Below are 72,089 nucleotides of genomic sequence, written 5' to 3'. Positions count from 1 at the left end.
TCAACTGCGTCTCGAAAGTACAATACATCATAATAACCGTCAAAAGCCATCGCCATATAAAATGGTGCCGAAGGATATCCAAGTAGTAACCGACCTTGATTAGAAGCCTCAGAGCGTGACACGTGCACTTTAGTATATTGAGCAGTTCCATGTAGCATAGGCGCCACTACTAGTGGCGCCAAACCTCGAACACACTGCCCACAATATTGTACCCGATCCAACCATGTGATAAGAAAGTAATTAAAGCAACATTTATTAACAGATGCAGCAATTAATGTTAATTTAGACAGATCCAACGCTAGTGCCAGTGGCACCGGAGACATTCAGACTAGCGCCCAGGGATAGATGGTCAAGATTGCCCCCAGAAATGATCCAATGGCTATCTTGAGCTCGATTTGGCTATAAATAAGCACTTGACCTTAGGTTAAGGGTGATTTTTGTGTATCAATTGCATAAGCTCTGTCAAAGTGAATCGTTATCAACCTAAACCTTATTTACGATTAAGACTAGAACCTCTACAACCCGCAAAGCTATCCTTTTTTACCAAAGGCGGCCTGGATAATCAGACTGTCCAGGTCATCTTCCTCTTGCATTCACTTGCCCCATCTAAACTCGAATGATCGGAATTGACCGTGCAATCGCTTAATCTAAATCGGCACCGACTTTGAGTGCGAGGCCTAGGGGCCCAGCCTAAGGCCCCACATTTCATTTTTCTTTACTTTCATGCATTTTATCCATATTTTTCCCTATTTTCCATTAATGATCATTTATCCCTTTCATTAATAACTCACTCTCTCTCTCTCTCTCTCTCTCTCTCTCTCTCTCTCTCTTGTGAACAGATATGACAACTACAACGAACATGGCTACTGGATATTGAGATATGTTAGTGTCTAATTGTATATTGCACTCATAAAGAAACTATATCCTATAGTTTTAACAAGTATTGCTTGTACCATCTCTATAAATCTATGATTATACTGTAGTCTAAATTAATTTATTGAATACAGTAAAAGAGTGTTTCTCACATGGTATCTGAGCTTGGTTCTCTGCGATCATGTCTTGGGCTTCTCTGCCTTCTCTGTGGTTGTCTAGACTTTCTCTGTCTTTTTTGCGATCTATGCAAGCTCGCCCTTCTCTGACTTATGATATGTGGAAGTTCGGCTCAGGGTAATTTTTTTGCCACGGTATCTCTCTAAGACCTCTCTAATCTCAGTCGCTATTTTTCTCTTAACCTCTCTTATCTCTCGTCCATGTTTTTTTGATATGTGGAAAGCTTGGATCTCTCACGCTATTTTGTCTACTCTTTTTTTGTTTTCTTTCTCTATCTCTGAGAACTCAATGGTGAGATTTTTTATGGAATTTTTAAGATTCTTAATTTACTCTCATTGTTCATATAATTATCTTTAAACCAAAATTCAATAATAATAATTTAATGAAGAAATAAAGTTATAAGGAATAAGTTTTTTTGAAAAAATAAAATATAGATTTATATCATCTCCATTAAAAAAAAAACAATTTTTTGAAAAACTCAGAGTTCTTAATGAAGTCCTTTTCAAAAAATCGTGTTTTAATTGAAGACTTGTTAACTATGTTCACAACACAAATCCCGAGCGAATCGGTGGAAGCCTCTATAGCTCTTATACTCCAAAAGGGGATATGGAGGGTTTGGTAAAAATGAGAGGGATGTGGGTATGCTCCTTGAACTTTTTAGAGAGAGATAGGAAGGATTCAAAAGAGCCCCGTCTATCTCTCCCAAAACCAAAAAAATAGAAACTATTCTCTTTCTCTCTAGAAGCACCCTTACACATCTGTCCATTTATAATGGACAATTGAATAGGGAGAAGTATATAAGTTTTATGCAGTAAAAAAAGTATAGAAAGATTAGTCTTTCTATAGAGGGTTTCCCACTCCCATAAATCTCTCATTCAAGTGTTATCCAAATAATTACCTGGAGCACAGTCTCTATTTAACCTTTCCTCAACCCTAACCAGTAAGTGCAATACCATGGGTCCTCCCACCCACTAGAGGTGGACTACCCAAGTCCTACAGTTCTCAAGATGTTGCCAAGTCCCGGGATTTTTTATTTTGTGGGGTTCCATGGGATCCCTGTGGACCCAAGGGTCTACATGGGTTCATCATTCTACACGGGTTTTTTTGTTAAAATCAGTTGAGACAGATTATCAATGCCTTTTTACATGATTAACCAATTTTTTTTGTTCTTTTTATCTTGGTGAAAAGCTCTTAAAGTCTCAACAAACTGAGTACCATATGCACCAAAAGTTTTACCAGGTGAATGTAATATCTAGGTGAAACTTTCCTTGGGTACATACCCTCATGATACACTTAGATAAAAACAAATCATGAATGTCTAATCAATTACTTTACTAACAAAGTGGTTAAGGATCAACCTCTAATCCTTTTTAAAAGTAAATGTCTTGTCAATATCCAAGATGTTACTATACCTCTGTTTTTGGATATGCAGGGGCCATTTTAACTTCCTGATCAAAAGTAATGTACCTTCTTATCTTAAGACAAGTATAACTTTTTGCTCCCTTTGATTAATCATAAGATTCCTCTTGCCAAAAGATAAGGAATTTCACTTTTTTTTTTTTAGAAGAAAAAGAGAGGGTGATTCAGCATATTGAAGAAGTGCCAAATGCTTGATGAGTAAAGATACAGAAAATGTTTTTCTCTAGAATAGTTAATCCAAAAATGGAAAGTACACCATATTACCATAAGCTTCCACCACTCGTTTTGAATGATGGATGTTGGAGACCCTTATACTAGTAAGTTTATGATCATAATATGTTAACCCACCCTCCATTCCCACCATTAACACATCCAAAAACAAAGTAAATAGGGCTGCAGCCATATCAAAATAAATAATGCCTCGCCTGCTTGAACCACAATTTAAACATTTAAAAAATCATTGGAAAACTTTTATATCAATCATGTCGGCTTCTGTAGTTGTGAAAAAGATTTATGTTTTTAAGCTCTGAAAATAATATATATTTTAACAAACTATCTAGACAATCCATTCCACCCTAAAAATAAGTGTTCATAGATCCGCAATATCTGTACTATTTTATGAGTTTCATATTTATTGTCGATGTTGAAATTGAGTTTAGATCCATCATGGATATTTCCATTGCGGAAAGTGCTTTCTGAACGAGGATTCGAGGTGAGCTTTATTTGTTTCCATAAAGCTTAGGCCTTACAAAAACTTCATCCCATATATATATATATATATATATATATATATATATATATATATATATATATATATATATATATATATATATATATATATATATATATATGGAAAAGTTTATATAAGGTTGCAACCTTAAAATGTAGAATCACTAATGCACCTAAAAAATCGGAAATGTTCTTTTAATGTTGAAAAAACCCTCTAATCGATCATCACGACATTGATATGCATGAATATGAAAAAAAAGTTTTTGACTCTCAGAAATAGAGCTTCTTGCAACACATTATTTAGACCGTCCATTTTCAAGATTTTCATATATTTATAGATCTACTTAATTTTAACCATTTTTAGAATTTAAAATTTTCTAATTAGGTATGAAAATAAATTTTAAGATAATACTAAGAATTTTTTATAACAAAATTACATGTTATGAAAATTTTTTAAGGTGCGCCTTAATTGGATTGCTTAAGGTTGCAACCTTATAGAAACCACACCTATATATATACATATATATATATATATATATATATATATTACAACTATATATATATCAATAATTCTAGATGGTTGTTATGTACGGGATCGTCTACATTATTGATAAAATTTTATACACATACTCCATGTGTTATTCTCTCAAGTGTGCTCTTGCCATGCCAATCTTACTCGACTAAAGGACCTAATCAAGAGGATCTCTTTTTTGAACTAAAATTTCGTGATCGAATCACCAAATGAGTATTAAAAAAAGAATCTTCAATTACTAAACGTTAAGACCTAACTATTAAAAAATGAGGTGATCTTTGTTCAATCTTGGGATATTATTCTTTTAAGAAAAAAGTTTATATAGAGCCGAGGTTTTAAACAATCAAATTAGAACCCATCTCAAAAATTTCACTAGAAGAGATTGTTTTGATGCTTAAATATCCTCAAATTGATCATCTCAATATCAAGATGCATGGACATGAAGAAAAAAATGGATTTCAAGTATCTAAAATAGTGCATCTTGTAACGTATTTTTGGACCGTAAATTTTCAATATTTTCATAAATCTGCTCGATCTACATTTTTTTTGAAGCTGTACATTTTATCATTAAAGATGAAAATGTATTTTAAGGCTATCACAAAGATTTCCAGTATTGAAACCATATTTCTCAACAGTATTTGAAGATAGGCTTTACTTTGATTGTTTAGAGCCTCTGCTCTATACAAACCGCACCATTTTTTTTATGCATGGATATGATTTTTTCTTTTCATCCCAAAAGGGTCCTAAAATGTCAAATGACTATCATTTTACGTTATCATCCATTCACTCCATCAAGTAAAACCTGTATTGAGATGTAATTACTCAACTTCGATTAACCTAAAAAAAAAAAAAATTTAAGATAATACAATTTATACATTCGTAAAGAAAGTCTTAAGGCTGAGTAGAGTTCGCCAATTTTTTGGTAAGTAAGTGCCTAAAAACTCAAAAATAAAATAAAATAATAAGCTTAAAATAAAATGAATCATAAATTTCATAGCAAAAGAATAGGTGTATAGCTTTTAATATCGACTCTTTTGTTGAGTAAATTTAAAGTTGAATCCTGCTGGAGCAAACCGTCCACACCAAGGGCGGCTACGAGCCAAGGCTTGGCCCTAAGCCACCCCTGGGCCAAAACAAAAGGTCACACCGAGCTCTAGTCGTCAGACCACATTTTGTGGCCCAAGCCCAATTTTTTTTTAAGATCGGGCCGACCGGGCCCCTGACCCAGGCGGCCTCCCCGGCAACAGTCCTTTAGGTGGGGTTTTAACCGAGGGAGCGAACGGGACATAATGTTTTGGCTTACTAGAGAGAGGTCGAAGTCATCTTTTTGATTTGAGGGGTCGAAAGAAAGGCTTTTGACGTTAGTGGCTATCATCGAGACTACAAACCGACACAAGAATGTGGAATCCTTGGTGAGGAGGAAAGAAACCACTGCATAAAGCAAATATTATTATACACCTCCCTCAAGATTCGTTCTTTGTTTTATTATGTGCCACTTCACTATGATTGTGTCTTCCTTTTGCTTCTCTTCTCTCTACTTTTCCATGTGTGATTTCGTCTTTTCTTTTTCAATTTTCGAACCATGCCTTTTGTATGGGTTTTCACTTCACATTTCACTCCATTTTTAGAGCTGGTTGAAATAATCTTCTAATTCGGGTTACTCCATGCACTTACTTGGTAATAGGACCGGCAATGGGCCTGATGGACGGCCCCGGGCCTAAAAAATAGGGGATGAGCTAGAAACGGTGGCCAGAAGGCCGGGCTAGGTCAGTGCCGACCCAAGTCTTTTTTTTTATTTTTTTTCTTTTTCTTTTATTTAGTTTTTGGCAAGGCCTATGGGGTCATGGGCCGGCCCTAGGGCAAGGTTGGCAAGGCCCAAGCCTATCTATGCTTGAGTCATTGCCACATGTAGAATTTGCAATAACAGAAATGGTGATGAGAGAGATGTCTACATAAGGTTCACCAGTATCTCATTCATAGAGATTACTCGGTTTACTAGAGAATTATAGAGTTACACTTTTGTTTTCGAAATATATATCATTAAAAATGTAATCCTATAAAATAGGAATCTCAATATCTTTTAATTCCACAAGATAGAAACCCAAAAATTTCTTGCTGTTATAACTGTCACACTCCCCCCCAAGTTGGAGTGTACATATCCATGAAGCCCAACTTAGATAGTATCCGATTGAGTTTTGTCTTTGCAATAGCTTTGATAAACATATTTACAAGTTGGTCTTTACTTCAAATATAAGGAGTATTCATACTTTTTTACTGAATATCTCACAAAGTGATAATCAACTTCTATATGCTTTTTCATTTCATGAAAGACTAGATTGTATGTTATACACTTAGCTCTTTGATTATCATATAACATTTCAATTGGATTGGCCATTTGGAACCCCATATCTCAAATTAGTGATTTCAACAATATCAATTTACTTGTAGTTACAACCATAGCACTATATTCGGTCTCTGCACTTGATCGAGTGACTACAGTTTGTTTTTTCCTTTTCCAAGTAATTAAGTTACCTCTGATTAATATACAATAGCCAGTAGTGGACCTCTTGTTAACTGGATTACCTCCCCAGTCAGCATTAAAATAACCAATAGTATTAGTGTGACCATTATGTTTTATCCAAATAAATTTGTCGAGTGACGATTTAAGATATCTGAGAATCATATTACCAATCTCCATATGACATGATCGAGGAGTAAGCAGAAATTGGCTAACAAGGCTAACTGCATACATTATATATGATTCACAGTCAAATAAATCAATCTACACACATCTTTAAAAGTGACCCACATTTTCATTAGGTTTCCCATTTGTTAAGTTGAGTTTGCAATTCAAATCAACAAGGGTGTCAATGGGTTTGATTCCTATTTTCTCAGTTTCTTTCAACAACTCTAAGATATTTATTTTAACAAATGAAGAGTCCATTTTTTAATGTGCTACTTTAATGTCAAGAAAATACTTTAGTTGACCTAGATCCTTGATGTCAAATTTCTTATGAAGATAATTTTTAAGCTTATTGATTTTTTCTTTATCAACACCTATAATGATAATGTCATCAACATGAATAAGTACAATTGATGTTCCTGAAGTTCTCATTTTTATGAGCGTCAAAGAATTAACTGAACTTCTAAAAAACCCAACACCCATCAAGGCTTAGAGTTTGGCATATGTAATCTACGGCGTGATCGTTTAAGGCAATATAAGGCCTCCTTTAATTTGCATATAAGAACTTTCTCCCTTTCTTTAGGGTGGCCTGGAGGGTGACTCATATGAACTTCTTTTTCAAAGTCACCATTTAAAGACTAAGGGCTTGGATCTCTATTATTAGATCGGCCCACTCTGATACCATGTAGAATTTGGAATAACAAGAATAGTGATGAGAGAGAGAAAAATCAATAAGACATACATGTGATTTGACAATGGTACCTACGTCCGTGAAATAAAAACCAATATCTAATTCATAAGAGTTACCTATCTAGCCGCTATAACCATCAACACCATCCGTACTTGGCAAAGGCTTCCATACCTTTTGCTTGCTCTCCAGCTTATTAGAGCAAGGCCACGTTAAGTTTGCTACAGCATGTCAATGAAATGATAAATTTCAAAAGAAATTACTTCCCCATGCAAGATAGACCAAAATTAGGCATGAGTTAGTGAGATCTAATGACAAATTTTCTAGAAACTCTTAATTCAAAACACTCATTTTTTATACAAGTGTCTTGATTGTATTTTTTCCATTATACTTCTCATTGATAATTTTGTTTTAATCGGAGTTCAAACAATTCCGGGATTAACTAAACATTAACAAAATCTTCTACACCAGTTGGAGTAGAATGTACATTTATTCCCTCGGGTAAAACCCTACTTAAAATTAATTTTAGAACCCCAAAATTTGCGGATGCGACCTCTTCGACCTAAAGATGAACTTCAATAAAAAAACAAATTCCACAAAGATTGAATAGAGACCATCTAATTTTCACATGGTAAGGCCTAAGTGTTAGAAAATTAAAATTTTGTTTTATTTTTTAAATAAAGGTGTAGTTTGCATAATACCAGGTTCTAACCAATCAAAATAAGATGTACCTTCAAATAATGCCAAAACATGCTGTTTTAGTATCAAAATTCTTTGGGATGGCCTCAAAAGTTATTTTCATATCTCATTATAAAATTTAAATATTAAAAGATAATGTAGATTAAGTAGATCTATAAATATTTGAAAATCTTGAAAATTAACGATCTAGATAATACATCACATACACTATTTTCAAGACTTTGAAATCTACTTTTTCTCATGTCTATACGTCTTGGGGTCGAGATGATCAAATTGAGGGTTTTTCAGTATCGGAGCAACTTTTTCTAATGAATTTATTAAGGGCACGGTACTTTGATTGTTTAGAACCTGACCCTTATATGAACTTTTTCATTTAAGTAATCATCTAGTGATTCCCAAGGAGTTCCAAAAGTTCAAATTGCAAAAAAAAAAAAAAAAAAAGCCTTCGTAAGGGAGTAAATGGTCCGGAAGGAGCATAGTATACGGAGTGGGCCACGTAATTATAGGACAGAGAGCATCGGTGATGAGACGAATCACTGCACCTCCTTCAATAGGCAATACCGGTGGGTCCCCCGACAAAGTGGGCCACCACAAAAGACCGGGTCCACTCATAGTTGGATTATACAGCAACAAAGACGTATCGACAGAGATTATAAAAGTAGAGAGAGAAAGACGGCTACGTGGTGAGAGAAAATGAGAGAGAGAGTGAGAGAGAGCGGGGCCATGGGACCTCTAACCCTTGGTTTGCTGTAAGCTTTAAAGATTGAAGTAAACAAGAAGAACACGAAAGCCAAAAATAGAAAGAAATTGCAGAGAAACCAGCAAAAATGGTTTATGAGAGAGAAAGTAAAGAGAGAGAGAGAGGCCTAAGAAGAGGGTGGTGGGTGAAGGCCCCAGCCATAATGCTTGATGAGGCGGTCTGCTTCCCTCAAGCCACTGAAGTAAGCACCGTGCGTGGTGGAGTAGTGCGTCCTGTGCGTGGCCTCCCCTGCAAAGAGCAGCTGCAATGGCCTCTCATCGCTCTCCTCTGGCCTCGGCAACGGCTCGGCCATGGCGTCCATCTCTGCTCCGCTCGAGCCCACCTTCACGAAGCTGTACGATCCCCGGAACAGAGGATCCGAACCCCACCCACTCTTCAGCACTTTCGCCATTTTTCCACTCAAGTGACCGAATTCACTCTTGATCTCGAAGCTTTTGGCGTTGGAATTCACCTCGAAACCGAGCTTCGAGAGGGTTTTGCAGACCCCGTTTATGACTTCTTCGTCCGAGAGGGACTCTAATTCCATGGCTTCTTTGCCGGCAAACCACGCGAGAACATTTCTAGAGGTTTTGTGAATGGGGCAAAGAGAGGCTGTTTTTTTCATCCACCATGGCACCTCCTCGTCTTCCGTCTGCAACCCTTGCATGAAAGCCATTTGCAGGAAAGGGAAAGCTGGTTTCAGTGAGTCAAGACAAGCAGAGGGCTCAACCCTTAAGAACAGCTTGTTAACTACGCCGAACCCGAGCTTCGAAACGGCTGACTCTTTGAAAGGCGGCAATGGAGGCCTGAACATGCCTCCCTGCACCGCCTCCTTGAGCACCCCGAGCGAGACCGTGACGATCACATGGTGGGCGTCCATGCTGCTCCCATCCCCAAAGTAAACAGTCACCGGCATGCCATGCCGGCTGCTGCGCGACCACTCGATGCATACCACTTGCTTCTGGAGCTGGATGCACCCCGGCGGCAGCTGTGATGCGAGGTGATCAATGACAGTCCGGTAGCCTTTGGCTATGGTTATCTCCTCGTCTGGGAACTCACGGTACTCCCGCTCCGCCGCGAGGTCGAGCTCACCCAAGTCATCTGCAGATGTGTATGTTCTCTCAGTGCACTCGTGCATCGCAAACAATGCATCTAACATCTCATCCCCGCCGACTGCCACTGTACCTCGATGGAGGCTGAGCCCTCGACGCAGAAAGGCTCCAATGCCTCGGGTTCCACCACGCGCCGCTTCCTTCGCGAGGGCCTCTGCATCGGCATCAAGCAGAGGCCTACCTTTGGCAAAATCCATGAGATTGCGGTACAGTGAGGCGATCCTGTCGATGGTGGAGACATTTGGGGCACGCCCCCCTTCAGCTAGGGTCACTGCGTTTTCCGGGAACCCATCCATTCTCTCCGAGGGCTGGTCAGAACAGAGGGAGCCAATCCTTTTGGCGATGTCATAGATGGGGCTGCCGCCGATGCCATGGATCCAAGTGGCTCCAAGCTCGACGCGCTCGCCTTCAAATTCAGTGGATCGGATCCGACCACCAATCCGTGCGCCACCTTCGACGACAGTCAGGTGGAGGAGCCCAGCAGAACCGGCGGCGCGATGGAGATGATTGGCGGCAGTGAGGCCAGCCATTCCGGCTCCCACCACCACAACTTTGGGCTTCTCCACCACCATTTCGGAGCCCATGCCTAGAGGGCGGATGGACAAGGAGAGGATGAATGAGAGAGAGAGAGAGAGAGAGAGCGAGCATGAAATTGAAGAGTGGAGCGAGGACTCAATTGTTGAGATATATGGAGGCAGTCAAATCTCGAATAAAGACGAGGCTCTCCTTTTCCTCAACTCTACAAAACCTAGGCCCCCTACCCGCCCTAACTTCTACTTTTTCTCATTATTCACTAATCATACGCATCTCACTCAATACTCTTACCCTATTTTCCTCCCTATACTCTCATTTTACACTTTATTATTATTATTTTTCAAAACTGCTTTTAAATTCAGGTGAAAAAGAAAGCTTAGGCCGGATCTCAAAAAATCAAAAAATAGGATTTGGACCACAAACTGTACCCTAAAAACCGAGTTAGGGCCAATGTTGGAGTTTGATCTAACTTTTTATTTATTTTTCTTTTGGCTATCTCCCGCTATAGGCCAGGCCGGGCTCTACGAGTGTGAGGAGCCTGTTGCCAGCCTTGGTGAAGAGGATTCCTCACTTAGAATTTAAAAAATCGAAAAGTAAAGATTGGGATTCGTCATTATCTGGATAAAAAGAAAAGCATTTCTTAATGAATGATTGTATAAAGTCAACAGTGAGAGAGGTTTGTTTCCTAATTTTGCTGCATGTTTACTCCCGAGACCTTTGCCTTGAGCTCCTCAGCTCTATGGGATAAAAATAAAAATAAAAATAAGATTGAGGGCGGGGGGGGGGGGGTTATAGAGTAGGAGTGAGATGTTGATTTGACATAGATACAGAGTGAGAATGTGAGTGGGAGGGTCACGTGGGAACCCCCACTCTCGGGGGCACCCTGGCAGGTCACATCCTCTCCGATCACAACGTTAGAGATAGGAGAGAGAAGAAATAGACTATATCCAAGATTTTTTCAAATTGTATGTATTTGTGCTGATATTTTTTCAAATCCCCCTGTCATGACCTCTTCTTTTTATTACATATTCTTTTATAGTTTTAGATCACTAATTCAGACTGATGAAGATCGTTGTTTCAGTGTCGGACATAGATATGTGAGATGAACAATCCACCGCTCTGTTGGATTTTGAAACATTGATTGAAACTTATAAAAGATACAGTAGCAGCTAATGGACAGGGAATGGTTTTGATTTGGCGGTTTAAAATTGAATTGTCCTCGAATTGTTAGGTGTTCAATTCAAGTTGAGCAGGGGGGCTCGAACAACTTTTAGGGCATATTGTCAATTGAATACAATAGAAAATCATCATTATCATAGTCTTTTACTAATTAATTGATAAGAAGTTGGGTTCTTTAAACTAGAGTGCCCATTTTCGTGTGCTAGAGATAGAGAGAGAGAGAGAGAGAGTGGAGGAAGGAAGTGGAATATTGAAGTAGAACGAAGTAGTGACTCATATATTGGTAGGAATTGCTATTGGACTTCAACAAAATCAAAGAGTCGAGTTTTTACCCAGAAATAATAAAAAACTAAAGTGAACACTCAGAAAACGATACCCCTTGAGGGATGGCTCAAGTTGAATTTTGATGGTAGAGCGTAAGGTCCAGAAAGCCATTTTGATAGCATTCTAAGGAACGTTCCTAGGAATGTTATTTTTAACTACAATGGGCAGCTTTTATGATATCAATCAGACAGAACTTAAGGCACAATCGAATCATTATTGAGGCTGATTCCGTTAATATTAGCAAGTAGTGCTCCCAACCTCATATGATCCTTGGCAATAGACCTCCATTATAGACGAAATTACTTTAGCCATCTTTAGTAAAGAAGTCCAATTTCACCAAATTAACTGAAAAAGAAATAGAGATGTTGATACTCTTACGAAGCTAGCTTCATCCTAATCCTCCATCCTTTCCCCATCTCTCCATTTTTTTTTCTTTTGCTGCTCTGTTTTACAATTTTTCATTTACTCAATGAAATTACAGTTAACATTCAAAAAAAAAAAAAACAATTAAAAAGAAAGAGAGAGGTGTATAAGGGTGGCAATGGGGCCGGCATGGCCAAAATAGACTAGCACGGGCCCTAACCCAGCCCTCAAGCTGCAGTTTGTGGCCCATGCCCTACTTTTTCTACGGCTGGACCAACCAGTCCGAATGGACAAGTGGGAGCATAGGGCTAAGGATTTTGAGTGGAATTGAATCCAAATTGAATTTGAATGAGTTGAAGAACCTGAGATCTCCCCCACGTGAACAATTTTTATATGTACATACAGTTGTCAAATAACAGCTTTGCTTTTGACTCGTCCACACCAATTATTTGACTCCTCATTCTCTCTCATCACTTTCTCTCTCTACTCTTGTGTCTTTATGGGGTGGATCGTTGAGATTGGATTTCCAAAGCCCAATAATGGGGGCATTTCATAGGTTGGGGCGTTCATTAATTAATTGGCATCAGCCCATTTATACGTCAGCCCGTACGGATGGCTTTTGGGCTCATACCACCCCATTTTGTTGGGCTTTTCTTTTCGAGTCCTTATGACGTGGATGATGGCGGGGGGGGGGGATTATTCACCCATGCATCTGTGTTAAATCATTGGATGAGTGATTGGGTAGCAAAAGTTAAAAATAAATAAAATAAAATAAAATAAAAATTTAAATATATATATATATATATATATATATATATATATATATATATATATATATAAAAGGAAAAGTTTATGTAGAGCCAAGGCTCTAAATAATCAAATTTGAATCTATATCAAAAATTTCATTAAAAGAGGTTGTTTTGATGTCCAAATATATTCAAATTGATCGTCTCGATATCAAGATGTATGGACATGAAAAAAAAATAGACTGCAAGTTTTAGAAATAGAGTATTTCTGTAACGCATTTTTAGACCATCAATTTTCAAGATTTTCATAGATTTGTTGATCTATACTACTTTTAACGCTTTAAACTTTTTAGATAAATATGAAAATATATTTTAAAGCTATCACGAAGATTTTCAATATTGAAACCACATTTCTTGACACTGTTTGAAGGTAGGCTCTAATTTAATTGTTTAGAGCCTAAGCTCTACACAAACGGCACCCATATATGAAAGGGAGAGTTTTAGGGAACCAAACAAGAGCGTGTATGATCTTAAAACCACTTTATCTTTGATCGATTCCTGTCCAAATCAGTAATCCAAACGGGAAATTACCGGGTTTTAAACATTGGTTTTGATGATATGTTAAGAGTGTTTCTTCCCATGTTCTCAAAACTAGGTTGTGGCCCATTAGTATCTGGGCACAATTATTTTTTTATGGAAAACTAGAAAAGGGCAAAACTGGAGCGAACATGGCCAAAATAAGGGTATTTATGCTTGTATCAGTACTGCCCAAAACAGTTTTAGTCAATTTTTAAAGGGAAACTTGTCAAAAAGATCCATAAGTGGGGTTATTTAACACTTTACCCTATTGCAACCATTCCAATTCACTATCACGTGTCGATTTACGAGAAATTTTGAAATCAAATCAAAATATATGGGGCAAATGCTATTAGTTCATCTCTTATAAGTATTTAAATAATTTCCTATTTTTTAAAAGAGTTTCTCTTAGTTCACTTATCCACGCAGCTTGGTATTATTTTTCAAACAGTGTCCTAGCACCTCTCTTAAGTGTCAGGGCAAGTGGCCCTTCCCCCACTTGTGCCCTTATTTCCTTTGTGTGGTTTGAGGTAATTACATGTACATTTATAAAAGCTTTCCATTTAATTGATAGGGTTAGGATGTGAATAGTGTGCTCCCACGGGAGGACACTGTACACTTGCACTCTTGCCGAAAAAAGGTGTAGGTAAAGGATTGTTCCGAGTTGAAATTTTGGGATCCATTTTAGAAATACCAAATGATTATTTTCAAAAAAAAGTATTTGAATTTTTAGTTCCTGAACACCTAGGTCTGACCATCAAAATTGGATGACCTAGATTGATCTTAGGATGCTATTTTTTTTTAACTACATAGTGACTGTGTTTGCTTCTTTTTCCCCTTCTTTTTCCCCCTTTTTCTTTTTTGAAGTTGATCACTAGGTACAAGAGGCTACATCTCCAAAACTTTGGGGTCTTAGAGGCACTCCAACAAAAGTTTTACATGAAAGAGTGAATAGAGGATATGCTTCCAAAGGAGCAAATAATTTTTGGACTGTCGTTTGTACAATTTTCACCTCTTCAACTAATTTTTACCAATATGGAAAAACTAAAGCAATCATTAGTAAAACTGTCTGTTCGAAAGATATTGATAGTTGTAATATCATTATGTGGTGGAAAACTTAACCCGAAATATCGGGATTCGAAATCATCGAGAAATCCAATATTGGATATGGTGGTTTACTAAGAGATATCTATATTCGAAAAAAACAATTTTAGGTAGATTATTTAGAGTGAAATATTTGTATCTAAAAACATCAATACGTGAATGGGGTTGAGGTTGTGGTGGTAGCACCACTTTAACTTTTAACTAAGCGTTAATTATTTTTAAAAATGGGAAGAGGCCTTTATTTCCCCACTAATCTACTAATTTTTTTTTTATTCCCCCACTGATCTACCAAAAATAATAATCAATGCTCCTTAAAGCCAGGGGGAAAGAAAATGGATGAAATATTAGATAGGGCATCTCTTGGATATGGTTTCTTAAGGGAGATGGTTTTATTACTTTAGCTTAAAGTAAAGACTTTAGATATTTTTTCCAGAAGGGAAATAACCTTATTTTCTATCTGAGATTGAACTTAGAATTTTCCTTAACCAATTATGTCCCCAATGTCTGTGTGTGTGCGCTCTAACCTAACGGGTTGATTTTTGCTCTAAAATTAACGGGTTGATTTTTTATAAATAAAATACAAGAAAAATAGAACTGACAACAAGCAAGCAACAAATAAGAAAAATAAAGCAGAAAAAAAATGACAGAAAAAAAAACACTATAATTTATGTGGTTTGTCACAAATGTGTGACTACGTCCACAAGCAAAGATAATCGATTTTTTTCACTAATTAATGAAAGAAAAAATTAGAAGAGACCCACGCCTGAAAGAACTAGAGACAAAGAACTCAATCTCCCATCAAATATTCTTTTCTCTACAATTTTCTCTCTCTACGCCCCAAGTTTCCATCTACTTGTCTCCTTATATTTGTCTCTCTACAAACAAACTTAAACAGAAAAAGAAACTCCAAAAGAAATACCCACATATGGCATGCCCCACCTTTCCTAACTTGATGAAAATCTTGACTTTATCCTCTCCTTTATAACTATGCCAATTTACATAGAATTTTAGGAGTACCAACAAAGAAAGGAAACCCATAAATATAAAAAAAAAAACCCAAAAAACATGAACTGAATTGAAAATCAGAACAACATCTAACAAATCTCCACCATGGCTTGAATTCCAATAGAGATTTCCATCAATTATCTTCTCTACACGCGCCCCTACAAGTGCTCACCTTTGCAATACAAGGGAACTTGCTTTGTCCGGATATCCACAACATTCTTTTAGGTGTCAATATTCAATGATAACATATCACTTTTAGCTATTATCTAACTGATAAAATGGTACCCTACATATATATGCTTTGTCTTTTTATGATGTACTTGGTTCTTTGCTAAATATATTGCACTCTAACTATCATAATAAATAATAGTCGCATCCGATCGTAAGCCAAAATCACTTACACGCCCTCTAAGCCATATGACTTCTTTTACTGCCTCTGTAATTGTTTTCTAACTCCATGAAAGAATGCAATTTTGACATCAAGTTGTTTTAACTCCATATCGAACAATGTAACCATGATTAGTAATTCTCGAATAGAAGTATGTTTCACAACTAGAGAGAAATTTTCATTATAGTTAACACATTCTTTCTGTGCATATCCTTTTACAACTAAACATGCCTTAAACTGATCACTACCAGTCTCAGGTAACCATCTTTCTTCTTATAAACCAGTTTACATCCAATAGCTCTCTTGCATTTAGTCAACTTCACATGATCCCAAGTACGATTCTTTTGAAGAGATACTATATTTTTCATCCATGGAATCATTCTACCGGCTATTGTCAATATCTTGTGTAGCTTCTTTAAAAGTGGATGGCTCTTGGCTTGTGTCAGCCAATGCATAAGCTACAATGCCCTCAAAACCGCATTGCACCATTGGTTTTTGTATTTTCTTTTCATTTCTAAGCTAGGGCTCTTTCTCATGTGAAGTATGCTTAACGACCTCTTCATGGTTAACATCTTCTTCTACTCTTTTACAATGACTTTCTAATATATATTTTAAAGAATTTTTTGGAGTTGTCAACTCTACTTGAACTGCATCACTGCTACTGCGGTTTTCTTTTTCTTCGCCCTTCTGAATGTGCTTTAACATAACATGCTCATCAAACTTAACATCATAACTGATATTAAACTTAAGTCACTTAAGATCTAGGTACCACAATATGGCCCTGAACTCCATTTACATAACCAAGGAAAATACAGATTTGATCTGATACTCAACTTATCATCCTTCATATGAATATAAGGAGGACAACCAAAAAGTTTTTAACGAGAATAATCAATAGGTTTATCAGAACCAGTGGTTTAAAAATCGCCGATCAGATCCAGAATCGAGCGATCCGGACCGGATATAAGGTAGGCCGTTCGGGTTCAAACCAAAAAACGGATATAGGCTAGGCCGTTCGGGTTCAAACCAAAAAACGGGATACTCAACTTATCATCCTTCATATGAATATAAGGAGGACAACCAAAAAGTTTTTAACGAGAATAATCAATAGGTTTATCAGAACCAGTGGTTTAAAAATCGCCGATCAGATCCAGAATCGAGCGATCCGGACCGGATATAGGCTAGGCCGTTCGGGTTCAAACCAAAAAACGGATATAGGCTAGGCCGTTCGGGTTCAAACCAAAAAACGGGATCCGATCCATTTTAGTATTATAAAAACACTACCATCCCCAAACTGATGTTAAAAACAGTGACTGTCAACTATAGCCACACACATCTATGCACGTGGCCCTAGCAGCTACCTGCTCATTGTTTGTCGTGCTTTGCAATTGCTTATATGCTTTTACTTTGTCCCACATCACTTCGATGTGGGACTAGTTCTATAGCCCAACGTTGCTGCAAAGCGTGCACCTTATTCTAAACAATAGTTAAAATTTGTTCCAAATTATATATAGTGTTTGTATTAGGTAGGGATAGGTGGGTTATATAAATAAATCTTTCTCTCTCATATAAGGACAAATGAAATGGTCTATAGTTATATTTAAGATTAATTATATTTATTTATTTTTAATATTTTATCTTTTTAAGATTAATTATTTTTATTTTTATTTTCATAATTTACAAACATAAAGTACATATAATTAATATTTAATTGTATATAATTACAAAAATAAAATTTCATATAATAATTTATAAAATTTAACATAATTATATGAAATTATTTTACTAGCTCATAGGATATTAAAAGAAACAAAAAATAATACTAATACTTTTTTATAGATCATTAAAAAAAATACTAGCTTATGAGATATTTTAAGAACGAAAAATAACACTAGCTCATATCGCTTTAGAATTTATTTCAAGTTGCTTTATCAATTATCTCACATGGCAAATATGAATTTCTTTATTTATTTTCCTAATTTTATTAAAATATGATTGCAAATTTATGTTACTAAATTCTATATTTATATCAACACTAATTATTATACATTATATTTATTTATTTGTGAGGGTCATACCCTTGTTTTTTAATCACATTTATTATAATATTGTAACTAATAATTATATTGATAACAATGATAATCAAATCTTGTCTTTCGTATATTAATTTATTTGCATTAGAAATTATGTAATATATTATTTTTTGTTGCAATTGTAAATTAGATTTTTAAATTAGATGATATTATAAGACAAATTTAAAATTTATTATTTTTTGTATAGTAGAATGATGATAAAATAATAAAATGCAAACCAATATTTCTAATTTCAATGTATAATATTGTATTTAGTAAGGCTTTAATAAATGTTTGATAAGAATCTTCATACAAGAAAATAACATCTCAATATTCGCATATTGATGCAAAAAAGGTTATTAATGTAGTACTCTCATTTCTTATTGGATTTCAAAAAAACAACATTTATAATGATTTTTAATAATCTTTTTAAAAATTTTTAAGGCTGAATCGACCGATTCGAGATTTTGGTAGCCATTTTTTCATCATTTTAATTTATTCTTATTGTAGCCCACGTATGATTATATACTTCATCCATGACAATTCTATAATTTGTTTTTGTTGTGATGTAAATTTAATGGTTAACATAAGTTCATACAGGGAAAGAACATTTCAATATTCACATATTGATGAAAAAAATGAAAGTTAATAATGTAGTACCCTCATTTCTTATCAGATTCATAAAAAAGAATATTTATAATGAATTTTAATAGTTTTTTTGGATTTTTTTTTTGGATTTTTTTAAGGCTTAATCCTACCAATTCGCCGATTCCCGATTCGGATCACTTATTTACCGAACCGGATGGGTTTTTGGGGTGCCCGATCCTGGCCACCGATCCTTTTTTTAAACTACTAATCAGAACATATCTCTTGTGGTGTTTTGTAGTCGAATATTATTGATGGTGAGCTGTTGACGGGGTAACACACTGTATTGACTACCTCTGCCCAAAAGTCCTTTGACAAATCAACATTACTCAACATGTTGTGGGCTTTTTCAAGAAGTGTCAAGTTCATGCGCTCAATAACTCCATTATGTTGCAGCGCCTTCAGAGTGGTGAAGTGACGAACAATTCTTTCGCTTTTGCAAAAATTTATAAATCTGCTGAAGCGTACTCTCTACCATTATCAGTCCTCAAGCACTTGACCTTTTTTCCAGTCTTTCTTTCGACCATAGTTTTTTAATGTTTGAGTGTGTTAAATACATATGTCTTTTCCTTTAATGTACAAATCCACACATTCTTTGAGAAATCATCTATGAAGGAAACAAAGTATAGAGATCCATCTTTTGAGACAACCAAAGCAATGCCTCATACATTTGAATGAATATAATTAAAAATGCATTTTGTGGTATGTTCTAACATGAGAATTTGCACCCTACACTGCTTACCATAGACACAATGCTCATAGAAGTCCAACTTACTCTTCTTCATGCCATTGATCAATTGATATTTGCTAAGTTTTGCCAAAGCTCTCTCACTCATGTGACTCAACCGCATATGCCACAACTAAGTCAAGTCAAAATCACCGTTATTAAATACAGAAACTACTACTCTATCTGTGGCAGTATTCCTAAGAAACACATATAAATTCCGTCTAATCTTCTTGCCTTTCATCACAATCAGAGCACCCTTTAGAACTGTTAGAACTCTACCTTCTCCAACATATTTATAGCCATTGAAGTCTAAGGCACCCAAGGAGATAAGATTCTTCTTCAGATCTGGAACATGTCTAACAACAGTCGAGGTTCTCACGACTCCATCACACATCTTGATAGTAACTGTTCCATCAGCAATGGTCTTGCAAGCTGCATCATTCCCAATGAAAATTGATCTACCATCATGAACCAAGCCCGATGAGGGCACATATGATAAGATCATCCTTAATCAAGAACCCACGAGTATTTAGAGTAGTCACAATTTGTCGAGACTAACAACATATTATCTGTTTCACTTACCGAGTTTTCATCAACTATGTTGCTACTTCAGATATTTGTGTTTTTGACAATCCTTCTTTATATGCCCATTTTCTTGCAGTAATAACAATGAATATTATCTTTTCCTAATTTAGATTTTGATCTAGACCTGCCTTGACCTTAATTTCTCTCAATAGATCTCCCTCTAACCACTAAACCATCTGTATGTAGCTGAGCATTACATTGTCTCTTCCTTAAATCATTAGAGATAAGATTCGAAGTCACATCCTCCATCTCTATGAAATCTTTTTCATAAAGTAATATTTTGACAAGATGCTCATGCAAATACAGGAGTGATGACAAGAAAATTATAGCCTTATCATCATCATCCATTTTAACACTAATATCAAATAACTCACAAATAATTTTATTAAAATGATTTAGGTGCTCATCAATATCTGTACCTTTACTCGTCAGCAGGGTGTATAATTTTTGCTTAAAGAACACTCGATTTGTGAGGGACTTCGTCATATACAAACTCTCAAATTTCGACCAAAGACTTGATATTAAATCTTCATTGACGATATTAAATAACATTTCGTTCGATAAGCACAATTGAATAGTGCTCATGACCCATATCTAAGTCTTGCCCATGCTCATCCAACATGGATTTCATTTATTCGACTTTTCTTTCAAAGCTCTATGTAAACCTTGTTGCACTAGCAAATCCTGGACATTGATTTGCCAAATTTCAAAATTATTTTTGCCATCAAACTTCTCCTCCTTAAACTTTGTATTTGAAATCTTTACCACCATACCCTAAAACCAGGCTCTGATACCACTTGTTGTGCATGGAAGCTCTAAATCTGATGGGTTGATTTTAACAAATAGAGCATGAGAAAAATAGAACAGGCAATAAGCAAACAACAAGCAAGAAAAGTTAAACAGGAAAAAAGTAACAGAAAAAAAATCAAAATTTATGTGGTTCGTCACAGATGTGACTGCATCCACAAGTAAAAACTTCTACTAATCATGAGAGAAAAATTACAAGAGACTCATACTTGAGAGAACTAGAGACGTAGAGCTCAATCTCCCATCAAACATTGTTCTCTCTACAATTTTTTCTCTCTCTACACCCCAAGTTTCCATCTACTTTTTTCCTTATGTTTCTCTCTCTACAAACAACTTAAATGGAAGAAGGAACCCCAAAAGAAAGAACCACATATGTCCTGCCCAACTTTCCTAATTTTATAGAATTCTTCACTTTATCCTCTCCTATGGACTTTCGTAACTATCCTAATCTATATGAAATATTAAGAGTCTCAACTAAAAAAAAAAACTCAAAAATAAAACAAAACTAAAAAAACATGATGTTGCTTGAAAATTAAGACAACATCCAATACCCAAAGGACCAAAGGCACAATTGGCCATGCCCTTGTTTAAAACTAAATAGTCACTTTTAAGTCATCATAAGCGCCTACCACAATATTTATCGACGGAGTACAAGCTACTTTTTCTTTTCTTATTTTTGATGTTAAAACATCATTCTAGTGGTGTTTTGCCAATAAGGGTAAAGTGCCACACCAAGCTACCACGCCCCACATTTTACAAAAGTATAGAAATGAATATTTTTACCACCACCTAATTGAAAACGTAAAAATAGGGCATGCATTAGATGTCAAATTAGATTAGATGTCAAATTGGATGGTTTGGACTAGTCATGAAGTTTAAAAATATATATATTTTTTTAATTTTGAGTCTTTTCAATGACATGTAGCAGGATAATATAAATAGGTAAAAGATGGTAGGGTCCTCCAAAGAGGTACCCGTAACTTAATATGATGATTCCATTAAGTTGCAAAAGAAGACAAGATCCTCTTCTCTATTGTAATTCAAAAATTCAGTTGCTTAGGTAGGGGACCTGCCCAAGTGGGGTGATATTTTGGATGAATTTTGCGTGGCTTTTAAACCTCCTATATTAGGTTAACATATTTTGCTATGGAGAAGTTTATATAAAGTTGCAATCTTAAAATGTAGAATTATAGATGCACCTCAAAAATTCATCGGAAAATGTTGTTTTAATATTGAAAAGACTTCTAATTGATCATCTTGACATTGAAATGTATGAATATGAAAAGAAAAAGATTTTGAGTCCCAATAATGATGCATATTGCAATGCATTATTTAGACCATCCATTTTCAAGATTTTCATATATTTATAGATCTACTTGATTTCAACCCTTTTTTTGGAGCTTAAAATTTTATAATTAGATATGAAAATAGATTTTGAGATAATCTTAAGAGTTTTTTTACCAAAATTACATATTATGATAAAATTTGGAAGTGCGCCTTAATTGGATTGTTTAACATTGCAACCTTATAGAAACCGCACCCTTTTGTTGTTGTCTATATAGTATCTCAAAGGCCTTAGAAAAGTCATGGACGCCAAAAGTGTCATAGTACTTCGTCAAATAAGTGTTATAATTGGCACATAATGCCTACTCTAGTCGAAATGCTATTGGCAATTTTAATGCCTACTTGTCAATCTATAGATTCATAGAAGAACTGGTTGTTTAATGGGTGCAGTTTGTGTAGAGCCTAGGCTCTAAAAAATCAAATTAGAGTCTACCTTGAAATAGTGTTACGAAATGTGGTTTCAATATTCGAAATCTTTGTGATAGCCTTAAAATATAGTTTCATATTTATTTGTAAAATTTAAAGCTTAAAAAATAGTGTAGATCGATGTATCTATGGAAACTTGAAAATCTTGAAAATTGATGGTTCAAAAATGCGTTACAAAATACACTATTTTCATAACTTGCAATTCATTTTTTCTCTTGTTCATGCATCTTGATGTCGAGATGATCAATTTGAAGATATTTGGGCATCAAAATAGCCTCTTCTAGTGAAATTTTTGAGGTAGGCTCAAATTTGATTGTTTAAAGCCTCGACTCTATATAAACTTTTCCCTTGTTTATAGCAATGATTTCAGAACATGAGTTCTTTTAACTTACATGAGAATATGATCCAATTTTAATATCTAATAGGATCAATCTCTCATGTGACACATGTTTATATAAGCTAGTCTCAACAATGATGTAACATCTAAGGGTGTGGTTTCTATAAGGTTGCAACCTTAAACAATCCAATTAAGATGCACCTCTAAATTTTTCATAACATATAATTTTAGTGTAAATAATTCTTAGGTTTATCTAAAACTCTATTTTCATATCTAATTATAAAATTTAAACTCCAAAAATGGTTAAAATCAAGTAGATCTATAAGCATATGAAAATCTTGAAAATGGATGACCTAGATAATACGTTGCAAGATGCACCATTTCTAGGACTCAAAGTATTTTTTTTTCATATTCACCCATACAATGTCGAGATGATCAATAAGAGGGTTTTTCAATGTAAAAACAACATTTTTCGATAGATTTTTGAGGTGCATCTTTACTTCTACAGTTTAAGGTTGCAACCTTATATAAACGTTTCCAATATCTAATGGATGTAGTTTGTTTAAGGTTGCAATCTTAAACAATCAAGTTAAGACGTACCTTCAAATTTGATCATAAATATAATTTTTTGCTGTAAAAAATTCTTAGATGGCTTAAGAATCTATTTTCATCTCTAATTATAAAAGCTTCAACTCCAAAAAATAGTTCAAATCAAGTATATTCATGAAAATAGACAGTCTAGATAATGTGGTGCAAGATACACTCTATTTGGGACTCAAAATAATTTTTTATTTTCATAGACTACATCTCGATGTCATGATGATCAATTAGAGAGTTTTCTAATATTAAAATAACCTTTTTATGGTGGAGTTTTGAGGTTCACCTTAATTCTACATTTTAAGGTTACAACTTTATTTTACATTTTACGTTGCTCGCCCTTTTATGTGTGTGCGAATTTATGACCCCAAATTATATGATCCCCTCAAGGAATATGAGCCTGGAAATGGAATGTGGCATTCTCTCTTTTCCTTTTTTATTTTTTTTTGGGTAAATCAATGGAGGAGAAAAAAGTAGTAATTTTTTTTTTGGGTAAATCCGTGGGGAAGAAAAAAGTCGTAAATCAGTGGGGATTTGGGCCCCTACTCTTAGGTGAGAATGGAGTCAAAGTCCTCACAATGGGGCTTGGCAATACTACTTGTAAAGCCCCAAGCCATTTTCAAAAATCTAAATTTTTCTCTTTTTTTTTTTGGTGCAGTTAAGCCTGCAATATGCCTTTAGAGTATAGATTGTTTCCTCTCTACAAGTGCTTTTGGAGACTATTTTGGGTTTTTTTAACTATCTCCCATAAAGTAAGTTATGGTTAATAAAATCAACCTAGGGTTAGCATGCATTAGGCTTTCTTCTCTCTAGAAGTTAGAGAGCACTTTCTCTCACTAAACCACTCAAACTCCAAACTTCTAACTTAAGAAATGGCCATGGTTAGAGCCTTATTTAAGATGGAATGAAACAAGGGTGGATACTTAAAGTTCAAGACAATACATAGGTGAAAAATCAACTTGTTAGCTAGTCACTTTCTAAAACAATAAGTTTGTAGGGGTGGTTTTGAAAAAAATATCAATTATTACTCATAGAAAGTGTGGAGAATCAACTTAGAAGCATTTTGTAATAAATTTTATCCAAAAGCTCCAAAAATTGAATGAGTGATTGGTGTTTTTATGGATGTGTATCAAATTTTCTTCAACTGCCCTATTTCCTTATATTTTTCTTTCACATTCTATCTCTCTTTTACCAATTTGTTATTATTATTTTTTCCATGTGAATTTGTAAACAACCAACATCGGAGATTTTGCCTCAAATCACATTGAAAAATGTGTAGTATTGAGGGAGTTATGAGTATTCCTTTGGGGTTTGAATCTTGATTCCAGTATTATCATAAAAAATAGAAGCAAATGATCTCATAAATCACCATCAATCTTCAAAAGGGTCATGGCCATCTACATGAAAATATCGAGTCAACAGTTTGTACAACTAAGTTTCATCTCAAAACTTATCCCGAATTAGGAGAAATTGCTGAAAAGCTCGGCAGAGGTCACTAGCCTGCAATATATGAAAGTGTTCAAATCGTCCAACTTCTCTCTAGATTTTCTCCATCGTGTAAAATAGAAATCCCTAGGTATGTTTGATGGAAAACCCTTGCAGTGATCATCATATCGACAAACCGTGCTATTTCTCCATGAGAATTGAGAGATATATCCTATGAAAAATCACCATATTTGTGTTGTTTTACTGTAATTTCCCCAGTGGTAAATAGTAACTCGACGAAGCACATAAATAGTATGCTACGGCCTAGAACCTTTAATAAATAGTACCAAATGATATTGGATTGACCCCAAATTTTAAAAGTTGGAACTTTGAACACTTTGCTATTATTTGTGAAAGTTTTGAGTCCCTCAGGTGCCGAATTCCAAGGAACCTTTTTCGAGGCCTCCTTCTGGCAAAGAGATAGCATCCATTGGTCCTATATACATATATTTGGAAAATCAAGTGTCAAATATTAGAGTGCCTTAGCAATGTTCCCGAATGAACTTTAATCCAACCACAAACGACGGTTCACTAAGTGACTTAGGTTTTGTCCATATATTCATAATATCTTTGGCACAATTCTCATAAAGTAGCAAAAGAAAACTCATAGTTCATCAATGGTCAATTTGAAACCAATAAAAAATTCCTTTGGTTATTCCGCAAATCATTCTCATCGCTTCTTCTAGATCTTCTAAGTGAAGTTGATTAAGAGTTTCTTGTAGAAACTATATTTCTGTATATTTGGGCCTTAGGCCTAGAAGATTATTTCATAATATTGCAGAGAACTCTCTCTTTATTGATTAATCAAGAATATACAAAACTCTGTACAAATATACAATCAGTAACAATTAAAGATAAATACCAATGGTTATGGATAAACACCACCTAATCTTATCAAGAGATATGTATCCATACAGATACGTATCCATACTGATATGTATCCATAATGAAGCATAATAGACAATTACATGGGATAAAAAGGTGCCCTGAAGCGTTAGAAATTGCAGCGATGATTCAACAGAGACGAAAGCAGTCATCTTAGTCTATACAAATGCAGTCAGTTTTTCTATAGACCGGTCAATAGAGCAAGGTTTTGGTTTATTAGCTCTATTCAGTTCCAGTAACGGTAATTTTCGTTGAAAAAGCTTTCGTGCATCTTTAGATCTAGGTTTCTCTTACATCGAAGAATTGACCACAAAGAAAATCAGATTCATATTCTCTCCCTTGAAGGCAAATATTTTGGAGCGGGGATATTCTGGTTGGAACACAAGACCTCATCCTGTTCTTGCTCATTCTTTCTCTGTTTCTCTCTCGCTCTCTCTAAAAACTATTATTTACTCATTCCCTTGCTTACCTTTCTAAATCGATTCAATATCTCTTGAATAGTCAATAGGTTCCTTTGCCTTTTTTTAATGGTTGAATACTACTGGAAAAAGTCACAATGCACTTTGGAATAATTTTGTTTGAAGCATTTTTCATTATCCTCTTTGCAAAAGTGATGGTGCACCTCTACGCACATGTGCCGAACCCCTGTTTCCAGGTTTTTAAATCGGTGAAGCCCTCAATTTGATTGCGCCTCTCTTTATTTGGCATTGATTTCTGTCGTGCTCCACTCTGATGTCAGACCCTTGGTGAGTCGGATTTGAAACGCGCCTCTAAATCCACCTCTGAAAATGGCTTCTAAAAATGATCAATCTACACCATTTACAAACCTGTCATTACGTCTTGTTTCGACTTTCTAATCTGTCTCTCTGCCGATTCGTGCTTCGACTCTCTAATCTATTTTGGATCTTACTGTTCTCAACTCCGAATCTAAGGTCCAACTGTGCGTGTTGATCTGCCGCTAATTTATGTTGGCTTTTCAAAGTGCATCCTGTTTGATGATCAAAATTTTAGATCTTCGTTGATGATCAAGTTTCCATTTACTTGATCATGTTTGATTATTGAATTTTTTGTTACTCAATCCTATTGGATGATGGAGTTTTTTGTTACTCCATCATATGTGATGATTAAGTTTACTCGATCTTGTCTTTTCCAAAAACCTATGGTTTAATGATTGAATTTTTCGTTACTCAATCCTATTGGATGATGGATTTTTCTGTTGCTCCATCCTATGAGATGATTGAATTTATTTTCGTTACTCGATCTCGGATGTTTCGAAGGCCTGTTTGTTTACTGCTGATCGAGTTTTTCGTTGCTCGATCCCAAATGTTCCTGAGGCCATATGTTCTTGAGGTCTGCCGCTTTTTTGTCTTGTTGTTCAATTAATCTGTGCTTATTTTTCAAGTAATCTCTACTTGTTGTCCAAGCAATCTGAAAATCACTACTCGTTTTTGACAACTTAGTTTTGTTCAAACTCCACCTGCTTTGTGTCAAAGCATTTTGAGTTTGAGGGGGAGTGTTAGGATATGGATAATGCTTCAGGGTACGTTTTTATCGCATGTAACCGTCTGTTATGCTGCCCCTTATCACCCCGTCCCTCTCCCCCCCCCCCCCCCCCTCCCCCTCTCTTCTTTATTCCAATTTGTGACAGAAGTCATTAGTTAATTTAGAAAATACCAATGAACTCAAGTAAAAACTATTTTAGAACTCCTTTGATAGTTAGTGACTATGAAGTACTTAATTTCAACTTTGTTGTTGGTTTATGATACATTATGATGCGGTCATAACACAATTTTGAAAGACCCCTTTCCTTAAAAGGTCGGGTATCCCTCAATATAGGTGAACATCTATGATAACAATGTTGTGATGCATGCCTTAGTAAACAATTTCATCCAACACATAATTCCTTATCAAAATTATTACTCTTTGGAGATACTATTGCCATGGGAGCAATAAAACTAATTAAAGCTAAGTTCGTATCATTTGGTTTTCTATTTCCTCTTGAGTTCATGCTCTTGTGGTTTGAAAATCTTTTTATTAGAAAATGTTACTCACCTTGGTTGCGGAACTAGGAGATGGAAGGAAGTTGAGGTTGTGGAATGAGATGGAGCTCGTGGTTTGAGATCCATTCTTTCTCTGTATTTGGATCAAGCAGAAGTTGAAGGTCTATTAACCGATACTAAATTTCGTGTAGTAGGATCCTTTTCACCTCCCACAAATGATTCTTTTGGCTTGGTGGACTGGGCCAAGAGAGGTTGAGGCCTGGACTATGTTCCATATGTGAAAGTCCTTGGAAGCAATCAGATAGTATTTATTTTGAGAGCAAAAGAGGATGTCTCTAAAGCCTTTTCTCAGAGATTCTATAGGATTAGAGGTAATCTTATGTCCCTGGTGCCTTGGAATCCATCGAGCCATGAATCTTTCTCTCAAAGAGAAGCAATTTGGATTAAACTTTGGGGTATTCCCCTTCATGCATGAAATCTTAGTATTATTAAAAAATTGCCAATCTTTGTGGAGATTATTGTGATGTTGATTGGGAATCTATTAAGGGTTCTGACTTTCATTTTGAGAGAGTCAAAATTTCGAGAATTCAAGGCTTTGGTGTTCCCAAGAAAATCAGGTTGCAAGTAGTTAAGGATTATTTTGTTATCTTTATTGAATTGGAAGTCTTAAGTGTAAGAAGGTGGACAACAACAAGAAAGAGAATTCTTTTATCCTTCCAAAAGATCCTTATGCTTGGCAACAAGTTCCTATTCGTCATGCTCTAGGAATGAAAGCAATTTGGCATGTTTTTGTAACTCAGGCCTTGGAAGGCTAGCTAGAATAGTAAACAGCGGAACAGACGGAGGTTTGTTGGCCGTTATCAAAAATTTGAAAATTTGAAAATTGTGAAACGGTGGGTTCCAGTTGGTAAGTTTCGTAATTCCTGGCCTACTATGGTGGAGGCAATGCCATATTATCGAGATTTGAATTTGAATTCTGAATCTTTAAATTCTTTTCATGCCAATATAATCTCTAAGGATCATGTATTTTTGGGTGGTCCTCTGGGATCACCGGAATATGGCGGTGAGAAAAATCACTTGAAGTCAGGGAGAGGATCCACATTTCTAGATAAGTGGGCCTTGGGAGTTACGTTTGAAGGGAGCGTGGCATGCTTTCCCCTCTTCCTAGACTTCCAATTCCCAAAACGATGGCTCAAGGCTAGTTTTTCCGATTTCTCTTTATTGCTTGCTCTTTGCTGCTTCTTTTCTCTGTTGAAGCTGGGAGATTGACATCAATGGGCTTGGTTGCAGATGTGGCACTCTTTGAATAACAAGATGTATCCACTCCCTTTCCGTTTGGCAGCTGCAAAAGGTTAGAGTAGCAGAGAGAGAACTTGTTTTAATCCTTTGGATATGGACTTGGTTGTTGATCCAGAGGCGTCGGTAAACCCTCCAGGAATGCATCATGGTGATATTGTAGACAATCCGAACTCTGATGATGAGGTGTTCTTTGACCCTTCGCTTGCCTTGGTTGAAGCTGATGAGTCTATACCACTTGAAGTGGTGCCTCAACTAGGGCCACCATTGATGCCCTTATCCCTTGCTGAAGGTGTTGAAGAGTCTATCGATCCTGCTGAAGATGTTAATAAGATAGAGGTTGAGGAGAATGTTCATCTTACAAGGGTTGAGAAAATGGTGGGGGATATGGGAATGCATTGTGATGTCCCGATTGGGATTCTTTATGAAGAGGTCAGAGCTAGGAAATTGGCTCATTCAACCTCTGTAGAGGTTGCCCAATCTAAGAAGAACAAAGAGAAGATGGTGCCTGAGATCACCCTTGGTAAGAAGCCTGAAAATACAAAGTCTTCTCCCCCTGACTCAAGATCTTCTGCCCGTCTGGCAGCTAGCGACATTATCAAGGGAAGGGCAAAACGACCTGTGGTGAAAAATTCAGAGGTGCTGGAGATTAGCACTAGTCCATCCTCATCAAATTCTTCTTCAGTTAGTGGTGCTGCTTCAGAGGACTCAGCATAGGAGGAGGCCCTCATGCTCGAAGAGGTGTATTTCAGACCTTGTATGGAAGGTCCAAACTCTTCTTCTAAAGTTATTCCTTAATGAATATTTTATCCCGGAATGTTAGAGATCTAGGTGACCCGAGATGTAAGCGAGACCTCTTGTTTTTTATTTTTAAATTTAGATCTACAATTGTAATTTTGTAAGAAACCAAACTTCTAAAGCCCAATGTTATAGGGGGTCAGGGAAGTTTGGAGTTCTGGATCTGTGTATCTTTGTTGGGATTTATGGGACCCACAGATTTGATAGTATTTTGTTAATATTATAAGAGATAGGTTCTTGTTTGTTGGTTTTTGTGGACCTGATCCGGGCTTTTCATGGGGATTATTGAATGTTATGGACCTACTTTGCATGTTTTTAAACAATAATTTCTTAATGACATGTCTGAGGCGAATTTTTATTTCTATTTTTTAATATGTGTGGGTGGTGACTTCAATCTGGTCAGATGGCCGGATGAGTCTCTCTTTGGGAACCTTATCAATTCAAGTATTTGTCTGTTCAAGTCGTTCATTGAGAGACATGCTTTTATTGACCTCTCTATTATTGGTTCGATGTTTACTTGGCCAAATAATGGTATTATTAATCTATCTATGTCTAAATTGGATAGATTTTTAGTTTCTGCCAAATGGATGGATGCTTTTCCTTTAGCCTTAGTTAGAGCATTACCTAGATTATCTTCGGATCATACGCCAATCATGGTTTTTTTAGAGTTGTGTCTGGTAGTCCGAGACCATTCAGAATGGAGATTGGATGGTTGGAAGAACAAGAGGTTTTGGACCTGACTCGCTCTTCTTGGGAGAATATAATTTCTTATTGATGAATTGACTTTCAATTGCATAAGAAACTTGTTAATGTTAAGCATAAGTTAATTAAATGGAAAAAGGAGAATAGATACTTAGTGAAGTCCAAAATTGATGAAACTCTTTTAGAGTTAGAAGTCTTGGACCTAAATATTCAGCAGGAAGGCATGCTAAGTGAGGGGACTTCTAATATGAGAAATGCTAAGCTCAATTCACTTCATGAGCTGCGTAGAATGGATGAGATTTACTAGAAGTAAATATCAAGGTTTAAATGGTTGAAGGAAGGAAATCATAACACTAAATTATTTCATGCCATTGTGAGTGCTCGTAAAAGGTACAATGACATGTATAGTATCACCATCCCAGGTGTGGATCCATAAGACAATAGTGCTATGGCTAACACTGTAGTTGAGCAATTTAGAAAGGCCTTCACGACTGAAGCCAGGTTTACCCCTAGATTGGATAGAGTACCCTTCAAATGCCTTCTTGTTGAAGTCGGAGATCAGTTGAAGATAGATGTATCTCTAGAAGACATTGCGAGTGCTTGTAAAAGACAAAATGACATGTATGATATCACTATCTCAGGTGTGGATCCAGATGACATTGCGAGTGCTCGTAAAAAAAAAAATGACATGTATGGTATTACTATCTCAGGTGTGGATCCAGAAGACAATAGCACTATGGCTAACTGCAGTTGAGCAATTTAGAAAGGCCTTCACAACTAAAGTCATGTTCACCCCTAGATTGGATATAGTCCCTTCAAATGCATTCCTGCCGAAGTTAAGAGGTCAGTTGGAGATAGATGTATCTTTTGAAGAGTTAAAGATGGTGGTTTTTTCTCTTGCTGGTGATAAGGCTCTAGGACCTTATGGTTTTCTTATAATTTTCTTTAAACAAGTTTTAGAATTTAACTAAAGATGAGCTTTTAGCAATGGTTAAGAGTTTCCTAAGTAATGGGGAGATCTTTAAAGGTATTAATTATACATATATTGCACTCATTCATAAAAAATCAGTGATGTGGTACTCTGTAACATTTGCCCCATTAGCCTCCTCACGAGCCTTTATAAAATTATAGCGAAGATTTGGCAGATAGGTTAAAAACAATGTTGCCTTTTATTATCTCCGGTGCTCAGGCTGCCTTTATCCAGGACCGTCTTATTACAAATAGTATTGTAGTGGCTCAAGAGTGCATTCACTCAAAAGTGGCTAGTAATACAATGGGAACTGTGATTAAGCTGGATATCAAGGGATGACCTAGACCGTGAAGCACAATCCGGTATCAGCAAACATCGTTTGCTTAATATGGGCTACGAGGGATCACAGTCCCACTGAGTTCATGTTCCACTATATCATTTCATTTTACAATTACTCATAAGGCCTTAATGGCCACACTCACCCAACATGCACAAGAGCCATGTGATCACTCATATCAATAACTCATTTGCCAAGATAAAAAGCCCATGTGCCAAAAATTAAATAAAGTAAAAGTCATAAGGTTTTAAACATAAATCATTCTTATCAACAAGTGCCCATGAACAGACAAGGGATAATGGTACACCGCCTTAGATGTGGCATCATGCACACATCACCACTAGAGGATGGCCCATGTAGAACCCGTTGGCCATTTAGGCGTTGCATGCTCCACAAGTGTTGCCCGTCCTTGGTTGGAATTTGATGAAAACAATATTTGGAACCTCAATTTACCTCTTGAAAACTTGTTGAAAACTCCAAAAAATTACTTAAATTTTTTTTCTAAGCATACTCCATCAATTCAACTCCGTTTGGCAACTTATAAAAGAATTATAGAGGGAAATTAGGTTCTTTTATGAAGTGGAATCTGGTAATTGGGTAATCTCGAAGTGCTAGGTTATTTTTTCATATTAACCAGTGAGACCCTTGTCCACACACTATGGCAAGAGCACATGCTTTGCTTATTAAAATCAACTCAATAGATGACTAAACTCCAAAATTACAGTGGATTGCAGGTGCACCCTCAAGAACATACACTCTTGTGGATGTGGGCGTTCTCTCTTGGCACATGGGCATTGCTCTTTTAGGTGGATTCGCCCTTGAAAGAGTGATTTCTCATTTACAACTATGTATGCACATGGTTTGATAAGGTTTGAGATCAAGGTTTTTGTCTTTTCTTTTTTCATGTGTTTTTTTTTGGTAATTTAGTGGGGATGACGTGCTCCTACCCATTTTTTCAATAGATTAAAGAGTTACATTTTGAAAGTGTTAATTAGGGGTTTGGCTTATGTCATTTTAAAGCCTAACCTTCTCACACATGGCTAGTCCTCATATTCTCAAGCTTTGAATTCTCGGCTCTAAATTCATACTTATACTCAAGGCCTGCCTTCACCATCATTAGGTGTTCTAATGCTAAGCTTGACTAGAGGTACCCTCAACCCTCATGGTTTTATGCCCCTCAATCCCAAGTCTGATGACATGGTGTAAACACTCTGTTCCCAACTGAGGAAATTCTTGAAACCTAAAACCCTAGAAACCATAAGAAATCCATCTAAACTGCCCTCATGACCGTCCTCGACCAAAATCCTAGAAATCACCAAATGAAAAACTCACTTTCCAACCTAAAACTAGACTAGGGACTCTAATATGATGGTACACCATATAATACATAAGTACTATTCATCGTAACTTCCCATATACCATAGGATTTTAATGAACTACCCTATTTAGTACCTAATTGAACTAGTTCAGTTCATTAGACTTCCTTGAAATCCTTAAACATTCCTAATCAAGCTCAGACTACCCTTAAACTTGCCAAAATAAGCCCATACTTACCTAAATAAACCCAAACCCACCTAAATGATGCAGTACCAGGGACTCTACACAAGGTGTACAAATAAAAAAAATTTCAATAATAATTCAATTAATCGCCAAAGTGGCTTACTGGACCTTTGAAAAATCCCTACAATTAATACAAAATTAGAAAATACAATTGCAAAAGCGCTTCCACTAATACATTATTCTTGATTCACAATAGCCTTATTCAAATCAAAATAAGTAAAGATAAGATGTGCACAAGGTTGATAAAGCTTGGGAAGCCAATTTATTACTCAAAAGTACCGTGGACTGCAGCCGCGGATTTATTACAACCCTTGTTATCGTTACCCGTAGTACAAGACGGATGGCACATATTTATTCAAGGAAAGCATTGCATCCAAATAATGTGCCACATTTAAATGTTTACACATTAAGAAAAACTAGTGTTATGCACAGGCGTTGCACAAACATAAAAATATGACTATAATTATTTTTTAGATATTTAAGATATTAAAAATTCATAACATTTTTGGCATCAAAAATAAAATTTTTATTAAATATAATTAAGTGTTATATAAGATTAACTTTTTTAAGTGTAATTCAAGGCTTAAATTTGAAATAATTAAAAAACTTAATTCTTAACGATGTGTGTAAATAAAACATATAATATTATTAAAAAATATTTTCAGTAAAACATTGTTTTAGAGATTATTGAATTTTATTCTCACAATTGAATACTTTTACTAAATAATTATGATTTTTTTAAAACCATGTAATAAATAAATAAATCAAATATACTAGTTGTGATAAATAAGATTAGCGGGTTGTAAAAACTAGTTTAAATAGAGGAATCTTTAAAATTGAATATTAAATCAACTAATTATAATTAATATATTATATTGAAACTATTTTACTTAACATATATCCATTTGGCACAAATTAAAACAAAAATGATTAAATAATTCAAATTTCATAAATAAAATACAAAAAATGAAAAATAAAATTATTACATTATTTTTAAAATATATTTGTTTTACAAAAAAGAATATATTTACTATTATGTTATACTTTTGAATTATTGTCTTATATTATTTTCAGATTTTTATATAATAAACTATAATTATATATACTTTTAGGCAACAAATTTCTTTGGCAAGAAATAATCTATTCACTAATAGATATTATAATTTCAATTATATTAATTATGATACCACTTAAAAAGATGATTTACTTGTATTGATATTATTTTTTAAGATAGTCTATTATAATTTACAATAAATAAATAAATAAATAAATAAATAAATAAATAAATAAATATACTAATATATTATAATTCCAATGTTAAATTAGTGAATCTATTTCAAAAGAAAGATATATCTGCATCACCAATGAAGTAGAGCCCATTATATTCAAAATCCCACACATAGATTCCAATGTAGAGAAAAGCATCAAAGGTAAGCCATGGGAAGAACATTGTTAGAAAATCAAGTTAACTGTAGTAAGCCTAAAAGTGAAAAATAACTCATTACTACTTAATTAACCTAAAACGGAAAATAATTCTTTTTTAGAATCAAGTTAGAAGTATAAATTATTAGGGTTGGGCATTAAAGAAAGAGACCACATAGAGAAAGAAATGCATATCTTTTAGACTAATATTTGCCAATAATACAATCTAGAGAAACATGGCTACACCTTTAATCCATACATGTTCCACGATTATATTTGAACTTAGAATAACCCACATTAAAGAACAAAAGACAATCAAAGAGAACTAACATGTTCTAATGAACAAAATAAAAGAACAAAAGACAATCAAAGGGAACTAACCTGTTCTAATGTTCCAAAGACACCGTATAGAGAGAAGATATAAATAAGAGGGAGAAAGTATGTGAGACCTTTTAGGAAGGAGAAATATTTTTGGAAAGAGGGAGAGAGAGATTTAGAGAGAGTTTGTTGGAAAGGGAAAAACTTCCAAATTTTGTGAAAGATTTAATAAAAGAGATGATAAAGAGAGAAATGACATGATAGAGAGAGAAAGATAGTATGGAGAGAGGAATGTGAGAGAGAGAGAGAGAGAGAAAGTGTGAGAGATAAAGAGAGAATGAGAGATAGTATGGAGAGAGAGGGATGTGAGAGAGGGAGAAAGAGATAGAGCTTCTAAATATCATCTTTCTCAATAATTTGTAACAAAAAAAAAAACTTCCTATCTCCCTCACTAACACACCTATCCTCTCTCTCCAATTTACTATCAGTGTGAGAGAGATAGTGCGGAGAGAGGGATGTGAGAGAGAGTTAAAGAGGGAGAAAAAGAAATATAAATTATAATATTCACCTTCTATATCTATGAGAAATTATGCTCCAAAGTCACCATATAGAGAGAGAGAAATTTAAGATGATGATATAAATATAAAGGAGAGAGTGGGTGAGACATTTTAGGATGGAAACAGATTTTAGGAAATAGAGAGAGAGATTTAGAGAGAATTTGTTAGAGAGGGAAAAACTTTCAAATTTTGTGAGAGATTTACGAAAATAGATGATAGAGAGAGAAATGATGTGTGTGAGAGAGAAAGAGAGATAGTGTGGAGACTGGAGAGAGGGATGTCAGAGAGAAAAAGTGTGAGAGAAAAAGACAGAAAGAGAGATACTATGGAGAGAGAGGGACGTGAGAGAGGGAGAAAGAGAGAGATAAAGAGAGAAAGCTTCTACATATCATCTTTCTCAATAATTTTTAACCAAAAATTAAACTTCCTATCTCCCTCTCTAACACACCTCTCCTCGCTCTCTTTAACTTGCTATTTGGGTGAGAGAGAACATACATGAATATATAAAGATTGATTTCTACAAAAATCTCTCTAATTGATAAGTGCTAGGATGTACCCAAAATTGCAATATTTTTGGATTGCAATCCAAAAACATTGTGAAATAGATTTGAACTATTTGGACAATCACATGATTTTATTAAATTTTTAGATTGAAATAAAAAATATTGCAGTGTTAAGGCAAAAGTTACCGTAAAAAAAAATTCAAGTCAGACTTGACCTTTTTTTTTAATGAAAGTGCAGCTCTCTCACCCCTGTGTAAACCTAACAACCCACACTATGAAACCTCAAAAACCCCAAATCTATTATCTCTCTAAACTACTTCAACCTGAAATCTACTCTCTCTCTGAACTACTACTAGTGAGAGAAATCCGCTTTCTCTCTCCAGAACTAGTCTCTTTAGAGCTCTTCTTTCTCTCTCTAGAACCTGTCTCGAGCGCTCCTCTTCCTCTCTCTAGAACAAGTGTCTCTAATGGCATAAAAAATATTGCATTGTGACCTGCCACATGAATGGGAGAAACATGATAGGGTTTCTAGGTATCTCGTGTCAACGTCTGAGAGAGTTTCTAAGACAATTTTGAGAAGAATCGAAGCCTGAGGGCTTCACAATTTTACAATTGAAGCATTATAACAAGATTGTTTTGAGCTTCGATGACGCCATCCATGGCAGGAGTTCAGAGCTTCCAAAAAGATTTCCAAGATTATCTCGAGATTGTTCCAAAATCAGTTGTTTTCGGAAAGCATCTTGTTTTTACATAAACAATATCCTTTTGGAATGCTCCGTTTTTTGCAAAAATAGTGGAGATCATCTGGAGCTTGCAAAAAGATATCCAAAAGCAATCCCAAATTTACTCTCTCTTATTATCATACTCAACCTGTAAATTCATTTTTGTAAAAAAGTTGTTTTCCACTGAGTTGCGCCTCTTCTACTGGTAAAAAGATTTCTTTCCACTGAGCTTGCGCTTCTTCTACTGGTAAAAAGATTTCTTTCCACTGAGCTTGTGCCTCCTTTACATGTAAATCCCCTTCTTGTTGAGGGAGAGAATCACATAGTTTCCACTGAGCTTGCGCATCCTCTACTTGTAAATCTCCTTCTTGTTGAGGGAAACAATCGCAGAGAGAAAAATAGACTTTAACACCCAAACGGCTTTATAAGAAAAGAAAAAAAACTTGGTATTTTTCGCAATTGGTATTTGAAAAATTGTAATTTTATTGGATAACAATTTCTTTTTATTTGACATCCAAACTGACCCTAAGGCATCTAATGCTTTCTATATTGCCCCCTAAAATAATGGTACGTGATACATATATAGAGAGAGAACGTGAGAGAGAGAAAGATAGATAGTGTGGAGAGAGAGTTAAAGAGAGATATAAATTATTATCTTTACCTTCCATATCTATCAAAAAAAGAGGCAAAGAGAGGGAGAGAGATAAATAGGGGGGGAGAGATTTGATTTTGAGTGAGAGATTTAAGGAAAGAAGAGAGGGAGAGAGAAAAATGGCATTGATTTTGAGGGAGATATTTAAGAAAAGAAAAGAGGGAGAGAGAAATATGGCACTAGGAAGAGGGAGAGAGAATGAGAGTGAGAGAGAGAAATTATGGAATAAGAAAAGGACACGTGGTGCATCAATAGCGAGGGTGTTGCTCTCACTTAATATATAATAGATACTCAAAATATGGGGCAAGAGTAAACTGCATGTGGGAAAAGGGGTGAGAGCAATTAGTGGGAGAAAAATGGCTAGGGTTCAAAATGGTGTAGTTTGGTGCAAGGGTATGCTCTAGGTATCCGTACACAAAATATAATCGAAGAGGTATGGGTTGATCTTTAAAATATACCTAGAGCTAACTATTATGAATCAGAGTACTCAGTTTTAAAGCAAGATGATGATTTCTACAGTTTGAAAAACATACTCAAAGCTATACTAATACGTCATAGAAATGAGACACAACACACTATGACCAATACATATGTAAATGAAGCAAGGAGGGATTGTTTTGCTTACTTTTATGACAAATTTACAATAGCATGGAAATGCCCATAGCCAAAAGAATGCATGTTGGGAAGACTGTGGTGGTGTGCTAAGCTAAGGCTTTATTGATCAGGTCAACTACTCACATATAGACTCGTTAGTGGGTGTTAAAGCTCAAGAAGGGAAATGGGCTCTCTCCAATGTGGGTTGTTCCTCTTTAGTTCTCACTTACTCTTATAAATGAAGTGAGGTAAAAAGTGTTAATAAGGTAGTGTTTGTACCCTTGTTATAGGAGGTTCAAGTGTGGGCTTTAGATTAGACTAAATCTAGGTCATCTAATAAACAATCTATGGGCTGAGAGCGGCTAAAGTCCTAGCCTAATCCATTATCATTGATTAGCTATCATTGAATAGTAATGATATTATCTATCACTTTATCACCATATGCCCCAATATCACCTTCAAATTTCTCATATTCTTGAAAGTGCCCTTGTAATCTAATTTTATTTTAAATCATTTTATCAGCATCCGTTTTTAAAAACATTGATCTCAACCTTTCATTTTGAAAACCAAAACCATGGGGCATGCTATCCCCAACTTATTCTCACTCTTAAAGCTCAAACTTGATCCCCACTCTTCCTAAAGAAACATATCAATCAATTAAAATCCATAAATCATAAAACTTATGAAAACTAGTACAATTGAGCATGGATGATCCTTTCAACAATGTAGAGCAATCTCTAATCAATAAATTATGAATCAAGAACTTTAGAGACCAAGAAATCTTACTGTGATTTAGATGCTACAACAAAAAAAAACATCAAAATCAATGGAGGAAGGATTATATTTTACTCAATTGGAGGACCTTTTGGTTGCTAGATCATTTATGGTTTTGATGTTGCTTAGATTGATCATCAATGGAGCCATCAATGGAGATCTCTCTCACTAGAATTGATCTCCTCACTTAACTTAGGTTTTTCTCATGGACGAAGAGAGAGAAATAAAGTGGCTAGGGCGTGCCACAAACTAAGGAAAAGAGAGAGTGTGACTTGCCATTTAGAGAGAGAAAATAAGTACTCGAATGAATGAAATGAAGGGCTTGAGCGAGTATTTATAGGCTTCTAGCCTAGAAGTGTATAATATAAGCCCTCCATATCATCATCCTATAGCTACAATGCGAGGATTGATCCTAGCCCACCATCCACCATCAAGATGTGTGGTATGGATATAAACACAATTATCCTCCTTTTTTAATAACCATAATTCACTCAAATATTCCATGTATGAAAATACCCTTGCTCTTTTCAAATAATTAAATCTGAAACTAAGTTGGAGGGCATATGTAACAATCCTAAAATTTCAAAAAAAAAAAAAAAAAGGAGAAAAGATGCTTTTAAATAGGTGATGGTTTGATTGAGTATGATGGTCCTTGGGGACCATCACTATTTTCAAAACTTTTTACTTTGGTTTAAACTTTTGCTTTTGCTTGCTTTTGCCTGTTGCTTTTACCTCCTGCTGCCTGCTGCTCGCCACGTCCTTTAGCGGACGTGGTTTTCGTATGTTAAAAGCAGACGCTTAACGCGACACCTCAGGTATGAGGTAGAGCGTAATAAAATATTATAATAATACGTTATAAGAATTTAAATAGGGGAGGTGAGCACTCCCACTCTAGAAAATTTTAAGATCTCTCTCTCTCTCTGGTCGAAACACAGAGAACTTCTCTCTCGAACCGAATTTTTTTATCAGAAGCTCCCTCTCAAATAATTGTGGGTAAGTGACATCGTCTTCCTAAAAAATAGTCTATTTCTAATAAATAGTGATATTTTCGTCTAGGATCTTTATTTTATCAGTTTTGTGTGTAAGTGACATCGTCTTCCTGAAAAATAGTCTGTTTTTAATAAATAGTGATATTTCCGTCTAGGATCTTTATTTTATCAGTTTTGTGTGTAAGTGACATCGTCTTTCTGAAAAATAGTCTATTTTTAATAAATAGTGATATTTTCTTCTAGGATCTTTATTTTATCAGTTTTGTGTGTAAGTGACATCGTCTTCTTGAAAAATAGTCTGTTTTTAATAAATAGTGATATTTCCATCTAGGATGTTTATTTTATCAGTTTTGTATGTAAGTGACATCGTCTTTCTGAACAATAGTCTATTTTTAATAAATAGTGATATTTTCGTCTAGGATCTTTATTTTATCAGTTTTGTGTGTAAGTGACATCGTCTTTCTGAAAAATAGTCTATTTTTAATAAATAGTGATATTTCCGTCTAGGATCTTTATTTTATCAGTTTTGTGTGTAAGTGACATCGTCTTTCTAAAAAATAGTCTATTTTTAATAAATAGTGATATTTCCGTCTAGGATCTTTATTTATCAGTTTTGTGTGTAAGTGACATCGTCTTCCTGAAAAATAGTCTGTTTTTAATAAATAGTGATATTTCCTTCTAGGATCTTTATTTTATCAGTTTTGTGTGTAAGTGACATCGTCTTTCTGAAAAATAGTCTATTTTTAATAAATAGTGATATTTTCGTCTAGGATCTTTATTTTATCAGTTTTGTGTGTAAGTGACATCGTCTTTCTGAAAAATAGTCTATTTTTAATAAATAGTGATATTTTCGTCTAGGATCTTTATTTTATCAGTTTTGTGTGTAAGTGACATCGTCTTTCTAAAAAATAGTCTATTTCTAATAAATAGTGATATTTTCGTTTAAGATCTTTATTTTATCAGTTTTATGTGTATGTGATCTCATTGTCTCGAAAAATAATTCATTCTTTTTAAAAATAAAATGAAATAATTCGTTCTGCTTATTATTATGAATTTTAGGCGCGATAAATTTTATGCGCACGTGACCTCATTATCTTGAAAAATAATCTTTTTGATAAAAATTGTGATATTTTATCTATGTTAGAAATTTTGAATGCTGTAAATTAGAAAAATAAATTTATTTATTTTTCTTGTTTATTGTTAGAAATAAATGTGATATTTCTGCTTTTAGTAAAATTGTGATATTTCTTTCTATTGTTTTGAATATTTAGACATTGTAAAATTCATGTGCAAATGACTGCCTTATTATTTAAAAAAATTGACATTTTTACAATTGATTATAGTATTGTTGTGAAATATTTATTTGTGGATTGATATCCCATAAATTGTGATAATTCCGTATTCTTGAATTTCTATAAGAGTTTTTCTATACATATTAAATTGGCAATTATGCTAGAATGCCTTTACAAACTGCTACCTTTCTAAATTTGAGCCCGAAATGATTGATTGGTTATTTTTGAAATGTTATAGAGAGTGACTGTTATTAATGGTTTAAGTGAAATTCATATTAATGATTTCAGTGATATGTTGAGTACATGATATTGCTGCTTTCGAATGTTTAAAGAGATTTAGAAAGAATGCAAGTGGACTCATCCGGTTCGTCGGTGAGGTATAAGTGGACCTATCTGGGACGCCGATAGGGATTAAGTGGACGCATCCGGTACGCCGGTGAGGTATAAGTGGACCTGCAGGGATTAAGTGGACCTATCTGGGACGCCGATAGGGATTAAGTGGACCCATCAGGACGCTGATGGGGTATATAGGTGACCTACTTGGGACGCCAGTAGGGTATTTTGTGAAATCTTTTGAATTATGTACTGCCGTTAAAAGTATTATAAGCATTTCAATTACTTGGATTATACTTAATTATGCATTTATTGAAAGTGAAACTGTTGATGCATTTCTGTTAATAGATCTCATTTTGGAAAATATTGATATCTTTCAATCATGATTATTTTTAGGATTATGATGATCACTTACTGAGTAGCCAAACTCATCAAACTATGGTAAATATGTTTTCAGGATAACTACGGATTCATTTTGAGTGCTAGTCAAGATCAACCTTGGAAGATACTGTTGTTGTGCTTGCTTTCTTTATTTACTATATAAGACCTCGCCACTGTAAATTTGTCCTATCAATAGATGTATATATGTTTTGTCTGTCACATCTCAGGAATAACAGTATTGTAAATTCTTGGGGTGTGACAGCATACCATTGTAGTAATGTAACAAATATTCTAGAAAAAATCAAATTTGAAACTTTTTTCATTTTATAAGAGCATATGGGGTTAATCAAATCATGTCACATAAGCTATGGTTAAGTGTAAAATTACTACATACCCTTTGTGTTTAAGTTGAAATATCAAACTCTATGCTCCTTCTAAAAGGCTAACACATGTACGCAAACCACTTGCTTTTCACATTTAACATGTACTCAAATTAATTTTCCACTTTATCAAAATATCATAAAAAAATATATTTAAATGCCCATTTACTTAAATCAACAAACATGTAAAGGACAAGGAATTCCCATAGGGGTTGATGTCACCCCCATGTCACCTCCACAAGGGGCTGTCATGGGACCCTCCATTGCTCCACGTGAACACCCATTGACCATTTGGGTGTCTTGTGTGGGTCTTTATTTATCATTTATTGAAAACAATTTTGAAAAATTCATTCTTTTGCTAAAACAATAAAAAAAATCCCAAAATCCAAAAAAAATATTTTAATTACTTTTTCATCAATATAAAATATTCGAACACAATTTTAAAATATTTTCAAGAGAAATTATGATATTTTTTAGTTAAATTAAGAATCAGAGCACCTCACTCGACTAGATAAGGAATCCAAAGCCACCTCGATATAACCAAACAAACACATGACCCACAATATCTAATCAGGGACTCGTGATATAGCTAAATTAATGAGTGACCCTAAATCTCTAAGTACTAGTGGATTTTAGGTGCAACCCCCAAAGGATGAGTATACACATGTTGCGGGGGTTCCTCTCTTAGCACATGAGAATGCATCATACCAGGGGATCCTTAGAAAAGTAGCTTCCCATGCATTGCGATTGTTAAGAAGGTTACAAGAGTTAGGATTTAGGTCAATGCCTTATGTTTGCCCCTAATCTTCCCATACGTGGCTATTTTATCATTGAGTTCATATCATCAATCACACAAATCACATCGTTATGGCCCATCCTACAGTCATGAGGCTCAAAACAATAACTAGCCCTGACTAAGAGGTAAACCCTTAACCCTCTCGATACCTTCCATGTAGACAAATCTTCCTCATATGACTGTCTTAGGGTTCAATGACTCTTGGTTCCAATGCACCAAAATCCTAGAGTATCACTCTTTTACTCGCACTGAAGTCAAGAATCATTACGATATTGGAATTTTAAGACCTTGAAGTGACATAATTCCAATAAGGGCATGATGTACCATATAGTTTGAGATCTTGTGATGAGGACAAAAAAGAGGTAGATCACATAATGCTGCAATGCATACCATTCAAAGGTACAATCCACTAGGGGAATGTCGATTGTGTGCCATTAGAATTGAATGAAGTTGTAGAAACATTAGGGGAGAGTTGCCTGTAGTGGAAGGCACTTATGGTTGATGGCCCCAAAGTACGGGCCATTAGTTGGGACTCAATAGGGATGCCCTTCCTTGGGGGGCAACTTGTGTCATGGTTTGTGAGCATGAGACTGAGGAGACATGGTGCAGTTGAATGTCATATAACCAAGACATGAGGTAGCTAGTTTACCATCATGTGGCTGAGAAACTTAGGATTCATCATTCATGATGGTTGATTCCCAACATTGGTCACTCAAATTTGTTAAGGAAGTTGGTCCTAACTGCAATTACCCATTCTTTATCAAAATTTTAATGATGCCCTTTATGGTCAAGCAATCTTTAACTGTGTGACCCAATATTATGTTGTACATAATAGTTAGGCTCATCATCTTTTCTGATTTCCTTGGGTCTCTTTGGCACAGGCAGCTTCACCATGCCCTTGTTCAGGAGGGTGATGAGAATCTCTAGGATTATTGTTTTGCTAAAGGAATACCTTCTATGACAGCTTCTCCTTGAGGAGCATTTAAGGTGATTCTTTGCCTGCTGAGGGAGCTTAGGATCGATCATCCTTTGCCCAAATCATGTTGTTGGGCGAACCCTGACATTTTATTGCCTCCAACTAAGGTGAAGAACTCAAAAATTTAGAAATTCCACATCCCATAGACTTTTGATTTTCAGGCCCTTAGGTTCAACGACTCTTCCCGTTTTCAGAAAACCCAAAACTTCCTAACTCAAAGTATTCCACATGTTCTAGTTGAGAAATGTGCTATAACTCTAAGAAATATATACAAGAAGACAATTTATCTTAGGATGTGGTTTGTATAATGTTGCAATCTTAAACAATCAAAGTAAGACACACCTCCAAATTTTATCATGAGATGTACTTTGGTATAAATTTTTTTTAGGATGGCTTGAGAGTCTCTAACTATAAAGTTTAAAACACCCAAAAATAGTTCAAATCAAGTAAATCTATAAAGACATGAAAATCTTGAAAATCGATGTTCTATATAATGTGTTGCAAGATGTACTAGTTTTAAGACTCAAAATATTTCTTTTTACTATATTCATACATCTTGATATAGAGATGATGAATTAGAGGCTTTTTCAACATCAAAACAACCTTTCATGATGGGTTTTGAGGTCCAACTTAATTATGTATTTTTAAGTTGCAACCTCTTTTAAATCTTTTCTTTTATCTTTTGTACAAGGAGGTCACAGTCATTTCTGACCGATCAATTCGAAATCGAAACATCTGAATGTGTATGATCGAACAGGCTCAAAGTTCATCGAGAATTTATTCGAATAGAGTGACATAGTTAAAGTTGTCAAATTTAAGAATGGACTTGATGTTTAGGATTAGTTGAGTTGTGACCACTTTCGTAAAGATAGATGGTCTTACCGTATACAATCCCATACCCCTCTTATTGGCGGATGGCAACTTCGCAATACTCAATCTCTTAAAATCTAATACTCATTGATTTGAGAAAATACTGAGAAATATTCCTCCTGCAAGGTCTTTGTTCCCGGCAAGCAAAACACTGGAAATGTGAAGAGCGAATCCCCCAATAATACCCATGACTGATCCTCCAACGCTCTACGACCACAAGCCAAAGAAAAGTACTTCTCTCTCTTTCTCTTGCTTGGGGAGGTCTGTCTCTTTCTCTTTCTCTCATGTTCTTGCTTGATGCAGTCAAATTTGATTTTGGTTCCATTATGTGCAGGTCAACTGAAGCCACCCATGCCTGAAGAAACCATTCGTCCCCCTCCTCCTCCTCCTCCTCCTCCTCCTCCTCGTGTAATGGATCCTTCAAAGCAATCCTTTGCTCGCCGTTACAAGTTTGTCTGGCCTGTCCTCCTCACCGTTAATCTGGCTCTTGGAGGTCAGTTCTCATTTCTCTCATCTTTTTTCAGTGATCATGCCCTCTCTTGATATGTATTCAGGTGAGTATTTTCGTAAGTTTTGCTTGCTATTCTAACCCTAGTGTGTGCGTTCGTGCTTGCTTGCATGTGTGTTGTATTGGGACTTCGATCAATGTTGAAGTTTTGGAGATCATTGAAGACTTGTTTCTGCGGTGGTGTTTACAATAATCATTGTTTTTTTTCATAATTCACTGGCAATTGTGGTTTTTGACTATACTAATTTCTCAATTTGATTAAGTACAATAAATGGAATGCCTCTATTCATGGGCCTTTGCCTGTATTTGTTTTGGTGCATGGGCGTTTGTAACAATCATTGTTGTTACAGATAACTGAACCTGCATAATTCATTCAATAGTGGTTTCTCACTATACTTATTCCTTGACATGACAGAAGTATAATGTTATGGAATGCCTCTTTTTTGTTGAGATCTATTAAGAGTAGGCATTGTCTTCAGTTTTTTATTTTTATGCACTTCTTGCTAAAGAGCTTTGGCTTAATTCCTGTGTGCATAGGCCTTTTTTTCTTTGTTGTCTAAATGTGTAGACAATTTATGGAGAATGATTTAAGTTTTTTTCGCTTTGTTTTGAAATTGGTTGGATGTTTTGAAATAGGGCCTGCATATTGATGTTGCACTGTACTTTATTGTGGTCATGTCACGATTCCATGAGATCAATGAAGTGCTGAGGTAGATGGGGCAGAGGTTCTTTTACATAATATCAAGTGCCCTACCAATTACTCAAAGTGTTATTTTGATTATCACCATGTTTGTGAATACTACGGTGGTCAATTTCTTAGAATTCTTCTCTTGCATGTCTGCATAACGTACTTTCATTCTTCTCATATAGTCTGAGGGCTTAAAAATTATGTGCCATGACCGATATCTATGGAGCATTTACAATTGGGCTCAAATTTTTATTTGCATTATGTAAAATCAGAAATTAAGAACAATTGAACAAATAAACAGTGAAGATCCCCATAAAATTCTACGGGAACTTCTGCATGAGAAGAAAAAATTGTACTTGTTCTTCTTAGCTAAAGGCTTTACATCACATTAATTGCACTTGTTCTTCCTTTCTAATGGTTTTACATAACATTCCTTACATGATCTACATACTTTTCATAAATCCATTCATTGGAGGTATGCACATCTTATAACATTTGAAATATACATGAAATGCAATCAAGAGCAATAATGAACCATGTACAATAGCCCGACAACAAATGGAGTGGGATGGAGTTTTCCTTTATCAGCTCTTGGTCAACCAGTTCCTATCTAGCTAGATAGTCAAATATATGCATTGCCTCCATATGAACATGAATCGTCCAACTTATTCTTTTATCTCAGTGACCTCATATTATGTATTCATGAACTAATGGTGCATAAAATGGATAAATCTTAGTGAGTCGCCTCCTAAATAGAGGAAACTGGAACAATGCTTGGAGAAGATCCAAGACCTTACCAAGGGAGATGTTGCTTTTCTGATCATAAAGATGCATGCATGAAAGTCTCCTAAACCCAAAAATAAAGGGCTTTAAGTGTCTTGAAAAGGCTTCCTACCCTTAGCAAGTTTGTGTTTTAAAACAACTGTCACTAAAATTAACTTTTATGGTTCTTTCATGTGGTTTACTCTACTTCATCCAACATACTGAAAACAAAGCTCATTAGATGTCATTGTACCCTTTTGTTTTTTCCCTTGACATTTGTTGTATGTGGTTCACTCTGTCTCATCTTACATATTGGAAGCAAAGGGTCATTAGATGTCTTTGTTCTCCATCTTTTTTTTTTTGGGACAGTTCTTGGAGGTGATTTTCTCTGCATCGTCTTACATATTGGAAGCAATGGCTCAACTTTTTCGAGAAAGAAAGCAAAGGCTTGATGTTTTTATTCTCCAGGTTTAATTTTTTACTTGGGCCATTCTTCTCCACTTTTTTTTTTTAAAATAAACCAAGTCCTCCCTATTGCCCGAGGAGTCTTTCTTGATGAGTGCATACAAGATGGGTTATCTGCATGAGTCTCTTGCTAACCAAACTTGTGTTGATGCCCTTGAAATTCAACGTTTTGTTGCAAGAACCTTGCTTTTGGATGGTATTATTGAGCTCTTTTGGAGATTATTCATGGAAAATCGTATATTTACCCATTCTTTTTGGCGTTCCTTGGAGTGCCCTGCTCTCACCATCTCCTAGAAGATAGCTAGAGGGCGCATCTTCTAAAGCATATACTCTTCTAAAAGGGAACTTGTGCACAATAAGTCATAGGGGAGGCAATGTTTTTGCCTATTTTCTCAAGACGCTAACAAATACTGAAAGAAAGTTTGGATTGCTCATGGGAGCATACTGTAAATCATCGTTACCCAAATCTCTCATCGAAGGTTGCGATTCCGATTCGGAACCTTGATTCGGTGATTCCGACTAGGAGTCTTCGCGAAATCCGTTTTCGTGAAGTCTAGAATCTCAATTCCTTATTTTGGGAATCTTGACTCGAACACTCATAGAATCTTATTTATAATATTTACTAATTCTCGATTCCGTAATGAATCTTGATTCTACACTTGTTGAAATTAGTTTCCACATTTACCGGAATTCTACTACTTCCCCCCTACCCATCCCCTCCCTCCCCCCCTTTCCCCTTTGTTTTTCTTTTTGTTTTTTCTGAGAAGTGATGTTTAGAAGGTTTCAAGGCATCAAACTACTCATGCTCGACACACAAGCTGAAGTTACAAGGTGTAATCGTCTCTTTTGGCATGAAATAATCAATAGAAATCACAGTGGTGGTCTATCTTTTCTAGTTAATTCGTTAAGTATGCATGGTGAATGTCATGTTGGGGTTGCGTTGCATCTTGTCTGGCTCCTATTGGGAGCTACAGAATTTAACTTGTTTGGTGGCATGATATATAATAGATAACATTACCGTCTGTGCAAGGTAGGATTCCACTTCATTAATCTTCTTTTAGGGATGTGCTGGTGGAGGTATCCATGATTAATTTTGTAGCACAATTATAGTAACCAAAATTACATTCAATCTTATAAAAAAGTTGAAGTTGAAATGGATCAAAGCATGTGAAAACAAGTTCCTGTTTCTCCTTTAGCAAGAAAGAAATCTCTTGGAGCCTGGTTTGAGGTGTCATTATAAACTCTCAATGAGTCATTGTGGTTTATGCTTCAATGCGTTTGATCCATGTTATGTTTTGCTGAGACACTCCCTTAACAAATTGTAGTGGCAAGCATTTGATGCCTTATTGATATTCTGCTTCATCCCTTCTCATTCTCTTTATTGTTCATCTTGCATTGAAATCTTTCTTACATCTTAGCAATTCCTTAGTGATTATCAGTGTTTTACTACCCTGCTAAGCTGTCGAACTTTGCCTTCGCTTAGCTGAGTTAATTGGGTAAGTCCAAGTTGACTCACTGGAGTACGTTCCAAGTTTGAAAATAGCCTCAAAAAAGCCTAACAGATTGGGAAACTTCGGAAAAATAGCAAAAATAAGAGAAAGGGGAAATAATTAAGAAAAAAGATACAAAACAAAATACATATATAAATGTGAAATATGGTACCAATTTGACGATATTGGATTGTAGTCACTGAGGGAAACATAGAAACCATTTTGAGCAGAACTCCTAGTTTCGAGATCTTCGTGCTCAATGCTAATTAATTCTCCAATTCTTCTCAAAACTTCCTCAGATGGTTGAAACCCCAAACTAGTTTTGGGTTTCGACTTTGTCTCTAGCAGACCTTAGCTCTTAAAATTGTTAGATGAATAATGAGTTTGAAAATTAGAACTTCAAATTTCAGAAAATTTGTGCCTTTTTGTGTGTAATCAGCCTATGATTGGATGAAGAACCCAAAAATAGGCTTCGGGATCAAATTTCATTGATGATTCACCACCCATTGTTAAGAAATCGCAAGTTTTCAAATCGTGCAAAATCTAGGTTGGAATTTTCAATTATTATTGGGGCTTGTGGCCTTTAAATGCCTGTACACTTGGTTCTTTGATGAATTCTCTATCTTATGTTCCCCATGTATGTGTCTTCATGCTTTTATGTTTTATGGATTACTCTTAAATGGGAGTGTTTCTCTACTTGGGTACGTAGAGGAGGGGATGATTTGGGAGCTGGGCTCATTTGGGACAAAGTGGCCTCCATCACTCTTGCCCCTATATGTGTGCCTTTATATTTATAGATTACTCTCAGTTTAAGTGGGAGTGTTTCTCTACTTGGGTTCCTGGAGCAGGGCATGAGTAGGGAGCTGGGCTCTATTTGGAACATGGTAGTCTCCTTCACTCTTGTCTTTGCAATGCAACTAGGCCTAGGCTAGATGTGTGGACCTGCAAGCTAGGCTATCCATTGTTACGCATTGCTGAAGACGGTCCATGGTTACCATGTTGCGGTTGGCATAACCAAGGTGGAAGGCAATGTTTGTGGCCCGAAAAGGAGCGAGGCTCATGTGGTGAAGGATGTATGGGCTTGTGAATACAAGTGCTTGAAATCCTCGGCTATGAAATGCTTCATCTTATGCTGCTAGTTACTTTGGATATGGATATTTGATTTTGTTGGATTGATGTGACCATTAACATGCATGTGCCTGAGAGACTCCCTTGTAATGCAAATTTCTACCCCAAAAAAAAAATCAAAAGATATATAAAAATAGAAATTTGATGAATATATTTGAAATTAAAAGGAAGTCGACAAGCCTTGTTTCAATGGTTCTCCAGAATTTACAAGAATTCAAGGAAACAATATTTCGAAATAATGACTCAAATCTCTTCGGAAACCCTATTTGCTACCCCTCATCATCGTCAAAGCCTTTTCCCAACTAATTGGGGTCGGCTATACGAATCTTTGCCCGTCATTCTACTCTATTGGGGGCTATACTTGCAAGCCTACTTACAACTCCTATTTTTTATAAAAGACCTTACTTGGAACCCAAGAAGTCCTCGTTCTAATTGAAATGGAAGTCCTAATTAAAACAAAATTCGTATTCTTGTTTCTCTTTTGGATGACTCCACAGACCATCCAAACTGGTGTTTTGGAGTGAAAGAAACACATGTATTTTCCGAGCACTTAGACAGCTCACACACTTCCTTCTCGAGCGCATCCAAACTGTGACAATCTTCTGGTCTAAGAGTTTGTGGCAGTGTGGCAACTTGGGCTCCTCTATTTTCCTCTCTAATTGGGAACATATCCTGTATCTCACCATTAGAAATCTGGCCTCTCGGTCCCCCAACCATGAGGAACTCTAAAGCTCAATGTTGACTGCTGCTCCCTTGGAAACCCTGGTCCCTCGGGATTTGGGGGAAGCCACACAAACCACAATACTGAGATCCTACCTTTTTAGGGTTCATTGGACGTGTGGATTCTACAAGGCAGAAAATGTAGCTATCTCAGCCTTTAGCACCATCAACAACATAGAACACCTTACAGTGGAGGCATGTCATCTCATGGGCCGCAAAAAGGGCTCAATTTCCTTGTGGATTGGCACACCTCTTTGACCACATTTCCATGCTTTGCAGGGTAGCTTAGGTCATGTTCAACCTTATCCCAAGGGTAGCAACTCCACCATTCATATGTTAGCCAAGGAGGGAGCAATGGCAGGCTCGACGTCTACATACTCACTGGTCTGAAGACACCTTTTAGCTTTTCTCTCTACTCTCTCAAAAGTCTTTACTTTCTCTTGTCTCCTCTCTTTTCTCCTTTTCTCTTGTCTCTCCACCCACTAATCTTTCCCCTTTTATTCTATCTTCTCCTCTCCTCTCTCTAAACATCTCACTTCCTACGCTTCTCTGCTCTTTCTAATGCATCTCTCTCTGTCTCCCTCTTCCTTCACCTCGCTGTCTCCCCCATCTCACCCTTTCCTTTGTTCCGCTTGGACGCTGCTGATACGGAATATCTTTTTTGTGTTTGAGTACACAGTTTTGTTGGTAGCGATATTGGAGATTCTGTACACAAACTTTATTCCATAGAACTACAATCAACCATTTCTCGGAAAGAAGGAAAAAAAAAAGGGGAAAATATCTCATTATCCTCTATTTTTAACTTCCATATCTCATGAGACCCAAGAATTGAAAATATTACTTGTAAGCAAAAGGTCTCTATCTTTTCTATCTTACAACCCCCTGGACCCCTTTGACCATAATTTTTTGACCCAAACAAACACTAAAATGACACCCTATTCAAACTCCATCTCTCTCTCTCTTCACTTCTCAGTGAGTTTACCAGCCAAGGGGTTTAGCTTGAGCTCGAACACGAGCACACTTTCTTATGTGTGAGAGAGAGATGGAGTTTTAGAGAGAGAGAGAGATAGAGTTTTAGAGAGAGATGAAGTTTTAGAGAGAGAGAGAGATAGAGTTTTAGAGAGAGATGAAGTTTTAGAGAGAGAAAGAGACGGATAGGGAGAGAGATGGAATTTAGAGAGAGAGAGAGGCGATGATGTGAGAGAGAGATGGAGTTTAGGTTTAGAGAGAGATGGAGTTTTGAGAGAGAGAGACGATGATGTGAGAGAGAGATGGAGTTTAGAGAGAGAGAGATAGAGTCATTTCATAAGTTGTTGAGGTCAATAATGCATGGTCAAAAGGGTTTAGAGGGTTGGAAGATAGAAAAGATGGAGTCTTTTTGCTTACAAGTAATATTTTCAATTCTTGGATCTGATGAGATATGGAAGTTAAAAATAGGGGATAATAGGATATTTTCCCAAAAAAAAAAGCAATGACATTTTTACCCCTGATAAATAAATAATTACATAAGTACTCTAAGTACTTTTCCAAACAGCTCCTAATTCAACCCACACATGGCACATCGAGGCTTGATGCTGGGATCTGTAGTTGATTGGTATTTGGGACAAGTCTAGTAGGAATGATCTTGATATGCATGTTGAAAAATTGACACAAACATATGAAATTCAGATATAATTCAATTATCTCTGAATTTGCATGTAAGAACTCTTTCCCACCTTCAACCTTTGCAACTTTAGGAATCCTAATATATTTTGAATAGCCATCATTCATGTCTTGCTCCGTGTAAAAGTCAAAATTACCCATAGCCTCCAAGCCTGCATCAAACTGTAGGTTTCCATCCGTGGTCTCCACAACAGATAGAGGCCCAAGGGTTTTCTGGTTCACCTTGCCGTCTAGGTTTCCTGGTTCATATCACCATCTATGGTTTCCTGATCTTTTTTAAACACTAATATCTCCTCACTCTATCCAAGAGAAAGGGTCCCAATTTCATCAACTCCTTCCAAAGGTTCTTTAAAATTTCACTCACTCACAAGATCTTTATTTTTTTTTTTTTTCCCTTTTTCGTTTTAAACTGAAAATTGGAATACATACCTCCAATCTAATTTTCTCATGCGGTTCTTCATCAAGAATATGATCGCCCATGAAATGAAGAAGGGGTGGTTCAATCTGAAAATCAGAAAATATGTCTCAATCCTCAAACACAGCGAATTTGTCAAATCGCTGAAGTTGATTGAAATCGCTGAACCTGACCCATCACACTACTTTTGAAATCAGATCCTCTATTGAACGACTGAGCATTGTTTAGAGAGGATCGGCTGCTCCCCTTGAAGCGCTAATTCCTCGATTCTCCTTATCAGATTCTCAAAATCTTTCTGTGTTGGTACAACTCCACCACCTTGGCCACAATCACATGTCTACCATTGCGCAAAATTGCAGCAGGTCTACAGGTGCTTTGAGAAGGACAACATGCTCGATGCCAAATATTGCAAATTTGTACTTTACAAAAACAACTTTTTTTTTAAAAAAAACTGGTGAATTGATTCAAAATTAAAAGAAAGCTGATGAGCGTAGCTTCAGTTGCTCTGCAGAATTCGCAACAAAACAATCTTTCTAGACAATGACTCAAATGTCTATGAGAACTCTACGTACAATCCTTATTTATAATAAAAGGACCTTAAGTAGAGCCCCAGACATCCTAATTCTAATTGAAATATAAGTCCTGATTAAAAAACAAAAGTTATAATGATATTTCTATTTGATAAATAGATAATTCCATAAGTACTTTGACTACTTTTCCAAACAGCTTCGAAAATCTAAAAAATAAAAAACTGTGCAATCAATAAAAAAAACTTCAAAACCCTAAAACACACCCAAAAAATATATCCTTGAATTTTAATAGGAAAAATTCAAAAAATTATACAAGGAGGAGCCTAGGAACTCCTTATTTAATCATGTAATTTGTATGAAGCATCTTTGTTTCAAAAGAAGAATATTTATGGAATAATTAATTTTGTTTTGAAACAAGGATTATTTTTTAATTTGTTAACTTGTTACCTTTGGAGATAGGAGAGAGGACCTTTTTAGGAGGGGACTTAAATGGTCATTGTAAGGAACGATTGTAGCGGATATGAAAGGGTACATGGGGGATATGAGATTGGTGAAAGAAATGAGATGGGGGAGGCTATTCTAGATTTTTCTATGGCCTATGAGCTAGCTATAGCAAACGCTTACTTTAAAAAACAAAATGAACATTTTAATAACTTATAAAAGTATATCAAAGGGTCTAGACCATATTAAATGTGTTAAGAGTGAGGATCAAAGGGTCTTGGTGAAAGATGAAAAGGTCAACGAAAGGTGGAGAGTTTATTTTTAAAAATTATTAAATGACCAACACAATGAGAACATAGCGGTAGAAGGAACCGTTGGCATAAATGAGGGTGGAGGTCATAGATACATTCATAAGATTAAGATATCAAACGTGAAAGAAGCTTTGAAAATGATGAAAATAAGAAAGTCTTTAAGACTAGATGGTATCCCGATAGAGGTTTGGAAGTGCATAGAAGAGATTGACATTGACTGATTGACCAAGCTGTTCAACAAGGTGTTGAGAACAAAGAAAATGCTAGACAAATGGAGGAAAAGTACTATGGTACCTATTTATAAGAGCAAATGAGACATAGAATGGTGCGAACTATCGAGGGATCAAACTTATGAACCACTCTATGAAGCTCTAGGAAAGAATTGTTGAACAATGACTAAGGCATAAAACGAGTGTATGAAAAAATGAAGTCGGTTTTGTGTCAGGGAAGTCAACAACCGAGGCTATTCTCCTACTTAGGTAACTGATTGAGAAGTTTAAGGTGAAGGGAAAAGACCTCCACACGGTCTATATTAATCTAGAAAAAGTTTATGATAGAGTACCTCGGGATTTGGTGGGTGATGAAAAAAAAAGGAGTCTCTAGACACTACATCGACTTGATGAGAGATATGTACGTTGGTGTGCTAACGAGTGTAGAAACAACTGGTGTAGAGACAAGTGGGTTTTCAGTGACAATAGGTCTACATCAAACGTCGGCATTGAGCCCATATCTCTTTGTTTTAGTTATGGATGATTTAACTAGACGCCTATAAGATGAGGTACCGTGGTACGTGTTATTTGCAGATGATATAGTTTTGATCGAAGAAACCCGAAATGATGTCAACACAAAGTTAGAATTTTAGAGGGATGCTCTAGAATCTAAAGGTTTTGAAATTAGCAGGACTAAGACAAAGTATATGGAATGCAAGTTTAGTAATAGGAGTTGAGACGAGAAAGTAGTTAAGCTTGGCAGTTAGAAAATACCAAAAAGAGCACACTTTCGATATCTTTGGTTGATCATCTAGGAAAATGGAGAGATTGAGGAAGATGTTGTACATAAAATTAGAGTTGGGTGGGCGAAGTTGAGATGTGCAACCAGTATTTTATGTGATCGCCGCATACCAATGAAGTTGAAAGGTAGGTTCTACAGGACAGGTATGAGACCAGCTTTGCTCTATGGGATAGAATGTTAAGCGGTCAAAAAATAATATACCCATAGAATAAGTGTAGTGGAGATGAAGATGTTGAGATGGATGAGTGGCAAGACAAAAAGGAATAGAATTTGAAACGAATACATTGGGGAAAATTTAGGTGTGGCACCAATAAGCGAGAAGTTGAGAAAGAGTAGACTTAGGTGGGCTGGCCATGTGTGACGCAGACCCAGTACAACACCTATTAGGAGGTGGGAGTTAGTTCAAGTGGAAGGCTAAAAAAGGGCAAGGGGTAGACCTAAAAGGACATGGTTGGAAGTAGCGAGAAAAGATATGGGAACTTATGGCCTCACTAAGTGAATGAACCTTAATAGAGCAGAATGACGGACCATGATTCGTGTAGCCAACCCCAATTAGTTGGAAAAAAGCTTTGGCGATGATGTTACTTTAGGAGGTAATTTTGGTAAGTTACAAAATCTATAGAAATTTAAAAACCTTAAAATAACCCAAAAAATATATCCTTGAATTTTAATAGGAAAACTTCAAAAATACAAGGCATTCTATCCTGCATCACCTTATACAAGGAGGAAACCTAGGACCTCCTTGCACAAGTAGTCTTATTTTGTTCACTAGACCCTAAATTGTCCTTGGAGAGTGCATTTGGAACTTATGATTACTTGAGGACTATGATGCTTCTATCTCTTGGTCAGCTTTGATAGGCCAATCATGAGACCCTTGCATGGGAGTACATGTGGGGCATGGGTTTGTTAGGTTTGATCAGGGTTTTAGATGAGCTCACATGGTAGTTATGGAGTGCTTGGTAGAAGGTTTAGTTCCAAGGTTTTAGATGAGCTCACATGTTAGTAATGGAGTGCTTGGTAGAAGGTTTAGTTCCATTGCTAGCACAATTTCCCAAGTTCTATGATTTTTCAAGGGTTATTCAAGGAGAATGAAAATCGTTTTTTATTCTCCCTATTTAATCATGTAGTTTATAGGATGCATCTTTGTTTCAAAAGAAGATTATTTATGGAATAATTAATTTTGTTTTGAAACGAGGATTATTTTTGAATTGGTTAACTTGTTACTTTAGGAGGTAATTTTGGTTAGCTACAAAATCCATAAAAAACTTCAAACCCTAGAAATAACCCAAAAAATATATCCTTGAATTTTAATAGGAAAACTCCAAAAATAGAAGGCATTCTGTCCTACATCACCCTGTACAAGGAGGAAACCTAGGAACTCCTTACACAAGTATTCTTATTTTGTTCATGAGGCCCTAAACTTGTCCTTTAGGAGTGCACTTGGAACTTATGACTACTTGAGGACTATGATGCTTCTGTCTTGGTCAGCTTCGATAGGCCAATCATGAGACCCTTGCATAGGAGTATATGTGGGGCATGGGTTTGTTAAGTTTGGTCAGGGTTTTAGATGAGCTTACAGGGTAGTTATGGAAGGCCTGGTAGAAGGTTTAGTTTCATTGCTAACACAATCTCCCAAGTTTTATGATTTTTCATGGGTTATTCAAGGAGAAAAAAAATGTTTTTATTTTCCTTATTTAATCATGTAATTTATAGGAGGCATCTTTGTTTCGAAAGAAGATTATTTGTGGAATAATTAATTTTGTTTTGAAACGACATTATTTTTGAATTGGTTAACTTGTTACTTTAGGAGGGCATTTTGGTTAGTTACAAAACCATGTGGAGGAGTGATGGGGCACTATTTTGCCCGTTGATGAATTTCCCACGGTTTTGTAACTCAGGGAGGGGGCACACACTAAATTTATAAGTTCATATGGGCCCCAATTGTTTTGGGGTGCTATGTGGCATACCACCATGAGAGAAAATGTGTGGAATGATATGAGTCCCCTTTGATCGTGTGTGAACCCCAAATTAAGCGTCTAAGTGAAACTACTTCTAAAATAGTTAAGGGTGATTAAATAATTTATTTTTTATTGTAAAATAATTTTAATTCCTAATTGAATTATATTGGCATTTATTAGGGTCCCAATTAAATTAGAACTTAATTATTTTTGGAATCTAAATATAATTTGGATTTCTATTCGAGGCTTCCCAACTGAATCCAAATAGAATTGGAAGATTATTGGAACTAGGAATCCTCCTAGGGATAAGAGTGCTTTATCCATCCTTGATTCATGATGGCTGGGCAAGGATGGATGGCTGATGCCATTGTTCTCCCAATTCTAATAGAAAACTAATTCACTTGTTTTCTACTCTCCTTATTCCTCTATATAAAGGGTCTCCAACATCATATTCCACCTTCCAAATAGAAAAAGTGGTTCACATGGCGGGGAAAGAGGGACATGCGGGCCTGTCAAGTGAGAAAAGAGAGGGTATTGCATGATACCCAGAGCTAGTCATTTCTGGTGTCTTCTTTTTCCTTTGAGAAATCTAAGAGAAAGGGAAACTCTGCAACCAGAAACCTCTAAGGCTCTAACCTCTTAAAGTTACCTAAACCACAGATAGAATAAGTGAATTAATCCTTGTCAAGGTGTGCCATTGATGCGGGAAAGTTCATAGGGTGTGCCAAGTCTTAGAAGGTGATTGTCTGCAAGTTTTCCTGAGGCAACTTATATTTTTCTTCTTCTTGACTCTAGTTTCTTTCTGTAAAATCTCAAAGGAGGCACATGTATGATCTGGGAGGTGCAAGATTTTAATGGAAGGTGCTCTTTCTGGTTTTGCAGGAACTACTGAAAATTTTTAAAGTAGTCCTTGTATCACTTTAATCAGGTCTCCCAAATTGTACATAGGCACTTTGACGGAGAAAGGAGTGAAAGAAGCAATCCATAGAAAGATGAGGCACTGGATCTCTCAAATCTGTCGAATTTGAGTAAATTTTGTTTTGGTTGCAAGTTTTATCTATGTAGTGGGTAAATCTGGCAAAAATGAGTATTTAGACCAAATTTGGATGCGAATTGCAATCTTTGGGCTTGAGAATCTACAAAATGAAGAATAGGGGGGACAATTTTCTGCTCTCCTTTTAAACTGGTTGCTACAGTACTCGGACGAGTAGTGTAGCAACTCGCCTGAGTACTGTAGAACTCATGGCTCATACTAGATTGATGAATCCTGGCCTTCCATATTTTCATCCAATGGCTATGGAGAAAGGCTTGATCCTAGCCCACCATCCACCATTATGCTATTAAGATGTGTGGTATGGATTTAAATACCTTTATCCTCCTTTAATTCATTGCAATTTCCCTTGTTATTAAAATACCTACGCTCTTTACATTTAATTAAACCAAAACCAAGATGGAGGGTATACCTTTATGATAATTTGACAAAATTCCAGCAAAAAGCAAATCTCATAAGTTCCCTCCATTTTATAAGAGCATGTGGGAATAATGAAATCATGCCACATAAGTTAGATGGTTAAGTGCACATTTACTATATTCCCTTGGGGTTAGGTTTGTAATTACAAGCCCAATACCCTTCCTAGAAATCTTCACACATGCGCACAAACCCGTTGCTTTAAGATTTAAACATATGCTAAAATCATTTTTACAATATCATAATATATCATAAAATTCCAAAATTCAATGCCCCTCACTTAAACTAACATTTTACAAAAGGACATGGGGTTCCCTAGGGGGTTGACATCACCCCCACGTCATCCTCCATGTGGGGTGATGTGGCACTCTCTAGGCCACCATGTGGACACCCATTGGCTATTTGGGTGTCTCGTGTGGGTCCCGGGGGACTGTTCTCATTTATCATTTCTCCTAAAAAATTATAGAAAATGCATTTTCTTGCTCAAAAAATCTGCAAAAATTTCGAAAAATCTACAAAATTCATTTAAATGATTTTCCATCAAAATAAATCTTTTTGACATTGTTTAAAAACAATTACAAGAGAAATTAGTATCCTTGGAGTTGAATTATGAATCAGAATACTCCTCTCGGTTAGACCCAGAATCCCTAGCTACATTCTCGGTATGACCCAACAGACTCATGACCCACAGTGTATAATCAGAAGCTCATAATCTTAGCCTATCAAAGTCACACCAATGAATGACCCTAAATTCTCAAATATAAGTGGATTTCAAGTGCACCACCCTATAGAGGACATGCACACACCTATTGTGAGGGTTCCTCTCTTGGCACATATGCATACCTCTTACCAGTGGATCCTTGGAAGAGTGGCTTCTCATGCATTGCTATTGTTTATGCACATGTTACGAGAAGGTTCTAAGAGTCAGAGATTTAGGCCAATGCCCTCTATTGGTCCTAACCTTCTTGTACATCGCTATTTTTTTGTTGAGCTTATATCACATAATCACATACACACATAAATCGTATCGCCATGGCTCATCACTCAGTCATGAGGCACAAACGTAATAACCAACCCAGACAAGAGGTAACCCTCTCGGTACCTCCCATGTGTATAAATCCTCTTCATGACTCAATCGGGGTTCCATGACTTTTGGTCCCAGTGTGCCTAGATCCTAGAGTCATGTCGCTCTTTTACTCCCACTGAAGTCGAGAGCTATTGAAAATGTTGGAATTTAATGCCTTGAAAAGGCATAATTCCAACAATATCAAATTTCTCTAGTTGCAACTGTTTCTCTAATAAAGTCTACCTCTATATGCATGGTTTGATGAGTCATACTAATGGCTCGCTTGTTATCTTAATATAAGAACATAGGTCCCTTCACTGGAAAACTAAGCTCTCATAATAGAATTTCTAAACACAACAACTGACATGCTGCATGACCATAGATCAATACTTTGCTTCAGCACTTGAACGGGCTACAACTGATTGGTTTTTACTCCAAGTCGCAAGGTTACCTTCAACAAGTGTACAATGACCTGATGTTGATCTCCACTCCTTAATACTACGACCAGCCCAATCTGTGTCCCTATAAGCTTCAACTTCCCAGTGTCCATGATTAGCAAATAGTAGTCCTCTGCTTGGTGATGATTTTAAATATCTTAGAATTCTGTAAGCAGCTTCGAGATGAGTTCTAGGAGTATGCATGAATTGATTAATGATACTCAACATATCCAATATCAGGACATGTGAGAGAGGTATATCAATCTATCCACTAACCTTTGGAATGTACCTACATCTTTATGTGCTTAATTGCTTCTGTCATCGAGTTTGTGGTTTTGTTCTATAGGCGTATCTGATGGCTTATACCTAAGCTGGCCCATACTTCCTTTGAGAAATAAAAATTCCTCTCTTAGTTGGCTTCTACTCCAAGGAAATATTTTAATGGATAGCAAACCATGACCGTGATTAGGATGAAAATTAGTTCTTCCACCTCGACCTCCGCTTTCTCTACCACTGTATCCTCTATCTCTTCCACCACGATTTTAATTCCAGCCTGTATTAATATTTGAATTACTGTTTGACAATAAAACATGATGAGAATCGGTAGGAGAAGATTTGTCCAATGCGGGTTTGAGATTGACTAATGCTTCATGATGCAACAATAATGGTCGCAATTCACTAAACGAGGGAAATACCAAAATGGAGTCTTCATCCTCACAGTGGAAACAAACACTCTATAATCACCCCCTAAACCTCTCAAAACGTAATGGACTTTTCCCATTTCACTTAGAGGATCTTGCACCATAGCTAGCTGATCATATAGGATTTTTTCTTGTTATAGAATTCCGGGGCTGACATATTATTTCTTTTACAATTATGAAGCTCACATCGAAGATGCATAATTAAGGCTTCTGCTTTTTGGAACATAACTCATGAAGAGTCTCCCATACTGCTGCACAGTTGGTAAATTAATTATTTGAGGAATAAGTTCCTGTAAAAGGGTGGAACAACTGCAACCGATGAGTTTTGTGTACTTAGATATCATAAACAGGGTGGGATTGAACAACTTACTTAGTTGTTCCATCTTCACAAATCTCTTCTTTTGTAAGAGACTGAACTAGAGACTTTGATGAACCATCAATGTGCCCCAATAACAGCTGGTCTCTTATATAAATTAGAACTAAATCTCTCCAATTAAACTAGTTTGAGACGTTGAGTTTAACAGGTATTTATTGAGGATTAGGAAGACCAATAAAGGTAGAAGAAGACGATAAGGCCATTGTCAGTAGAATAAGAAAGAGCAGAAAAGCAACATATTTCAAGGAAGAAGAAAGAAGGGAAATAAACCAACAGTTAAGTTTTGATGAGCACAATAGAGAAAAGCAGTTAGGGTTTTGTACTAGATTTCAAGAACTAACAGGAGAACATTGTCTAGGGAATTTTTTTTTTTTTGTTAAGAGAAGAAGTAGGTTATGAAGAATAGTATTATAGATTTCAAACAAGATCTAAGGTTTAATCAAGACTTTTGTAGCTTGAATATGAGGCTATGAAAGAAAGAACAGTAATGTGAATAGTAACATGAACAGTAGCAATGCCCAACATCCTTCACTGTTTTTATCCTCATGGGTTTGAGTTTGTGAGATTTTGGGTTTATGTTTTTTTTTGAGTCGCAGCTAGATCTCCCATGTTGTGCCAGAATGATATAATCCATTGCTGGTCTCCCTAGATGCTTCCTTTCCCCATGTTTGCTTAGTTTATTTAATATTTCTTGTGGGTCATTACTTTTCAAACAGTGAAATGGTTTTAAAGTCTACAAAAGGATACCTAGGACAAGTCTTACATAGTTGTGGCTTTACATTAGGGCCACCATCTTCCTTTGCAGTAGTTCATCCATTATAGTGCGAGTGTAGCAAAGCGTAGTTTTTCTTGTGAAGGGATGGATTTCTAATTAATGACTTCTTTGCATTAAGGAACAGTCTTCTGCATCTAATACAGACTTGTTGACAAGTGATATAGATTTTATTAACACCCAAGGAAAAAAATACAAGAAACGAAGGAATGAGGGACCCATCAAAATCTTGCTATTCAAATTGAGGGGTTTGGAAATCCTGCACTTCCAAGCTATCCAAACCTATTCCCTGGTTGCCGAACTATCCACTATGATATTAGCTTGCTTAGGAACATGACAAAGCTGTCTATTACCCAAATGTTTCTGCTTGATTCTCTAATACCAAACTTGCAGCTAATTTTCCCAAGTCATGCTAATATTCCTTGTAGTATCCATATAATGGTGCCCCCCTGAGATGTTCAGATACAGGTATCTATTATTCCACATAGAGGCCTGTAGACTATCTGTGATGCCTGTCTATATGCTATACGCAGACATAACCTTGATAATACAGTGTATAAATTATTGTATGTAGTATTCTGGGTGAAGATATTGCATATTTCTTCATGGCATTAATACCCTATCCATGCAGTATTTTTGATAGATCTTTTGAGATGTACTTTATGTATATTGTAAATTATTCATATTATGTTTTGGATATGTCATTTTATATATAGATATATATTATAAAATATCCATATTATATTTTGGATTTCATTTATATACTTTGTACTTCTCTTTAATTTTAGAGATTTCATAATCCATGCACAATTTTGTTATTGATAATGTCATAATGTTTGCAAATATCAGATGTCTTGCATATCTTGTTACGTTGATGTTCTATTCATATAATATCTTAAATGCATCATATCATATGGTTTATTATCTACATATTGTTAAGTTTAAGAGAAATCATATATACACATTCTATAAAATACTTCCATTTGTGTGTGTGTATATTTATATGGGGGAGTGATTTCATGCAATGGTTCTATAGTAAGATAATGAAACGATCTTTAAAAAGCATGTTACGGCTATTTATTTCACTTCAATTTTAAAATATACACTCTACCTGGAAAGGTAGATTCCTCTCTCCAGCAGGCAGAACCCACCCTTATTACATGGACCCTCTTGAGTGTTCCAATTTTCCAGATGTCCATCTTCCTAATGCCGATGTCTATTGTTCATCACTTGGAGGGCCTCATGCGTAACTTCCTTTGGTCGGGGGATCTTGCCTCCAATAAATTCCAGCTTATTTTGTGGAAATCAGTGTGTCAACTCAAATCTGTAGGGGGTCTGTGATCCGCAATCTTACAAACACAATCTAACCCTTCTAGGAAAGTGGTGGTGGAGACTTACATTCTCTTGGGACCATCTCTGGAATGTCGTGCTTTGCCAAAAGTACCAGCTCTCAGCCTCCCCCTAGTACCTCCCTTCTAGATCTCCCCAACTCACCTCGGGTGCTTGGAAATCTTCTTCTGCAATCTTCTTCAGAGCGGGATCGTCACCCTACTTACAAGGTTCCCTTAACTGCCCTATAGGGATTTTTTTCCTTTTAAAAAATTTTTAGATAATTTTCTTATCATTTGATTAACAATGTTAAAAAAGAAAATATTAATTTTGAATTTGTAAAGACCTAAATCTTAAAATTCATCAAATGAATAGTCTAGATTCACTGTTGGAGGGAACTCCTTTTGACCATATTTAGGATGCAAATTGAAATTTATTTTTCCTGATATGGATTATTAGGATGAAGAGAGTGTGTACAAAATTTGTGGTCAAATATATGCCATAAACATGACTTTTTACAAGTGTGGTTTCATTATATTATATAGACACGGTGACGTTAAATATATATGGAAAAAGCTCCTGTGAGCCCATAGGCTCATGGAACAGTGTAAGCCCAACGGCCCAAATTGAATCTGGACTGATCTAATGATTACAATTGTATTTTGTAATTGAATTTTAATTTTTTTCTACAAATCCAAATTACTTGAAATTTGGAGTGTCTTTTCTTCAAGAATAGTAGAATCCATAAAAATATCAAAAAAATAATTCGCATAAATTAAATTGATCAAAATAGCCCTGAAAATTTTCGGGGGGTATTTTGGTCGATTTATTTTATGTGAATAATGTTTTTAATATTTTTATTAGGTGTGCCTTGATGAGAAGGGTTTATGCTCCAAATTTCATGCTATTTGGATTTATATATAAAATATTAAAATTATATTACCGATATATAGTCTTGACCGTCAGATCGGCCCATATTCAATCTGTGCCATTGAGCTTATGCTATTCTATGAGCTAGGGGGCTCACCCTAGCATCTTCCTATATATATATATATATATATATATATATATATATATACTTAGAATTTAGTGCTCCAAAATTTTTGACATCAAATACCGTACAAATATAATAAAGTATATTAACAATGACTTACTTGAAAATTTTGAGAAGGGCATATTGGTAATTTTAACTTGCCTTTAAAGTCTAATCATCATTCAAAAAGTCAAAAGAATCTTTTTGAATTTGAAATTGAGTTTTGGATGGATTTTAAAGAGACCACAATGGCCTTTCCAAAGTATATGAAATATTTATGATAAAAAGTCAATTTTTTCTATGTAAGGGTATTTTATGGTAAATAATTTCATAGTTACTAAATTCTAGGTTCACCATTAGTGTGGTGTATTTTAGCATAACCCTTATATATTCGATTTCTAATATCTTCAATTTCTGTTTCCCTCAAAAACTATGTTCAGTATCTTTGTATCAAAAGATATCTTCAGTAACTACATATATAATGTACACAAAGTCATTTAATATACTGTATAAAATTTTTTATGAAGTATCCTGGATATGGATATGTCATATTTCTTTGTTAGATTAATGGGCTATTAATATAATATTTCTGATGTCCTTTTACATGTTCTAGACATATTTTAAAAGATAATTTAAGCTAGGGGAGTTTGTTGGACCCCTAATTCTCTGCACACATTTTCTTCTTATCCCAGTGATTCATCATCATCATCAAGCCTTATCCTCACTATTTGGGGTTGGCTTCATGAGTTTTGTTTTGCCATTCTGCCCTATCAAGGGATCCACCATCACTCAGACCATAAGTCACTATATCTTTTTTCACTACTTGTATCCATGTCTTTTAGGGCCAGTGTTGTTCTAGGTCAATGCTGTAGATGATCAGACCCCTAAGTATACATTCATGCTAGTGATTTGGAAAAAAAAAAAAAAGAAAGGAAAAAAAGAAACCGCTCTCAGGAGAATGATCCAAAATGAGTATGCTCTTGACAACAAATGCAGGCAGTCCATTTCATGGACACACTCGCATGTTATTTTTACCTTATTTTATGTTCAGAAGTTTCCAATTTCAATATGATTATCTTGTCTGGTAAAGATAATTTAAGCATAGAATTGTATCCATGGTCCTAATTTTCATGACATTCAGGGATCATCCTAAGCCATATAGATTCATGAAAAGCCTATCTTTACAATGTCAATCCCTCCTAGTAATGCTTTTACTTCCTCATTTGTGGCGTCTCTCTCCCTAGATGGACATAGATAGTATCTTAGGTTATAACTTCTCAAGAAACGCTCTTCGTGGCCCTGGTCCAGGACTGCTGAAGTTTTGAAAGCTCTATTCCTGCAGTGTAGGTTTCTGTCGCTTAGTAATAAAACTAAGATCTCTAATTATGGACTGGTGTCACAAATAGCGTAGATTCTGTTGTGCATATTTTCTAGAGTTTAAGATCATAGTAGTTTCTTTAGTTGATGGCTCCTAGGGAACATTAGATTGCACATGTTTTCAAGCACTTCTTTTGGGGCTCAGTTGTTTTGCGTCCACTTGTCTTCTTCTTAGAGGGCTTCTGATTATTAGATCTGCAGTTCTGCTGCTTAATTGAAGTTGACAACTGTAATCGTTGATGTCAAATCAAATTTTTGAAGTCATCCATTTATGTTTTCATGAACTATATGATTTCTTGCTCCTCAAATGTGTCTTAGGTTCCTTTGTGGATGATTTTTCTTAGGTAGTTCAGTGTTAAGAATTAAATCTGGGCTCTTGTGCTGCAGTTGTTTAGACTCTTAACCATTAAGAAGGTGCTCGATTCCCTTAATGTATCATTTTCTATATGCATTACTCATTACTTCCACTTCTTGCCTCCCTAAAAGGTCATCCTTAAGATCTTACTGTTGATTTTCCTTTTACCGTAAGGAATCCTGTGGTGGTGGCTTTCTGAACTGGTTTTATTGCAACCATGGCATTGTCTTTTACTCATCGTGTCTCTAATCCTTCTTCCTTCTTTGGATGATGCACCTTCCTACAACTTGAAATGAAATTTATAACTTTTATTGATCTTCCATCTAAAATTTCATAGTACTCTTTTCGGAGTTGAGTTTCTTGGCTTTCCTAGATTTATTGGAGACATGAGGGTGAAATTGTTTCATGGAGAAGCAGCAGTTTCCATGAATTGTAGCATTTCGTGCTTTTGTTATGCGGGAATGGAAGTGCTATTTGGAAACCGCTGCTTCCAGCGGCCTTAAAAGACAACATCATTGACATCGTTTTTTGGAGGCTGTCAATTCCATGGTAACCCATGGAAACGGCGGCTTCCAAACTTTGTGGAAGAGGGGGTTTGGTGGGTATTTTGGTCACAAACTCCCAAACAGTGAAGAAAATGGGTATGAGTGAGGTTTTGAAAGCTTTGGGTTTTTTTTGTAATAACCTGAAAAAAGGGATTTTTTAGATAATTTTCCTAATTTTTATATTGAAATTTCATAATGAATTGTTGCAATAACCTGCAAGAGGCAAAGACTCACCAAATTTTTTTATTTTATTGCTATTCATGGGGAATATGGTTGCATTAACTATAATTTGTGAGCTATCAGATATCATCCTTGTCGGGACTGAAGAAATCTAGGGGTCTCACCTTATCTCTCGGTCTATTCTATCTATCTCTGCCTTCTCTAATGGACCCCCTCGCTTTCTAACCAAATGTTAGCTGTCTTACGCCAAGTGTGTCATTTTTCTCTCTATTATCTTAGGTTTTCCTTATACAGCATTAACATAACTTAAGATATTTATCAATATTTTTTGTATTTTTTAAGATTTTTAATACCATTGCAAGATCAGACTTATACTGAGTCCTAATTTGACTTGATTTGGCAGCTCACCGAAATTAAGTTTTTACTAATTTGGAGGACCTGAGCTTGTCACTTTAAGTTTTTACTATAGTCATTCCTATGCTACTTCACCATAAATGACTGTTCTCACTGCCACACATTCAGTGTCTTTCCAGTTAATATTCCAGTAGGGGTTATTTGCCTAGAAATGAGCAATCTTGTCAGATAAATTCTCTGGTGCTGCCTATTGGATATCCTTGCCATCATTTTTGGTGTCACGTTAGTATCTTTACTACATTGGCAAGCTGACTTCTCATTATCTTTCAGAAGGATCTGACTTTTGATCTTCTGCATGTAGATTCGAGACTATTACCATCATCTGCATCTCTTATGTATGAATAATATCTATCAGATCCATACGATAGTTGCCGAGTATCTTATGTAGGATTCTAGAATCTACCCTGCTGATCATTTGTTGGAAGTTCCTTTTCATCGTATGTTGTATTTTGTTTTTCTTTCTGTGGGCTCCATTATGATCAGTATGTCTGGCCTATATTTCCTTTGGAGGCATTTCAAATTTCAAGAACCTGTGGGTGTGGCAGAGATGTCGGGTAACCATTATTATCTGCTTTTCCTCTGAACTAGAAGTTCATGGAGGCCCCTCCCTTGGTGCCAATTCTTCTTTCATCTTTTGGTAGGTGAGATTAGATTTGGACACTGATTTTTAATGTTGTTCCCTTATGCACTAAGCACTTCGCTGAGAGTTTGAAACATTGGATTGAAGTTTATATATATATATATATATATATATATATATATATATATATATATTTGATAATGTTGGATTGAAGTTTATATTATTACCCCAATTTAGTTTGCTGCTTGTCTCCAAGGCAGGAGACTAGGAATACTATTGGAGTATGATCCAATTGCTGTGTATACTGAAGTCTCCTGCATGTATTACATGGTGTTTATCTTATGCATTTGTTGAGGCGCTGGTGTTTCAGCTGAAGTAAAATTTATGCCTTTTCAATCAATTGTTAACTAGTATAAAATTGACGGGTTTGTAAAATTTAATGATGGCAGTCCTGCGTGCTCCCTTGCGTTGTAGGTAATCTTCCATGTAAAGGATTGCAAACAGCGTTTAATGTCTCGCACCTAACAGCAGTTCTTGCTGATGGTCTGTCTTTATTTTCTGAAGATACCATGTTCGAATAATAGCTGCAAATCACACAAGAGGAATAAATTGAATCAGTCAGTGAAGCAGGAAAACCATACTCCATACCTTGATGACAGCGGATATGAAAGGATGCCTTCATACCTTTTTTTGAATCGATAAAACTAATGTTCCAAGGAGGTGAAGTATGAATGCATGGTGAGTGAGAACCATCAAATAAGGTATAAATGTGTGGCTTTAAAACATTCGCAGATCCTTGAGAGGCATGAACAGTTGGTTTTTCTTTTGCACTTGTATGAGCAATTTCCAATTTATCCTGATGTGTTCACTTAATAAATGAACAAAGACAGGAGCTGAAAACCAAATGAAAAAGGAAACATGAATCCCTAATTTGTGACCGTGGACCCCTGTTCAGCATGATGGTCGTCTATTCCTGAGTCGATGGATTCATACACGATGCCTAATTACTTCACATACCAAAATCTTTATTTTTCAGACCATTTCTGTTGTGTACTGATTGGAAAACAATGTATTGTAGCTTACCTCTTTATGAGAACAAAGAAGAGAACTCCAGAAACTGATCGTGGTGAAGTTGTGGATGAGGTTACTGCACCAGTTGTAACTAAGCCTGTTGCAGTGCCTGAGAAGGTGCAAACACCCCTCCAAGCTCCACCAACAGTGCATGAGCCGATTCCTGAAGATCAGCAGCGTGAGCTTTTTAAGTGGATTTTGGAAGAGAAGAGAAAGTTGAAGTCCAAGGATCCACAAGAGAAGAAGCGTATTGATGAAGAGAAGGCCATCCTTAAGCAGTACATTCGAGCCAAGTCTATCCCGACCATTTAAAACGCTTGGGTTGTTGTACAATTCCGTATACCTTTTTCTTTCAAATTGTGCTTGGTGGTGTTTTCTAGGCATCTGATATTAATCCATCATTTTGTGGCGTATGCAACGTTCTTTAGACCAAAATGTGTTCATGTCACTGGAGGTTTGCTGTGGTTTTTGCATTGATTTTTTCTCTAAAGATGTGGAATGTGGAGAATAATCTTGCTTACGACAACGATCTCCATTTGCTAAAGCAAATAGTGTATGCATTCCATGCAAATGGTCATAAATTTGAACTTGAGAATTATCATTGCACACTGAATCCTCGAGAGCTTGAAGTCCTCCGGTAAAAAGGATAGAAAGTTAAAAAGGATACAATTGGTGGAACTTGATTTCTTTATTGTCTTTTAAGATACCCATTGGAGTTATATATTTTGTTGGCACTACAGCACTTCAAAAGGAAACTCCCCAGCGGTAAAAAGTTTTAGAAAGACAATTCGCTTGTGCATATATATATATAAATATATGTGTGTGTGTGTGTATTTTCTTGGGATTGATAAGCCTCGTACTTTAAAGATTGAAACAAAGTTTCAAATAAAGAGCTTATATAGGCCTGAAATGGTCAGATGCCCAAGCACGTATGTAGGTCAAAGATCTTGACATGGAGAAATAATTTGACGTGGTGAAATACTATACATTGTGCAAAATTTTGGAAAATATTGTACAGCCCATTCCTTCAGTACCTGTCTCTAGTTGACCTGCAGTTTGGTTCCAACTTATTGGAAGTGGCTGTAGCCATGAGAGAGCAGATACGTTTTAATAAGTGGTCACAAGTTTGGATGCACCAGATTCTCCCTTTGGTGGCCGAGTGTAGTGCCTGAATGCAGGACATTATCAACCAAGCAAAAGCATGTACTTTAATTAATGGGAAAGCTTTACATGTTACTCCATCCACATATAAAATATATATGACTCTCGCTCTCAGCCGTCAGATTTGAGTCGATAGTTGGGATGGCTTGAGTCACAATGCTTGGGATGGTTTGAGTCACAATGCACAAGTTGGTTTTCGAGCATTAGATGTTGATCTGATGGCTCAGAGTATTTCATTTTTAGTCTTTATTATATAATTCATTTTGTAGTGAAATTTGGGGCATGGATACATCTGACAGGGGTGTGCATGACAAAAAAAAAAGAATTTCCCTTCATGAAAATTTACTAGAATTCCCTTGAAAATTTTGGGGCATTTTGTTCATTTATTTTCACAAAGATTTATATTTTTGCTAGATGTGTCCAATAAGAGGACGGGATGCCCCAAATTTCACCAAAAAATGTTTTGCAGAAAAAAATTAAAAATCAAATAGCGTTTTAGCATGACATTGTGACAAAACAATTCTAGCCGTTCATTTGGATCGAACGGCTGAGAAGTAGGGTCGCATATCATTTATAATTAATTTTTCTGTGCATATGATTACTTTTGGGCCATCCAAACCTTTCTATGGTACCTAGTTGCCAAAGGTTCGGAGAGAAATGTACTTGAAATTATTTTTAAAGGCAACGAATTTGGGTTTTTAGGTTAAGTCTCTCAAAACTTAAGATCAAATTCTAGGAACAAGTTCTTCTATATCAAAAACATTAGATCCATGCTTCAAAAAGGCAAGGCATCAAAAGGCGTAAATTAACTCGTGATTTGGACACATGCCCCTAATTCCGGGTTTCTCAGGTATGTGCTCTTTTTTTTTTCGTTTATTTTTATTTATTTCTTCCTTTATCTTTCTGTTTTAGTTTTTTCTGGTTATTTCTTCATCCTTAGATTTAGCTAAATTTTAGAAAGTTTTTTATGTCTAATATAATGAATTGGAGTTGGCACTGCCAGGACTCGGAAAATGACCGGTTCTATATATATCTGCAATGTTTCTAAACCCTTAATTTGAGCAACCCCACTCTCTTTACTTATCTCTAACCTTAACTCATTCCGCATGGTGTTTGAGTTGATCTTGCTCATAGATTGGCACAAATCTTAGTGTAAACAGTCTTGTCCATGCTCCTCATATGTGCGGGTTGGGGATTTCATAATCCCCATTCTTGATGGTTTAGTTTAGGGGAATTGGGTTCGTAACAAACCTGTCACTCCCATCTTCATCGTGCACAATGGCTTGGCCACCGGCACTAGGGTCTCCGCTCTTTCCAAGTTGAGGGGCAGCCCTAAGGTCACTCCCTCGCCTTCACCCTTTAAGACTCGCGTCTTAGCCGTCGGCCCACCTTTGAGGGGTGGCCTTAGGCCTACCCCCTCACCTCATGCACACAAGGCCACCATCCCCTCTCCCTTACTGAAGGGTGCCTCTAAGACCACCCCCTTACCCCTCACACTCAAGCCCGGTGGCCTTGAGGGGTAGCCCTAAGGCCACTCCCTCACCCCACATACCCATGACCGGCGGCCTAGCTGCTTGTCAATCCTTGAGGCCCTAAGGCCACTCCCTCAGCCCTCACACCCATAGCTGCCGATCCACCTTCGAGGGATGGCCCTACTCCCTCATCCCACATACTGAAGACCAGCGGCCTAGTTAGTAGTCCACCCTCGAGGGGTGGCCCTAACGCCACCCCCTCACTTCTCACACGCAAGGCCGGCGGCTAACCTTTGAAAGGTAGCCCTAAGGCCATCCCTTCCCCTTCACAGCACCACATCGGTGGTTTAGCCGTCGGTCTTCATCATCCTAGGGTGGCCCTAAGGCCATCCCCATCTCTCACCCTCATTGTGCCGACGACTTAGCCATCGGTCTCCCACCTCACTTCGGTGACCCTAAGGTCATCGCCACTCTTCACACACATTCCACTCCACTCACTCTCAGCACTCATGCATCTCACACACATCATGTCGGTGGCTCGCCCACCGGTCTCAAAGCACTCAAACAATGCTCAAAAGCTGCCCTCATGGGCTCCAAGGGGTGATGCCGATGCCGCAAGCCCACCAATCCCCAAACCTATACTACTTATACCCATACAACT

The 72,089-nt window shown here is 36.1% G+C and overlaps 2 protein-coding genes across 5 annotated transcripts; one reads left to right on the top strand and one right to left on the bottom strand.

Annotated features, from left to right (window-relative positions):
* Positions 1-8,543: 8,543 nt before the first annotated feature.
* On the bottom strand, positions 8,544-10,312 carry PAO5 (polyamine oxidase 5). Its single transcript, XM_006858248.4, has one exon. It carries the CDS (start codon positions 10,233-10,235, stop codon positions 8,667-8,669), a length of 1,569 nt encoding a protein of 522 aa, XP_006858310.1. The 5' UTR covers positions 10,236-10,312; the 3' UTR covers positions 8,544-8,666.
* A 34,652-nt stretch (positions 10,313-44,964) lies between these two features.
* LOC18448168 (WAS/WASL-interacting family protein) lies at positions 44,965-69,401 on the top strand. 4 transcript variants are annotated; one of them, XM_006858246.4, is made up of 3 exons: positions 44,965-45,232; positions 45,337-45,495; positions 68,803-69,401. In XM_006858246.4, exons 1-3 carry the CDS (start codon positions 45,190-45,192, stop codon positions 69,105-69,107), a joined length of 507 nt encoding a protein of 168 aa, XP_006858308.1. In that variant the 5' UTR covers positions 44,965-45,189; the 3' UTR covers positions 69,108-69,401. The 4 variants fall into 4 exon arrangements, with proteins under 4 accessions (XP_006858308.1, XP_088723706.1, XP_011628515.1 ...); XM_088867580.1 differs by lacking the exon at positions 68,803-69,401 and adding an exon at positions 68,199-68,462; XM_011630213.3 differs by having other exon boundaries at positions 45,049-45,263.
* Positions 69,402-72,089: the final 2,688 nt, after the last annotated feature.

Source organism: Amborella trichopoda, chromosome 5 (assembly GCF_054954075.1).
Source record: "Amborella trichopoda isolate Santa Cruz 75 chromosome 5, AtrichopodaSantaCruz75HAP2 v2.0, whole genome shotgun sequence".
In the NCBI taxonomy this organism is placed as follows: Eukaryota; Viridiplantae; Streptophyta; class Magnoliopsida; order Amborellales; family Amborellaceae; genus Amborella; species Amborella trichopoda.
This window is presented reverse-complemented; position numbering and strand designations above follow the sequence as displayed.

Excerpts from the sequence above, each read along its gene's own strand:
- PAO5 (XM_006858248.4), bottom strand. The coding sequence starts at position 10,235 with ATGGGCTCCGAAATGGTGGTGGAGAAGCCCAAAGTTGTGGTGGTGGGA.
- LOC18448168 (XM_006858246.4), top strand. The coding sequence starts at position 45,190 with ATGACTGATCCTCCAACGCTCTACGACCACAAGCCAAAGAAAA. Across the intron at positions 45,233-45,336 it reads CGACCACAAGCCAAAGAAAA|GTCAACTGAAGCCACCCATG; the intron begins GTACTTCTCTCT and ends CATTATGTGCAG. Across the intron at positions 45,496-68,802 it reads CGTTAATCTGGCTCTTGGAG|CTTACCTCTTTATGAGAACA; the intron begins GTCAGTTCTCAT and ends AATGTATTGTAG.